Genomic DNA, 60,710 nt, shown 5'->3' with positions numbered 1-60,710 from the left:
TAGCTATGTATGCTTTACAAAACTATCAGTGTGATCACATTTAACTGTTTGTTTAACAACAGTAACAACGTGATCATTTTTAACTGTGTCTGTTAAACAGCACTTACAATGTGATCACATTTAGCTGTGTATGTAAAACAACAGTTACAATATGATCGCATGTTTAACAACATTCTTGTTATTCCTGTTGTGCATGGCCTTGACATATTCTCCTTATACCAGGACAAGTTGATGATGTTGTTTTGTTTTTTTGATACGTTTACGTCATACTCAGGGTTAAAAACAATGCATAGTCAAATTATTTAATTGAATGGATTGAAGTTTGTTACTTGTATATTTTTATTAATACAGTAAATATATACAAATAAATAATTGTATTGAGATTGAAACATATCTGCCAATTTTCCCTCAAGGTATCAAAAACAATTTTGTTATGAATTTATTTTCTAAGCACTGCATCACTTCCAATGTCATAAGCAATAGAGAGAAATGAAATGTATTTTTCTGAGACTAGGGTTTTTGAACAAGCTCAAACTATCAGGTAAGCAAACTTCAGGTCACTTAAGAAAGTGTTTGCACTGACAATAACGTTGAAGTAGTTTAATCAATAGTAATATGTGTATAACATTGTTGTCACTCATTATTAAAATTCACTGCAACTGTCATGCTTTGGAATTATTTTATTTCTTAATTCTTATGAAATGTTGTCCTACGTTGGTCAGATATCTTTGTCATAGAACTGAGGCCAGGTTGTAGGTGCCTTGCATTAGACATATGGTTTCTTCTCAACTTGAAAATAAGAAACTGAATTAAATCAGTGTGGCTCCAGGGTAAGAAAATAGATCCCAGGCAAGAGAGGCGACTAAGGGGATGGGGCGGTCAGGCTCGCTGACTCGATTGATGCATGTCCGTATTTCAGTTGCATGGATCGGTGCTCGTGATGGTTATACTAATGTGGAGTGTGGCGTTAAACTACAAATAAACAAACACTTTGTTTTGTCGTGTTCTTTATAACCGAAGTTGAATTATTCCATTTGACGACGGCAACTAATACATGTGTAGCCTCTGGAAACACACATACTCCCGTGAAGATCTGGGTTAGAATAGGTCTGCGGAAACCCATACTTGTCGTAAGAGGGGACTGACTGGGTCGTGTGTCAGTCTGCCTGACTTAGTTGATGCATGTCATCGTACCAAATTGCGTAGATCAATGTTCATGATGTCAATCACTGGACTGTCTGAGGGCAGTTCAACAACAAACAAACAGAAACAGCCATACACAAAGACATGCTTCATTGTTATACACTTTGAGTGAAACAACAAACAGTCAACATGAATGGGGAAACGGTCACAATCCGCGTCAAGTCCACATCAAGAGTACATCAGTGTCCAGAGGTTTAGGCCATTTCACAAATTTTGATCTTCAAGCTCATGTGTCATGGAGAATCTAAAATGTAATTACAAATTACAACTAGAAAAGGGTATATTGATAAACAGATAAGTGAATGTTTTAACACACATCGTTCTACAATGCACGTGGCCTTTGCCACAAGCACGGATTTGGTTGTGACAAACAGCAACACAATGAATGCGAATCTGGATTCAAACCCATGATTATCGGTTTCTGGCACACAGTGGCACACATCTGACATATCGAGTTCCATCGGCTTAGACGACAGGGCCACCCGTGTCCCTCTTACCCGATTATATATATCAGCTCACTTCGTTATAACTGTAGTTAATTAATTCCATTTGACGACAGCAGTTAATACATCTGTACACTCAGGAATCAAACATACCCCAAGTGTAGATCCGGGATAGTAAATGGGTCTTCAGCAGATCATGCTTGTCGTAAGAGGTGACTAACGGTATCAGGTGGTCAGGCTCGCTGGCTGGCTGATACATGTTACTGTAACCCAATTGCGTGGATGGATGCTCATGGTGTCAATCACTGGATTGTCTGGTCCAGATTCCCGTGCGACGTTAAACAACAAACAATCAAACAAATAAACAAACTTAACATAGAATACACCATTATTGTAGGCTTTGATCAAAACAACAAACAATCAGCAAGAAAGGGGAAACAATCACATTCCTTGAGATACGGAGTCCACTCCACATTTACATCACAGCGCTCAGAGGTTAAGACAAATTTCACAAATTTCGACTTTCAAGTCCATGTGTCTTGGAAAAACTAAAATATATACAAAATATTAAACATATAGCAAGTACTGCGAGAGAAGGGGACTTTGATCAACAGATAACATAATCTATATATTGAACAGTTGAATCCTTGTGGTTCTACAGTGCATGTGAAGTAACTGCTGAACATGACCCATAATGTCTAAACAAGCAATTTATTGCCATGTCACTTGAGACATGTCCCCAACAGACCTAACCCTATCAGACCGGGCACCCATCAGTGCGGACCCCCGTCAGTCCGGACCTTCTGGACGCATTCTGATACGCTGTCCTATTTGTACACACCTGAGTAAATGTTAGGCATATGAAAGGACCCGACATAACTCCCAACCAAAGATTCGTTAACACGAATATTTCATCGTCTGGTATTTAAGGGTTCCACTGTACAATAATTTTCACATTATTATATGTGATTTGATATCTGATTGTAGACAGAATATTGAATATACGAGTCAGATTATTATAATAATGTAAACGGTCGGAATGATACCAACAAACTATGCTTATAAAGGTAGTACTATAAGTGTACTAAATCATATTACCTTTGCAGCAACACCTGTACATTCTAAAGGACAAGATGGTTGTGGAGAGAACAAAATAAAGTTGAATAGTAATAATATTTAAAAGTCAATATTATCAATTTGACTGATTTTACTTGATTTAACTATTCACTTGTTAATATTCTATAGGAACATAAAACACACATTTGTAAGGCAAACATGATATACGATGGAAATATTTCTTAAACGTGCATAGTCAACATTTATGAATGGTAAGACAAGTGAGAGTACAAATGATAAATAAAGCAGAGAGAGTAAGGACGACAAGCGTTGGAGTTAGTGTATACAGCAAACGGAAGTTGACAATTGATAAATAAATTGAATGCAAACATTCGCTCATTACTTCACAAACAATGACTCATGATGCCCTCTCAATGTTATTAACATGTGAACATTCAAAATGAAGACATTCTATGTGTCAAGCACACTCACAATGACTGTGACGCTGACATGCCATGATATAACTGAAATACTGCTCACAGCGGCTTTAAACAAATCTCGCAATTTAAAGAAGCTATGTATATATTTATACCCTCAGCGTATTCTTGTCCGTCAGTCCGGGTGTTGGTAGATACAGGTGTGGGTAGTGTCGTTGCACCTGCGGTTGTTGAGGCCGGGGTTTGTGTCGTCGGTGTTGCTGAACCTAAACAGAAACTAGTACTTAGATACCCTTTTCAGAGTTGCTAGTCCGAGGTTATACATTCTTTTCAAAATTCTTCTTCACATGAAACCAGCTGAAATTGAAGTCTTGTAGTCGCGTATTATTTTCAACACTACTCAATGTTTCCCCAGCTGCCACTGCAACTGCATTACTATCTGGCCAGTTTCCAGTAGGTAGCTCACACCCGGAAAAAGTATACACAGTTTGTTAGTAGCGTTTCAGAATGGATAACTACGGTACAATCTAGCTTCTGACAATTGATAATTTTCACTCCACTAAGCATTGTGTTGATACACATGACTGTGATGTTACAAACCAAATATGTGTTAATGTGACTGCTATCCAAAGTCATTAAATCATTCGCCTAAGGCCATTAGTCACTCTATCATGATTCCTTTTATATACTAGCCACATAAAGAAACTGTGAACGGAGAAAATAGAGATATAAGGGCACACCGTCCATATATGAAATATAGGTTTGAACACAGCAATTATTTGAGACATTCAAACGCTCATGCACGTGCCATGCGATATGACGTCATTGATGGGGGCCTATGGACGTGCAATGTGTTACTGCACGTGCATCCCGTGCAGCTGTACACAGTATGTGCAACTCAAAATTCGCTGTCACTTTGGAAATCATGTTTTGTGGTCATTCAAAAATTCAAAACTTCTCAGGCGCAGACACAAGCATATCACAAGCAAATCATGCCAAGATTGACAGCTGCACAGCGTCATGAAGCCATTGGAATGATCCGCGCGGGAATGAGGCAACAACACGTGGCAACACATTTCCAATGCCATCGTAACACGATATCGGCATTGGTGAGGCGTTATCAGAACACAAATGACGTTGCCGACCACCCACGTTCAGGACGTCCCCGAGTAACGACACCAAGACAGGACAGATGGATTCGAGTTACACATCTCCGACACAGGTTCCAAACGGCAGTAACGACGTCCCAGACAATTCCTGGACTGCGCCGTATCCATCCCAACACTGTCAGGAATCGTTTACGTCAGTACGGGATTCGACCACGACGCCCTGCCATACGTCCCGTCCTGACACACCGTCATCGAGTCAACCGTCTAAGATGGTGTCGAAATTATGTTCGCCAACCTCGAATATGGTGGAGAAATGTTGTGAAATCGAGGTTCAACATTTCCCACATTGACGGGCGCCAACGTGTCTACCGGCGTTTGGGAGAACGTTATGCACGCAACTGTATTGTGGAGAAGAATCGTTTGGAGGTGGCTCTGTGATGATTTGGGGTGGGATGACAGCACGGCACCGAACCCCTTTGGTGGTTGTTCAGGGCAATCTCACCGGTGTTGGCTACAGAGATCAGATTCTGAGGCCTGTGGTCATTCCTTTCCTGCAACGTCATGGCCCGGGATTGACATTTCAAGAGGACAACGCTCGTCCTCACACGGCTAGGGTCGCAATGGATTTCCTTCACCATAACAATTGCATGTTACTGCCATGGCCCGCAAATTCTCCAGATCTCTCCCCCAATAGAGCATGTGTGGGATGAAATGGAGCGCCGTCTGCGTCGTCTTCCACATCCTCCAGATAACGTCCGTGACTTGGCACAGGATTTGAGGAGGATATGGCAGGCAATTCCCCAGGCCTTCCATGCCCATTTGGTGGACTCCATGCGTCGCCGATGCACTGCTGTGATTCACGCACAGGGTGGTCATACCCGTTATTGACTTTGTGACTTTGTTGTATGACCCCCTACTCCATTTTGATCTTCTGACGTCATCGTAACAGATGTTGTTCAGGTCCCGTTGACATTTTCTTATGGTCCGATCATTCAGCTGCTACAGCGTCTGCATCATTTTGTTCTTGCTGTGTTGTATTTCAATCCAGAATATATTTTCTCTGTGCACAGTTTCTTTATGTGGCTAGTATATATTAAAAAGACACTCATCGATCTAGATCTAAATAACAACATCGATGACAATAGATATGACTTGAGCACAAGCATATTAAACGTTATTTTACAAACTTACCAAAACCAAGGCAGCCTGTAAATATACGATCTGACAAACAACTACTAACAGCATCGTGAATAACACCCTACTCGCGCGTTCCTTGTCAATCACAGCGTTTTGTTCATCACTTCCTCAGTAAGTCAGTGACGGTGTCGCTGTATGGTATTCTGAACATTCCCACGCTGAATGTAGTTGTCACTCGTTTGGATTGACTATGTGTTTTACCGCGATACAGTTGGTCGTTATATGACTGTAAGTATAAATATATGGCCAAATATACCGAATAGAAGTGTGTGAAATAGTTAATACGAAAACATAAGTATGTGCATTGTGCTGCTGTGTATATGGATATGTCACATAGTTATGAGCCGTGTCAGTTGCCATGCATTTTGAAAGACAAGTTGAGCACCACCCTTCTTTATGTTCCTATTCCCCGACCTTCCATGTATCTCTGTACATATGACGTTGATGTCAGATTAATGTACCACCGACATCTGTGGAAAATGTAGCTCAAGAATATTGTATGTTTCTCAAGATCGTCCCGAGTTCTGAGTCATATGATATGATGCAAAGCTTTAGAAGGATATTCAAAAATCTATTGCTATGAGTCAGTAAAAGCACACCACCTCAGATACTCGATTCCGGTATAGTATTTCAAAATGAATACGTCACAATGGAAACAAAACCAAGTATGTCATGTGATTTAATTTAATTTAATTTTATATGGAATGTACTGACTCCGAGCCGACCATTCTCTGTTTTATCCCCATAATGCCGAACTCTAGGCAGGGAAACAACACGTACACTCTTTCAAGTACCGTGATAAGGTTTGATGCGACCAGGGGCTGGAACCACCGACCTTTTGCTCTCCGGGCAAACGCTAAAACCCCAACACAATGGAGACGGTCGCAACCCAGAGCACACTAGATAAGACACCAAACCGACATCAACGAAGAAAGTTGACAACGTAACCAAAACCATAAACAGAAAAACGATAATCCATAAACTGTGACAATGACAAAGACTAATCAAAGACAATGTATACAAATTACTAAAACACAAATAATAGATATATTCAGATATTATTAACCATTTTAAATATTATGAGTCTTTTAATATTATATTTTAGGAGTTCAACTTTGAAATACATGTTTGTTATTCCTTATATTGTTTGAAATGCATCACATCGGGCTTTCCTCCAACATCAAGTTGACATGTCATGATATAACTGCCCAAAGCGGCTTTAAACAAACCTCGCATACTCAGAGAAGCTATGTCTGTACTTTTACCTTCAGCGTATTCTTGTCCGCCAGTCCGGGTGTTGTTAGATACAGGTGTGGGTAGTGTCGTTGCACCTGCGGCAGTTGAGGCCGGGGTTTGTGTCGTCGGAGTTGCAGAACCTAAACAGAAACTAGATCTTAGACATCTTAGCATTACATTAAATTTACTAGTTAAAGATATGGGAATAAAACTAATGAAACCAACAGAAACAATGCATAAGCAAATATGGAGATACAGGTGGGAGCGGGAATGACATAAATGTCCGACGTATTAATCTTCTTCTGGGACGAGCCTGTTCCAGTAAAACGTCTCGCGGGGGAGGGGCTGGGGTTGGGTGGGGGTGGGGAAGGGTTGTTGCTGGGTCATGGTGGGTAGGTGGATGCTATTTGGCGATACTGTTAATAGCTATTTTCAGTTCCAAATTCAATGCAGGGATAAATGTACAAATAACTCAGTTTACACTGTAAACACGGTGTGTGTATACAGAAATAAAACTCTTTTTCAAATTCAGGGTGCGACCAACTTACCTGCATCAGCACCTGTAGTTGCTGGATCAGTAGGGAAACGGTAGCCTCCATTAAAAATTTCGCCGTAAAACCCATATGCAGCGAATCTGCTGGCAGATCGGACGATGTATCTGCCATGTGAACAGTTTTTTCCCGCTTTGTATTCACTGCCGGGGATGTCCACCCAGTCCAGTGTAGCAAGGGCCATATCACCAGTAAACACTTCAATATCCGTTACATGTTGTTTAGTCAGTATGTTGATACACCATGTATTAGGAATGAATGCACTGTTCACGAAATACGTAACTGGAACTACAACAGCAAACCCAGTATAATATGCATTTCGGTTGTATGTACACAGGGTTGCCATGACAGGCCTTGTAGCATTAAAATATAGACTCTCATTATAGGCGAGGTATTGGCGATATACACGGTTGTCACCCAGAGAGAATGTGGATCCATTGTTCAACATAATTTCAGTGTTGCTCTGGTCACTAAGAACTTGCAGCTGGTATGTCGAGTTCCTTCTACTGGAGTGGTCACCTGTATACATAACATACTTCGTCTCATGATGTCGTACAGGTAATAGTTGCGTCGAGGCGATGACTGACCTTCCTTGCATTGTCCCACTGAACACAGCTACAGTGTTTGTTGTGTTGATTACAGTTCCAGTCAGGTCATATTTACTCTTCATTGTGAAGGTCTGATACTCATCTAGAGTCACGTGAATCGTGTCTCCGTCGTTGTAGGTCATGTTGTCATAGGTGACGTACCCCTTCAGCATCAGCGTGATGTCCACGTCCGTCTTGTGGTTGTGGTTAGCTATCACTAACACCACCTGGTCCTTGTATCCCAGGCAGGTGGATACTACATACCTGGAACCTAGGGCAGAGATCGGGAGGGGTGAAAAGATGTCATGTACACTGTGTCCGTGAACGCCCATGTCCTTACCAAAGACATGGATTACGAAAGCCTTGTTTTCCACACCCACCGTCACCCCCAATGACGAATTTATGGTAGCAATGGTGTACCCGTATGGCTTTACAGTCCATGAGACGTTATATCCAAGCTGTGGATAATCAACCAGAAAGGATCCCCCTGTTTCCCCAGCTTCCACTTCAACTGGAGTACTAACCGACCAGTCATACTTAATAAATACCAGTAGGTAGCTCACACCTGGAAAAGTATACACAGTTTGTTAGTAGGGTGTTAGAATGGATAACAACGGTACAAGCTAGTTTCTGACAACTGATCATTTCAACGTATCACTCGACTAAGCATTACGTGCCTGGTGTTGACATACATGACTGTGATGTTACAAACCAAATATGTGTTAATGTGACAGCTGTCAAAAGTCTTTAAATCGATCGCCTAGGGACAAGAGTCACTCTATCATGATTTCTTTATATATTAAAAAGATACTCATCTATCTAGTTCCAAATAACAACATAAATGAAAATGGATATAACGTGAGCACAAGCAAATTAAACGTTATTTTACACAGTTACCAAAATCAAGGCAGCCTGTAAATATACGTTCTGACAAACAATTACTCACAGCATCATGAATAATAGCCTACTCGCGCGTTCATTGTCAATCACAGCGTTTTATTCATCACTTCCTCAGTAAGTCAGTGACGGTGCAATTGTAGGACATTCTGAACATTCCCACACTGAATGTAGTTGTAACTTGTTTGGATTGACTATGTGTTTTACCGCGATACAGCTGGTCGTTACATGAAAATATTATATATGTCGGTATAAAAATGTTGTCACATCTACCGAATGGAAGTGTAGGAAAAAGTTAATATGAAATCATAATAACGTGCACGTGTGCTGCTGTGGATATGAATACGTCCCAGTGTTATTAGTGGTGTCCTCATAATCGGAGAGTCGCCATTTGGAAAGACAAGTTGAGCACCACCCTACTTCATGTTCCTATATCCCGACCTTCCATGTATCTCTGTACATATGACGTTGTTGTCTGATATATGTCTAAGATACCACCGATATCTGTTGCAAAGTTGGCTTCAGAATTTTGTATGTTTCTCAAGATCGTCACGAGTTCTGAGTCATATGATATGATGCAAAGCTTTAGAAGGATATTGCTATGAGTCAGTAGAAGCACATCACCTTAGATACTGGATTCCGGTATAGTATTTCAAAACGAGCATGTCATAATGGAAACAAAAACCAATATGTCAAGTGATTTTAATTTCATTTTATTTTATATCGAATGTACTGATTCCGAGCCGTCCATTCTCTGTTTTATCCCCATAATGCCGAGCTCCAGGCAGGGAAATAACAAGTACAATCCTTCAAGTACCGTGATAAGGTTTGATGCGACCAGGGGATGGAACCATCGACCTTTTGCTCTCCGGGCAAACACTCTAACCACTACACCACTGAGGGGGCCGCACCCCAGAGCACACTAGATAAGACACCAAACCGACATCTACCGTGAAAGTTGACAACATAAACAAAACCATAAACAGCAAAACGATAATCTATAAACTGTGATCAAAGACAGTTTACCAAAATATACAAATTACCAAAACACAAATAATAGATGAATTTAGTTATTATTAACCATTTTATATATTGTGAGTCTTTTAATGTTATATTTTAGGATTACAACTTTGAAATACATATTTGTTATTCCTCATATTGTTTTAATTGCATCACCTCGGGCTTTCCTCCCACATCAAGCTGACATGCCATGACATAACTGAAATACTGCTCAAAGTGGCTTTAAAGAAATCTCGCATACTCTAAGAATCTATGTCTATACTTATACCCTCAGGGTATTCTTGTCCGTCAGTCCGGGTGTTGGTAGATACAGGTGTGGGTAGTGTCATTGCACCTGCGGCATTTGAGGCCGGGGTTTGTGTCGTCGGAGTTGCTGAACCTAAACAGAAACAAGATCTTAGATAATCTTTTCACAGTTGCTTGTCCGAGGTTTCCAATCACATAACATTCTTCTTAACATGAAAACAGCTGATATCAATGTCCCATAGTTGCGTATCAATTTCAACACTACTCTACATTCGATAGCTCGGAAAATTTATTTCATGTCTGATTCACGCATGTGGAATATACATACTTATTATATATTTACATGTGACTTTTTTTGTACTATTCTTTCGGTACCAAGATTCGTTTGTGCATTCCTGCTCTTGTACAGATTCTATTTGAAATGCTCCATTTTGGAATGCTTCATACTTTAAGTGGAACATGTAGTTGCAGCTGGCAAAAGTCACGTGGTTTTCGAGCTACTCATCTACCTGAAATGTCCCCATTTCACAGAGAACTACCTGGGACTCACATAGTGGTAGGGGTATGTTATAAGATGTTGTTCTCTGCAGTCATACAGAATGTAGAATGACAGACACGACGTGAGTAGGCTCTGGGGTTACTATGATACAGGGGAACTCAGGCGTACAGTAAGAGGGCATAACAAACGTTCCCATTGTCCTCTCCATGCCCCGCGTATTAACCTTGAAGTTCAAAACTACCCTGGGGAGGAGTTGCATCAACTACTTAGAATAACAGATGTGCTTGAAAGGAATTTGATAGTGGAGGCATGCCTCATGAGTAAATGTCTAGTTGAAAAGAAAGAGAATGCAAGACATGTTGACGAGATAGTTCACTGCATCACGTCCTATTGAGTTTCATTTTCTGTTTGGGAAAAGAGATAGAGCGAGAAACTAAATTCGACAAGTCTCTCGGTACATGAAAAGAAAAACACAGCTTTTGAATTATCTACCTCCAAAGCTTAGAGGATAATTGAACCCTGACACCTACTGCATCATCATCAATCTTTGGCAAACCTTTCAGAAATCTATTCCAAAATATGTACTCCAGATACACCAGCAATGGGGGTGTCTGAATTGAATGCAAATGGCTGTAAAATGAATTTGTAACAAAATATCCGAACAACGCTATTTATTCTTTTGGTTTACCACGTCACTGGTCTTGTTGCTCGCTATGGCCCTTTCCGTTACTTCAGTTGTCAGGCCCTTGAAAAAAACTAATAATGAAATTAAAAAAATACACCATCAAAAATCAAATAAATTTTTAAAAAATGTTGAGTCACTGAATAGGGAAACGAATGGGGAACCATAGGTTCAAAATTGTGACACACCAAAAGGAATCCTGAGTTTTGGCACGAAACGATAAATGCAGTGGGACAGAAAGAGTGATAACTAAAGAAATTACATCTCAACCAACCCGAGATGTCAACTTGGGTGAACTGTTAGTTTCGGGCTAACAAACTCGTTTTGTGTCAATGAAGTCCACTTCAATGCCCAAACTTCTGGAGATGGCAAGAAAACATAACTGATTTTTGTAGGTCTGTCTATGTGGTTAGGACATGCTATTGGATTGTCTGGCCCAGACCCCATTATTTACAGACCACCTTCACACACCTTCACACATAGCTGGAATATTGCTGAGTGCGGCGTTAAACAACAAACAAACAAAACATCCTTGTGTTCAAGTTTAGCATAATGTAATATAATATTAATATCTTCATGTAAATAAGCTGACCACAGTTCAAAACTCTATTAAGTTTGTTAGCTGATTTGTCGGCTTGTAAGGTGCTTGTATGATTATGTAAATCATCTCTCATTGTATTTATTTTTTACAAACAGGTTATATACCTGAAATGATTTCTCATTTTACTTAATATTCTGATTATACATCTATACGTGATGAGGACATCAAAGTATTACATACCAAACTATACCTTCATGGTAATAATACATAATAAAATAATAATAATAATAATAATAATGAAAGTACTGTAGCCCGTCCTGAAAGTATTGACGATAAAAAAGACGGATGTAAAATGATTATCCGTGGTAAGAGGTCAGTTACATAGGACGACAAACGTTGGCGTAGGTGTGATTGATAATTGAACGCACACATTCTCTTTCCTCACTTCACACACACTCACTCATGATGCCCTCTTAATATTATTGACATGTGAACATTCAAAATGAGATGGAGACAAGAACACACACACACAAATAATCGCAGTTCACAAATATTATAATGGAGACGTGCATGTCTCAGATCCTTTTTGTGATTGTAGATTATTTCGTTAATGCATATCAAACTGAACATGTAATCATAACCAAAAATATATCTTTTTGTAGAATAAAGAATAGTACAGACTTATATATCCGGAACATAAGCACATTCGTTTAAACAAAACATCGCAAATATATATTTCAAATATTTTTTGTAAACAAACAGGCTTCTACAAGATAAATTAAGCATTAAGTTTACTAGTTAAAGATATGAGAATAAAACTAATCAAACCAACAGGACAATATACGCATAAGCAAATATGGAGAAACTTTATACAGGTGGGGGCGGCAATAACAAGAATGTCCGACGAATTAATCTTTTGGGACGAGCCTGTTCCAGTAAAACTTCTCCAGGGGAGGGACGGGGAGTGGGGGTTGCTGGGTAATGCTGGGTAGGTGGATGTTATTTTGCGACACTGGGACCGACATTGATACAGTGTCGTTTCTTAACACCACCTGCGGTTCCACTTATGGCGTAGGTATTCTGACATGGAGATGCGTCATACTGTTCATAGGTGTTTTCAGTTCCAAAGTCAATGCAGGGATATATGTACAAATAACACAGTTCTACACTGTAAACACGGTATATGTATACAGAAATTAAATTCTTTCCCAAATTCAGGGTGTCGTCCAACTTACCTGCATCAGCACCTGTATTTAATGGATCAGTAGGGAAACGGTAGCCTCCATTACACATGTCCCCGTAAAACCCATATGCAGCGAATCTGCTGGCAGATCGGACGAAGTATCTGCCATGTGAACAGTTTCTTCCCGCTTTGTATTCACTGCCGGGGATGTCCACCCAGTCCAGTGTAGCAGGGGCCATATCACCAGTAAACACTTCAATATCCGTTACGTGTCGTTTAGTCAGGATGTTTATACAGTATGTATTAGGAATGAATGCATTGTTCACGAAATACGTAACTGGAACTACAACAGCAAACCGCTGAAGATATAACTTTCGGTTGTTTCTACACAGGGTTGCCATGACAGGCCTTGTAGCATTAAAATATAGACTCTCATTATAGGCGAGGTATTGGCGATATACACGGTCGACACCCAGAGAGAATGTGGATCCATTGTTCAACATAATTTCAGTACCGCTCTGGTCACTAATGACTTGTAGCTTGTATCTCGAGTTCCTATAATAGTAGTAGTCACCTGTATACATAACATACTCCGTCCTATGATGTCGTACAGGTAATAGTTGTGTCATGGCCAAGAAACCTTTTTCCATTTCCCCACTTAACACAGCTACAGTGTTTGTTGCGTTGATTACTGTTCCAGTCAGGTCATATTTACTCTTCATCGTGAAGGTCTGATACTCATCTAGAGTCACGTGAATCGTGTCTCCGTCGTTGTAGGTCATGTAGTCATAGGTGACGTTCCCCTCCAGCATCAGCGTGATGTCCACGTCTGTCTTGTGGTTGTGGTTAGCTATCACTAACACCACCTGTGTCTGGCTTTCCAGGCAGGTGGATACTACATACCTGGACCCTAGGGCAGAGATCGGGAGCGATGAAAAGACGCCATATACATAAAATCCGAAAACACTCATGTCCTCACCAAAGACATGGATTACAAAAGCCTTGTTTTCCACACCCATCGTCACCCTCATTGACGAATCCATGGAAGCTTGAGTGTAGCTGTATGGCGTTACAGTCCTTGTGATGTTATATCCCAACTGTGGAAATTCAATCAGAACATATCCCCCTGTTTCCCCAGCTGCCACTTCAACTGCATGAGTAGCCAGTAGGTAGCTCACGCCTGGAAAAAAGTATACACAGTTTGTTAGTTGTGTTTTAAAATGGATAACAACTGTACCAAATATGTGTTAATGTGACTGCTGTCCAAAGTCATTAAATCGATCGCAAAAGGACAATAGTCACTCTATCATGATTTCTTTTATATATTAAAAAGACACTCATGATGAGTGTCTTTTTAATATATAACAGAAATGGCATCGATCTAGTTCCAAATAACAACATCGATGAAAATAGATATAACGTGAGCACAAGCGAATTAAACATTATTTTACAAACTTACCAAAATCAAGGCGGCCTGTAAATATACGATCTGACAAACAACTGCTAATAGCATCGTGAAAAACACCCTACTCGCACGTTCATAGTCAATCGCAGCATTTTGTTCATCACTACCTCAGTAAGTCACAGTGACGGTGTAACCGTAGGGCATTCTGAACATTCCCACGCTGAATGTAATTGTCACTCGTTTGGATTGACTATGTGTTTTACCGCGATACAGTTGGTCGTTATATGCCTGTCAGTATAAATATGTGGCCACATCTACCGAATGGAAGTCTATGAAACAGTTAATATGAAAACATAAGTATGATCATGTGTGCTGCTGTGGATATGAATACGTCCTACTGTTATTATCGTAGTTAGCGATTCAGAGAGCGATTTTACAGCCATACAGTTGGTCGCTATATGTAATGTCAGTATAAAGCTTTAGAAGGATATTCAAACATATATTGCCATGAGTCAGTATCACCTCAGAGACTCGATTCCGGGATAGTATTTCAAAACGAGCATGTCATAACTGAAACAAAATCAAATATGTCAAGTGATTTTAATTTTACTTTATTTTATATGGAATGTACTAACTCCGAGCCGACAATTCTCTGTTTTATCCCCATAATGCCGAGCTCCAGGCAGCGAAACAACAAGTACCATCCTTCAAGTACCGTGATAAGGTTTGACGTGACCAGGAGATAGTCCGAAGTATCACATCACATAAAATTCTTATTAAACATGAAAACAGCTGATATCAATGTCGTAAAGTCGCGTATAAATTTCAACACTACTCTACATTATATACACATGACGTTGTGACCCAAGAGAATAAAGTAAAAAGGAGACCAACCCAAGTCTTTAATGATTTGGAAAATCTTGATTTGCACAGCTCTTGCCTGAAATTAAGAATTGTTCTGTGCTCCTTTTTATTTTTTATTTTTTTTATTTTGTAGACATGGATAGACCAACCAGGAAAGAAATTGATGGAATATTAATTTCACATGTTACCACTGATCCAGTTTCATTCATCACACAATAAAATCTTAGTATTTGATATTACGAAGTGCATGCATGATCCTGTACATGTTTGCTGTAGTAATTTACATACTAGTCAACTTGATAATAATTTTTATTATAGTGTAGCACGGCATCAACGATAACTATATGATATCCTCACTTGTCATCGATGTATTGACATCGAACAATGGACGACATTCCCACATTCTTACAGTACCGGTGTCAGTAAAATCTTCGTAGTTAAAATTATGTATCTGCAAAATATAATATAAGGGAGTCCAGAACAATGCTTTCAGGGATAGTGAGGGAAGTGAGGCAATCTAGGCTTGCCAAATCGGTCTAGACTTGAGCTGGATTCCTTTTAAATTTATTCTCTATGGTCTGGGAGACATACAAGGGCATCTGTATCGCATGGAGAACTGACGTGTAGGGAGAATCCCGCTGGGTCAGTGTAATCGGATATGTTGTGGAGTTTCGGGTTTGGGCTGTTTGCTGAATAGAATAAGGGCTCACGAACAAGGGCACGATGTAGTAATAAAAGCATTACCACCTCACACTAGTCTGTTTATATCAGGCATGTTATTGTGATTTGAAATCTCTTTTCGAACAATTGCGAGTTATTGTATACTCTGTATTCTTTCGTCATGGTAGAATATATATTTTCTATGTTGCTTTTTGAATTATCCACAAATAATGAGAACTAGAATGTAATCTTTTATCTGGAGATATACAATAATACTACTGAAGCGCATATCTGAAAAATGGGACTAATCGACTGATATTTCTTTCTTAAACACTGCCCGTTACAGGCATTCTATTCATTAAATTATACTATGTATAGTTTAAAAGTTGAGAAATATTGCATTTCAAATAATGGCAAATTGTGTATCTTTCTACATTTTTTAATTCATTATAATTTCTGAAATAAAACATCAGATAGTGATATAAACGAATATGATCCATACTGTGAAAAGTAAATTGTTGATTTCTTATTATGAATTAAATACGCTGAAATATGAAAAGATAGTAAAACCAAATCGTTTTCATCTGTTCATGTGAGTAGGTAACCAGAGATCGAGGCAACTCACAGACGTAACCATTTGTGAAAAATCAAAGATTCAAAGTTTAGGGGTTTGAACATGTGCATTGCACGACAGACAAGAAAGCAACGCAATGATTAAATTATTAATCCAATTATTTTATAAATAAAACTTAATATATAGAAAACACAAGTGTAATTTCTCATTGTTGGAAGGTGTTAAATAATAGTTTCTGTTTGATTGTCGTTAAACGCCGCACGCAATAATATACCAGCTATATATATGACGGTGGTTTGTAAATAATCAAGTCTGGACTATACATTCCAGTTATTAACATCAAAAGCATCGATCTGCGCAATTGGGATACGATGACATGCATCAACCAAGTCAGCGAGCCTGACCGCCCGATTATGTTAGTCGCCTTTGTACAAGCATGTGTTGTTGAAGGCCTATCCTAACCCGGATATTCAAAGGTAATTTTTTAAATAATAAGATACAATGAAATTATGTATATGTCCAGAATAAGTGTGAATAAGTAGATGGATAATATATCCATACACGTCAATTAAATGGCTTAGACTGCATATGGTTCAATAATGAGCTCTTTTACAAGTCCATATTTTAATACAGGTTTTTGATAATCATAATAACTCCACAAAAGCTGCACATTGGCGACGAAAACGGTACTTGTCAGCATCACAGATACCAATAATACATTTTTGAACATGAGATACATATAATTACTTTAAAGATAAAACATGTATCTAACTGGTAAATTAGAAGGATAAAAATATACGCTACCGACATGTTTCGTATTTTTTTCGTTTGGAGAGAGAAGTAGTGACTGGTATCTGATGGGTGCAAACAGGTGTCGAGTCGCGCTCTCTGATATGCATGTTGTATACAGTATATATCAGGTGAAAGAAGGATAAAAATATACGCTACCGACATGTTTTATATATTTTTTTTCGTTTGGAGAGAGAAGTAGTGACTGGTATCTGATGGGTGCAAACAGGTGTCGAGTCGCGCTGTCTGAGATGGCTCAAATTTCTTAGCTCTAAAGATCACGACGGCGATACAGGCCGTGAAGTACATGTAGTTTGTTTCACAGTCCATGAACCATATTATTTCCCTTCCGCCCAGGCCCTACTGCATTGCTATAGCCCCAAATGAAACAAGCCTATGTGTTCAACAGTTTCAGGCTGACATTTCAATCCCACTGGGGCTGCTTTTAAATTTAAATATAGTTTCTCGTTTTATTCAAAATAATATATTTTCAGAGACTAATTATAAGCGTTAGCCTAATCGTGAAATACAACTATCCAAAAGATCCCATGCATGTCTCTATTTCAGACTTCTCAACGTTCCTATCGATATATAGTCTTCAAAAAAAGAAACTTGACACTGACTAATAAACTAATATAATGCGAATGTTTTAAAATAGGACACAGAAACCATAATTGAAACACTGTTTCAAGATCAATGTACACAATGTTCAAAACATTAATCGTGTCACCTAGACAGACACACGTACACGATACAGTTAATGTCACAGGGGTACAGAAAATGTCAGTATCGGTTATGCCCACCACGTGCACCAATCACCGCTTGACACCGACGACCCATAGATGCAATCAAGGTGTCAATAACACGCTGTTGGATGTGCTGCCATTCATGCTGAAGTGCATCAAGAAGCGCCGGAAGTGTTTGGGGCGGTAGATTCCTTCTGCGAACGCGTCGATCCGACTCGTCCCACAGATGCTCAATCGGAGACAAATCTGGTGACCGGGCTGGCCAAGGTAATGTCTGGATGTTGTTGTTCTGTAAGAATTCCTGACAAATACGTGCAATATGCGGTCGAGCGTTTTTCTGCTGGAACTGTCCGCCATGAACGTTGACGTGGGGAAGAACGTAAGGCTGTAGGGTCAAGTCTCTGTAACGTACACGTGTCAATGCACCTGCCGCATGCACGAGAGGCGTCCTACCACCGTGATGAATTCCGGCCCATACCATGACACTCCCGCCGCCAAATGGGACAACCTGCTGCACACAGTTGGGGCGTAACGTTCCCCCCGACGTCTGTAGACACGTGCGCGCCCATCAGCACGTGTGAGTAGGAAACGAGACTCGTCAGTAAACAGTACATTTCTCCACCTTGCACATGCCATATGACGTTGGGTCAATACATGACGTCGAACAGGTGTTCGTGTAAAAAGTCCAGCCTCCCTCAGTCTGTTGCGTACCGTTCGATCTGATATTTTGCGTACCCCAGGGATCTGTGTGGTTGTGGACGTGGCTGTGGTAGTGCGGTCTCGGAGGTGTCGCAGCCGGATGTATCGAACTTGTGCTTGGGTTGCTTCCTGACCTTGGTCTGTCGTCAACTCTGTTGGCTTTGTTGTATCGGGTCCACAGTGCGGAGATTGTCTGTCTGGATACGCCAAAGTGCCTGGCCACTTCTTGCTGAGTTGCTCCAGCTTGTTATCTCCCAATGGCGTTGTTCCGTTGAGCTGCATTCAGTCTTGGCATTCTGTCACCGCCTCTACTGCCGTTATAAGGATTGTATGAAAAGCCGTTGATGTGGATTTTTATACCCAGTCAGCGGGGGGGCCTGCATGCCTAAATGCAGGATCCTGTGCTGCACGTTTTTTACAGGCGGTTGCGTTTGGATGAAGCTGTAAAATTGATCCCCAAACGCTACGTTTATGTGCTTTGCATGTGTTTTCGCGAATTATAGACACGTCATCTTTCTGTTTGACTTATTTGGTTCTTATTTAATGTAATTATTTTAGATATTTGGTAAAATGTGGTTTTACATATATGTCTAGTTTCATTTTTTGAAGAGTATATATCAATTGACAATATCATTTAAATGTCAACACTGATGCAGTGAATGCACAGACTTGATGCCAGAATAATCTCTAATCTCTGAAATGAATATATACATAACAGGAAAAAAACAGTTGTTAAATAATAGTTGTAAAACATAATAAAAAGGAGTCAAGAGACTTTCTTCATTTTGCCAAATATTGGGCTCTATTGGACATATTTTGGTCAGGGTCTGTATGACAGACAAACCTGATGCTTTTAAGTATAATGACTGTGTAAAGCTAGTTGAAACAAATTCTTCATGTAACGTTTTCTCGTGATTGTCATCTTTTACACAATGTCCTGAGCCTAATTATGATTCATTGTACTTCAAAATGTGCTGAAATGTAAAAAGGTCCTTTCATACATGCATGGGATGGGTCAGCTCTGAATTTAGCAGGTTCGTTTATTTAGAAATGATCAAATCATCAAATTAAAGATAAGTAAGTATAGCTGTATATATTCAAAAATGTTTGTGATTAACCCAACCTTGAAAAATATTGAAAGATGAGTGGTAACTATGTCGTTATTTCAAATTAGAATGATAGCACAGCAGGAAAGCATTGCACCTTAATACACGTATCTTGTTAACCAAATATGGTTTTTTTAAGTAAGAGCAACATGTATATCGAGAGGATAGGTTTGTTGTGTGATTTATCACTCATTACTTTCAGAAAGTGTGCATATTCTGTTGATCGACACAAAATGACATAAGGCGATTCATACAGGTAAATACAATTTATTTCAGAACTAGTATAGATTACACAAGGTTTGGGGAAAATATATGTAATTATCAGAACTTTGGATTTCGGCAAGCGTCTTGCTCAGGGATTGTTTGGTCAGGTTTAAAGGATTCGGGTCCTGGCTTGGGCTTTGTGTTTGGCGTGTAGACGACATTTCCAGGTTTGACGTATCAATGACCAAGAATGATGTCTGATGCAATTCTCTTTTTTGACTTGTACCGTGTGTTCCCGTGCCCTTTCGGATGAACAATTGACTTGCCTTTGCATGTGTTTGTGGCGGGTGCCAGCAGTGGATTGGGATGAGCTCGCCTTTTTGTGAGCACCCAGTGTCATCATATTTTATCGTGAATAATGAAACATGCTCCTGGTGTTGTCGGAATCGTGCAGTGTGCTCTACTTTTGGCAAGGGTTTCTTATGATAATGGCTTTTGTTAACTGATAAAGATGAGAGATAATGTCAGTGTATAGGTCATGTAATTAAGAAACAAACGGCGAGTGGGAGTTCTTTATTGTACGATAAACAACGACCACGACTCGTTTTTTTTCTTATAGGAGATATCAACATTACGTACAGCCTCTTTAAGGGTGTTAAATTAGTAAAACGTACACGCCTCAAAAATATTTACCCGTACTTAAATAATAATGACTCCCTGCATAGAATCCGACCACGACAATACCAGATGAATCCATTTTATGAAAAGTAGGGTTTGAATTTGGTCTTTCCCGCATATTCTTACAATCTTCTCGTCGATTATCTGTTCTTTTTCTCCCTATACCGATTGTCATATCGCTCTCACTTCCGGATGCGATTGTTAGGGCTTTGATTTAATCTACCTTCCCCAGCTTATTCTATTGGGAATAACTGACTAGACACTTCCCTCTCAAACATAACGTCAAATTTAAGACGGCTTCAGGTTGCGAGTGCATGTTCGAATCTCCAGAAATGACGTCATGATAGAACAATGTTTTATCGTGAAATAAATAACACTTCCTTCTTCTTTTTTCTTTGCGATCTTTCGCGTAGCTATCTTATATAATCAAATGTCAATTTCTCATTGCTTTATCATGACGTATCCGTGTCATAACCAATCATGTAGCAATAGCATACACAAATATCGTTGACGTAGAATAGAATCATGATATATGATTATCCTTTGGTGTGCAATATTTCTGGTTGATAAATCTGACATATGCTTACTTTTAATAATAGCGACTATACTGTTTTCTATCACTTTATCAGGTCTCTGTGAGTGAGTGAGTGAGTGAATTTTACATCGCATCGGCAATATTGCAGCCATATTGCGATGAAAACAAGTTAATTATGATTAAATACACGTCGACAAAGGACATTAAAACAGTAAGTCATGTATCACAGCTAAGGTATAAAACAAACCAGTTCACAATAGAAACAAAGAATTCTTCAGTAGATTTGGTACATACTTACTTACTTACTTACTTACTTACTTTGGAGATTTAACGTGCGCTTTCCGACTGATGCGTATTTCGCACACGGGCCCGGCCAGGCCATTTAATGTGTTTCCGAAAGGGGCGAGGGTGGTCTGTGCAACCCAAGAGGGGGCTTTAGGGGTTGCTTATATATAATTTGGGAATTTTGAGATTTGGAATAGATGCTGATGGGGTTGGGGAGGAGAACTAAGGGAGCTGGGTATGGTGGATGATTGTTTGTTTATGTGATTTTGATTTGGTAGGTTATTATGGTTTTAGATGCGTTTTATTAGTTCCGTTTTTATTAAGAATACGCCTAAGGCCTTGAAGTTTTCTAGTTTATTTTGTGGGTTTAGTATTGCTTCTAGAGTGAGAGCCTTGTTTAGATTGAGGGTGGTTTGTAATGCGGTTCGATGTGTTAGGTAGTGTGTGCAGTGGATGAGTGCGTGTTCTGGGGTTTCTGGTTGTTTGCAGTGTGGGCAGTTACCTGTAGTGTGTTTTTTAAATTTTTTTAGGTGGTTATTTAGGTTGGTGTGTCCTGTTTGGAGTTTAGTGATTACTCTGTCGATTTTTTTTGATGGATGGAGAATTTTTGGTTTGGTTAGTGGTTTGCTGAGCACTCTTTTGATTTTGCTATTTGAGTTTAGATATAGGTTATGCCATTTTTTTGTGATTTTTTGTTTGTTTACACTTTTAATTTCTGATTTTGAGATGGGTAAGTTTAAGCTTATTTCTGGGATTTTAAGGGATAGTTTAGCTGCTTTATCGGCGTTTTCATTACCGTATATTCCTACGTGGGCGGGTATCCACAAGAAGGTTATTTGTTTGCCTGCTTTTGTTAGGTCGTTGGAGCTTTTAAGTATTTGATTTATTAATTTAGGTCGGTTTTTGGTATTTTTGTTTTGGAGGGCTTGTAGTCCACTTAGGGAGTCAGTAAGTATTAGGATTTTTTGGTTGTTTTTGGATTCTTGATTGTGGAGGGCTGAGGCCATGCCCATTAGTTCGGCCGTGAATATTGATTGGTTATTTGGGAGTCGGAAGGATTGTGTGGTTTTAGTTGGTTGTGTGGTATGGACTCCGAAACCCGTGTGTTTGGAGGTCGGATCTGAGGATCCGTCCGTGTAAATGTGACACCAATTTGGCCAATTTTTGTGTATGTATGCTAGTGTGGTAGTTTTAGCTATGTTTGGGTCGGTTTGTTTATTTATTTGGCTAGCTAGTGTTGTGTCTATTTTGGGTATTTTAAGTTTAGGGGTGAAGATATTTGATTGTTTGCAGTTTTGTTTAAGATTTTTAATTTGGTGTTCATTTAGGTAGTTTGTTATTCTTTGGGATATTGGGGTAAGTAAGGGGTGTTTACGAGCTAGAGCTTGGTTTTTAGGGCTGATGTTTTGGTTTATTAAGTTTTGGATGAGAGGGTTTGATTGGGACGCGGCCCAGAAATTTAAGCTTAGCTGTTCCCTGCGTAGACTTAGTGGCATTTCTCCTGTTAGAGATTTGGTACAAGATAAAACTGGGCTATATACCTCTGGCAACCAAAGCTAGATCACCTAACTGGGGATCATGGGGATCAGGTCTCTGTGCCATTTGCAAAATAATGCAACTGATCCTAAATATGTGTATATTGTAATATCCTTAAGCCACTGAGTGCGGCATTAAACAACAAACAAACACAACATAATATCTTTTAGAATTATGTTAACAATGCCGATGCAAAAAAATAATCACTACAATCTCCATACCTCTTTCTCTGTGTTTTTTTTGTAATAATCTGAAGGAATAATAATGTCAACGAGCATGTTGACGGGGAATTAGCTCTTGGGGGAATAAAGAACAAAATCGACATCACTGTCCCGGAACGCTTTATGCACAACATGTAAACAATAAACATCAATTGCACAATACCTGCTCTGACAACACAAACACAGCCATGAGCGGACCTTCCAGCTCAGGCATACATGAGGTAAGCAGAGCTCCAGCTCACCTCAGGACGTTTCCTACGAGCAGCACATCCTGCTCGAGGTCGTCCCTACACCAGCACTCGGAATACCAAGCTTGACTAACACCATGTAATAGTAACACATATATAGTAATGAACAACAATGGACAGACAAAGAGACAATGACGTTGCTTTGGACATTGGACATATGGTCGTGATTAACAGACACAGTTCAGGGGATGATCAATTAAGGTAATAAATGCCATACTATAAAAAGCAGTTGTTAAAGGGAAGGGATATGGTAGACCAGGCTGACTGACAGTCAAAATATAATGAAATGTTGGTGAGGATTAACAACGGAGATTAGTGTCTTATAAATAATGACAATTGAGTTATAGAGACATATACATGTCATGGCTACAGGATAATTAGCCTTTGGAGTCAAATGTATTTCAGACAATGGTAGTCGTAAATCAGTAGCTATGACAATAATGACAATAATATCATAATAATATCTGCTAATCAGCAACCTTATTCCTCCTTGTGACGGAAAAGTGCAGGGGGTGAGGGCAGTTAAGTTGATGGTACAGACAGATAAGAGAGATCATTTTACAAATGTGAAACCTCATTCCACAAAGGAAGAGGCGAAAGCTGAAACTTTGTGAGATTTACAGGCAGTTATCTCAGGTTTCTTACTGACCTCAGAGGATACATTTCATGAAACAGTTAGTGTACGTGTGCGTGTGCGTGTGCGTGTGCGTGTGCGTGCGCGTGCGCGCGTGTGTTGTACAGCATAAAAATTGCTACGTAGTGTGGGTAGATATGTAGAATTCCCGGCCAGTATGACCTAAATTTTCAGTCATTAAAATGCGTAAAACATTTCTTGAGTAAAAGAAAACACTGTAAGTGAGGTGAAATAAAAGACATCAGTACAGGCACACAAAAAGTCCTCCAACCCTAAGTCTGCATGTATCACTCATACCTGCCACATCTTCAACCACTTAACTTACTTACACAATCATCTCACAACATCTGAGCCAACCATCGTATCCCCACCCACGCACGCACGCACGCACGCACACACATATCGCATTTATCTTTCACCACCACAACCATCTCTCTATGTCTTTGTCAGCCATCATGGATCCATGCGCATTGCTTACATACATACTCCTCTATTTCCCAACATCCATCGAACTATAACTTTATCCGCCACAATGTATCGGTATTCGTGCTAACATACATAAACCCTCCTACCATTCCCCTACATCCATCGCACTATAACTATAACTATAACAGCCTTCATGCATCCGCACTCATGCTCACATTGCATTGCATACATCCAATTACACATTTAAAATATCATAAATATTTTACAACATGTACATATTAAATATCACCAAACAGAGATTATTATAACGCAATAGATTTCATCCGTCAAAACATCACAGAAAGAAGGGCAGCCTGGAATTTTACAATGGCATCATAATGCATTAAGAAGTTCAATTGGTCAGGAGGTGAGAGTTGTGGAAAATTACGATAAACTTCAGTTACAGATCTCCATTACGAATATCTAGAGTGTGAATAAAGATCACAGCCTGCTATTAAGTGCACTTCATCCCTGCAAATTTAGAAATGCCCTTAGCTATAACATTTAAGTCTAAATACTCATTTAGACAAAGACCCAACTCTTTATAGGAATGCCTATATTCTAAGCAAATATCTCCAGATTTAAAAACAAAGCTAGATTAAGTCTTTGAAGGGCATTAAGAAGTGATACACGTAAGGAAGAGAATTTATGAATGTCAACGTCTTTATTATGAGGAACACAACGTTTCGGAGTATATACGTATTCCTTCATCAGGTGAATTAATGCTATAAGGCAGAGAGCATATATATGTACATGTAAGAACAAAAGTAAAAAGATAACAAAGGGGGAAACGTAACAAGGAAAGCCAACAGATAATTGGCGCTATTTTTTACACCGGTCTTCCGTCTGCCCGTTGTCCGTTGCCCATTACCAATCATTCATAAGTTAAGTTCTGGCTTTAATTTGTCCATCAACCATCAACGCCTATTATTTCAACCCTAAAAAGAACGAGAATCTGTACTTTACTGAGAAAGTGTAATCCAAATATAACATTTGTCACAGTTGACCCCTTTTTTAATGGCATTGTGTGTTCAAAGCTTTCGGCCATGGGAGCCGTGCCATTTTTCACTTGTCAGAGGGGAACACAAAGTACGTGATCTGGACTAACAGTTTTCTTGTTTGTGGAAGCCTCGGTGGCTTGGTAAGATCGCTGACTTTGTGTGCTGGCGATTGGGGGCCTCGCTCAAAGTGTGGGTTCAAATCCCGGACGAGATTCAACTCAAAAAATCTATAGTAAAGAATCTATACTTTACTAGGAAAGTGTTAAACCAAATATAAGATTTGTTGTCAAGAAAGCACAATAAATGTATATTCGGCTTTGTCTGGGTAATAATATCACAGACATTTACGGATATTGATGACAACTTGGAGGAGCTTCGTAACGCATCTCTTCTCAATTCAGGAATTGGTAACTAAAAATGTATCCAATGTGTTTGTGTGTTTTTTGTGCGTTTATTGTGTGTGTTTTGTGTGTGTGTGTGTGTGTGTGTGTGTTTTGTGTGTGTGTTTTGTGTGTGTGTTTTGTGTGTGTGTGTGTGTGTGTGTGTGTGTGTGTGTGTGTGTGTGTGTGTGTGTGTGTGTGTGTGTGTGTGTGTGTGTGTGTGTGTGTGTGTGTGTGTGTGTGTGTGTGTGACTGTTAGATATTGCATAAAACATTCATCTTGAGCAGGATGGTAGTTCGAGTTGGTTAAGCATGTGAACTATGATCTGCTTAAGGTAGAGAATGCCATGCATGAATGTACTTATGCGATTCCCAGGTACATGTTGCCATTTTGTCACCAGGAATATCCACAGAGGAGACTTAAATTTGGGATCGGTGAACACAATGGGCTACCTGTTGGATTGTGTGTCATCAAACCGTACAACGTTGGTTCTTGATTGTGGCGTAATACATACTCATTCATTTACTTGTATTGGATATCTTAATTGTTATTGATGAACACGTAATATATTTTTAAAGACATAAAACAGTGACATAATAACAACAGTGAGTGAGTGAGTGAGTGAGTGAGTGAGGGAGTGAGTGAGTGAGTGAGTATGGTTTTACGCCGCGGGGGACACCAGAAATGGGCTTCACACATTGTACCGACATAATAATAACAGCTTTATGTAAGCGCGGGTGGCTCTATTTGAAGGATATGAAAAGGTGTTATAAAGTTGTAAGTTTCTTCACAACAGTGTAACTATTAAATGACATTATTGGGTAATCAAAATTCAGATTATTTAGGTACGTAGTGTGTGGGGGTGGGGGGATGGGGTAGTGAGGGGGGGGGGGGGAGGTTAGGCGTTGGATTTAACTTGAACGGGTCGGTATTGGTAGATGGAATATCATATGAACTATGATTCTCCTTAGGTAGGAAATGCCACGCATCAATATATTGAAAACGTTCCCAGGTACACGGGGGCCTTTTCGTCACCAGGAATATCTACAGATCGGATTAAATGAATATCCACGATTTTCGACCTGGTAGAAGTGTGTAATCAAACCGCACAGCATTGGCCTTTGACTGGCTGTGGCGCCAAACAAACACATTCATGTACTTGAACTGAATGTTCATCTTAAATTGTTATGTACAGTCACAGAGCCGTGATCCAGAGAACAGGATGTCATTTGATAAGAATAAAGTGATAATAGGATTACCAGAAAAACGGATTATAACACCCAAGCCGATAAGCTTCACTCAGTAACACCAGAGTAAGTCAGTACAAGATTGAAAACTGTCCCATAAATAGGTATGACAGGCAAATCAGGTAGTGCTACATGTATATGTGAAAACAAAGTTATGAAAATGAAGAGCAAAACTGTTGAAAGTTACCAACAAACGTGCATAAGTGATATCTCGCTCACTGCAAAAATAATGAGTGTTTCTCTTTAGTATTAACATTCAAATACGTGATGTCTCTATCAGCGATATTGTCTACGTTCCACCGGCGAGTAAGCGTTAGCCTTACAATCTCGTAATTTAATATTTGCAAGAAATTGTATTTCTGTTTTTACGATGCATCACGTTTGCACTAGCGCTTGATAACAGTCTTGTGTTGGAGTGTTTCAGGAATTTAAATTGCCGCTCTTAATATTGTTGACTAAACTTTGATACTTTGAACAATATAAAGTTATATGAGAGGATGACTTTAGAACGGTAACATGCGTTAATGTATATCTGATATATACACTCTTCACAAAAAGAGTATGTAGTTCATTGAACCTGACCATACAAAAAATCCGGTATATAAATTGGATATATATTGTTGGAACATGTTGATATTCGATATATTCGATGCACGTGCAAGATATGGCATTCGTAACTCGTGGTAGTGGCTATGAAAAGGCAAGCATGAGCCAATAATTTGTCATTTAATTGTCAACATTTTTTAAGTTAAAAAATGCCGAGACTCAGCGATGCCGATCGGATCATCGCCATAGGACGTATCCAAAGAGGGAAATCGCAGTCTTCTGTTACACGCTACTTCAACGTCCACCACAGCACCGTTTGCCGACCAAGAGTTACCACCCCTGCACAGGATCGCTACATTCGACTTTTCCACCTTCGTCATCGCAATGCCACAGCTACGGAGACTGCAGGATGCACCCCTTTGTTTGAGGAGGATATCGGACTAGACTGTCAGGAACCATCTTCGCGAGCCTTGAATCCGACCCAGAAGACCAGTTATCTTACCTGTTGTGCAACAGATCAGTCGACAGCGACGCTTGGGTTGGTGCAATAGCTTACAGCCTTCATAATGCCAACATTAACGACTTGCCCTGGTCGTCGAGATCTCCAGATCTCAATTCAATCGAACACCTCTGGGATGAACTCGATCGGCGTGTACGTCAACGTCAGACACACCCACAACTGGCCAACGCGTTACAAGCAGAATGGCGCAGAATTCCGCAGGACAGAATTCGTCCTCTTATCCAGTCAGTGCCGAGGAGATGCAGAGCTGTGAGTTCAGCGCCCCCTTATGGCCTCATGTGACATGACAATAAACAGTTTTCAATGTCTTTGTACAACGACAACATGTGACTATCGAGCTCCAAAATTTCATATCATATTTGTATCAATTATATTAAATTAAATATATTGACTTTATTAGGTACAATAAATTTCCTAAAAATGTACCTGTGCGTTTCTTTTTTTGGAGAGTGTATATAAGAAGACATAAATAGAACAATGAGTATTATGTCCAGAGTAGTGTTTAGGCAACATCTAATAATTAAATTCAACAAATACCCCTTTAAGTCAGTAGAGGACATAACAACATGTGCAGACAAATGTTCCCATTGTCCTCTCCATGCCCCGCGTATTAACCTTGAAGTTCAAAACTACCCTGGGGAGGAGTTGAATCAACTTCATAGAATAAAAGATGTGCTTGAAAGGAATTTGATAGTTGAGGCATGCCTTATGGGTAAATGTCTAGTTGAAAAGAAAGAGAATGCAAGACATGTTAACAAGGCAGTTCACTGCATCATGTCCTGTGGGGTTTTATTTTCTGTTTGGGAAAAGAGATAAAGCAGAAAACTAAATTTGAAAAGTCTCTGGGTACACGAAAACAAAAACAAAAAGCCTTTGAATAATCTACCTCCAAAGCTTAGAGGCTAATTAAATCCTGACACATAGAGCATCATCATCAATCTTTGACAAACCTTTCAGAAATCTATTCCAAAATATGTACTCCAAGTACAAGTATCTGAAGTGACTCAAAGTTTGGTTCAGTGATTATTTTATGTAAATCATCTCTCGTTATTTTTTACAAACAGGTTATATATATATATGAAATACTTTCTTATTTTACTTAATATTCTGATTTTTCATCAATACGTGATGAGGACATTAAGTTTTACATACCACACTTTACCTTCATGGTAATAATACATAATACAAACAAATAATAACATAATAAAAAACAATGTTGTTTTACTTCTCTTAACAATCTACAGTGTATATATATCTGAACATGGGTCCGTTCGTTGAATGTCCAGCACAAGTATCGTCCTATAATTCAACACTAATTAACCCCTGCTAAATTACTGCTAGTTGTACTGCGCCAACCAGAATGTGTTTAGTACAACAAATATAAACGTACCGTCAACGATTCCAAGGGACACAAGGAGTAGCGCCACCTCCATGAAACGCCCCATTGTCACAGAGCTCAGCCTGTACCGCACAGAGCTGTGACTACGCTCTGTCTGGCAGGGTGGCTGCAGATAACCTGTTATGTATGCACCACGTGAACGCAAGCCACTGTAACAGCCAATTAAATTGTGTGAATCACGGATGACTCTTTCAACAATATATGTAGCGTGGCCTTGTACATTGTCAGCAGGTACAGGCAAAACATGTATTTACTGCCATTATAGCAAAACATAGTAGGAGTGTTTCCTGTGCGAATACTCATGTGTACTCAAATTGATCTAAATAGCTTATTGATAACTGAAAATCAAACATGAGATAATACTGTTATTGTCTATCAACATGTGCTAATCCCAACATACGAGTTCTAACTTGTGTATAACCTGTATATAACGTGTGTGTAAGTTGTGTATAACTTAGGTATAATTTGGGCATAACTTATGTTTGACATGTATAGCTTCGTATTAGAAGTGGGGCGGTGGGGTAGCCTAGTGATTAAAGCGGTCGCTCGCAACGCCGAAGACCCGGGTTCGATTCCTCACATGGGTACAATGTGTTAAGCCCATTTCCGACTTCCCGCCGTGATGTTGCTGGAATACAGCTAAAAGTGGCGTAAAACCATACTCAGCCACTCGTATAAGAAGTGACGTCATCATCTCCATATATATAATTAAGTATCTTCGCACATAACTTTCTTCGCTCATGGGTTTCGTGACTGAACGGCTATGATAGATTCGTGTTATTTGAACTAGATTCAAAAAGAAGTTTTGTAGGGAAGAGGCCACTTCATTCGAATGATTTTAACAACTCCTTTTTCATTAATCTCCCACTAGGACGTCGTCCGAAGTTGTCTAGAAATCAGTCATGCTAGTGTCTTGCTTATTTCGGAATAAGAGGGGTTTGTATCAAAAGAAGAGAGTAGATCATTCAGATTTCACCAAATTAGTTGTGTTATTACCGACCAACATGAGCTAATACACTGATGTACATTCAGTATATTTTAAATTTCAATAGCTATATACAAATACACACTCAAACTGACAGGTTGTATTTATTTACCTAGTCCATCATGGGTGAGTAATTTTAAATGTCGATAATGTCTTTCTGTATGATCACAGTGTTCTTACTGTTGAGTGGTTTATAGGCATACGATAAAATCAAGGGGTTATTCACACAGGACTAACAATCTCAAGTGTAATTTAAAATATATCACTTTCAAGTATAAATCGTATTTCAATCATTTAAACGCTACGTTTTGAAGCGAGCTGATTTCTTTTGCAGTCAATTCGTGTCCCACGCCCGGCGATGACACCAGCATTGTTTGTGTCGATAAAGGAGAGCATGTCGTAGTTCTTTTGAATTTATACCCCTTAAATGAAGCTTGATTACACAGGATCTTAAAACATTCTGATACAATTCAAAAGGTATTTTCTTTCAATCTGTTGAATGTTTGTTTGGGACACATAAGTCGCATATCTCACATGACAACAGACCTTGATGTATGTATGTATGCTGATACTTGCGTAAGATTGAAATGTCCGCACGTTTTTTTCCTTTACGTCTGTATTTCAATGGGATCAGAAACCTTCTGAATATACCGAATGCTGGTTGGCTGTATGATACTGGTGATACTGCTTGTATTCATGGGCTGGCTGTATGATACTGGCGATACTGCTTGTTTTCATGGTCTAGCTGTATGATACTGGTGATACTCTTTGTATTCATGGCCTGGCGGTATGGTTCTGGTAATACTGCTTGTGTTGATGGACTAGCTGTATCATATTGGTGTGCTTGTGTTCATGGACTCGCTGAATGGTACTCTGATATTGTTTGTGTTCATGTCATGGCTCTATGTTTAGGACAATCCCCGCAACAAGCTCATGGTCGTTATCGAGACTGGTGTCGACCCTGATGACGAGACTTGTCCGTTGAGCCAGCCAAGATCATTGCGTGTAAGCGTTGGTCCCAGCAGTCAATGCTCGTCCATGGAGGCAATGAAACTGATTCCAGGTTAGAATTGGTCCCCTGCAACCAATGCTTAAGTCACTGTAGCCAAATACCTCATGGACCCCATACTTCCTCTTAATGATATTTACCCCTTACTTTGACCATCCGCTATTTGTAGGATGGTCGGGTAGCCTTGTGGTTAAAGCGTTCGCTCGTCGAGTCGAAGACGCGGGCTCGATTCCCGACACGGGTACAATGTGTGAAGCCCATTTCTGGTATCCCCGCCGTCATGTTGCTGGAATATTGCAAGAAGCGGCGTAAAACCAAACTCGCCCTCACCCTATGCAGGCACGGAGCTGACCGACCCAGCAGAACAATTGGCCGATACCCTGGCAGGGGAGACAACTGAGGTACAGCATGACGTGAGCAAGATATCAGATGTGTTAACAATAAGATGATGAACGTTGTAATTGCTACTATGGGTTAGACTGGTTGCTGATGCTTGCTGAATTCTGCCTTTGTTTCTGTGAACAGCTAATGATGCGCTGGCAGATCCTTCCCTTTTCAGGATACCTTGCATTATACCATGTGTCTTTGTCTGTTCATAACTTGTGTATAGTGTTCACTCTCCCTTTTTTCCAAATCCTGGAAAACTTGTGATTGATGTACAAACCTAATATGTTACTGTCTACTGTCTGCTCATTATCTTCACATTTACATCTTTGCTAACAGTCCTCTTTCCTGTAATTTTATCTGAGGTCAAAGATTATGTTCATTTCCATGTTTGCTGACTGTGACTGACTCCTCCAGGAGAGTTTCCGTGACATCAGTTCCTGGAAGAGTTGCCGCGCTTCCCCAGCAAGCTGCTGCAGTGAAGTCCAAGACTCTTGCCGCCATAGCTGAGAAGTACCCTTACCTTGAAAGGTCACACAACGCAAAGGTCAGATGGTAGTGCAGTCATTGCAGCAACAGAAAGGATGCAATAAATGATACCCTTTTTTCTAATTTGCCATATGAATTGTTTCAGTTAATTAAATGATGTAACAATGCCAATGAGAGTTGCAAAATATTCCACAGACCTATTGTTTATATGTCAGAACATGAGTAAGTACCAAAAGAAATTAACTTGTTTCCACATCTTTGGTTTCATGGCTGAATGTTTGCAAAATGTGGACTGTCATCAATAATTCTTCAAACAATATCATCATTTCACATAGCCGTGTCAGCTGTATCAGCAATTTCATCACATAAAACAAGACATCAAATTCTGCACATTATATAGCAATAAATAATCACTCTTTGAACAAAATATCTTCAAATGACACTTTAGGAGTTGTAGTATCAGACGACATATTTGACTGATGGATTTGAACTTGTTTATTTTTTAACTGCATCATCCGGTACAGTACGAACCCATGTAGGAAATATTTCATGGGATTCTAATCTTCCTGATGAATTAATGTTGCTGAATAAAATTATGTTTATTTTGTTAAAATATGGATTCTGGGATAGGGATTAATATTTTCCTACGTTCAGAAGTATTTTAACATTGTATTTCAACATGCATTCAAGCAATAATGTCAAACTTAGCCTCTTCCTCTATATTGGGTTATACCTGAAATAAAAGTCACCTCCACACAGCCAAAACATTAGTACGTTAACATTATTCCAGTGCAGATTTGGAATTATTATTGATATTTGCTGCCAACTTTGGGCTGAATATCAGCTTCAGAGCAATATCCTTATCAAAAGATAAGTGATTAATCTGTTCCATAGAATAATTCTGCCATTTTGGTTTCAGATCTGTTTGAGATTGGCTCAAATCTGCAATAAGAATGACTACAGCCAGCCTTCATAGACATCTAGGCCTTCCTGCATACACAAGGTAAAGAAAGCATGAACCATGCGCTTCACATTTTTAAAAAGAGGGTTCTGTTCCCAACCGACTCCCCACTTCCCAAATATATTCCCAAGGGAAGGGAAGTAACTCTTGACATGTCTTGTTGATCAGTTGGCTTCATCGGGCTATTGTTGGCATACAGTATTACTTGACTTCAATAAAAAAAAAAATATGGAAGTATTAACATAAAATTCAGTGCGCACACTGTAGCGGATGTACGCAAAATGTGCAGACCAGTTTTATGTTTATGCTCCATTATACAGAAAACAAATTGAAATCAACTGTTTCATATACATGTAACAACAATAATAACTTCAAAGACAGCTAATTTAATCATGAACAGACACTACACACTGTAGGCACTGTCATAACATTGTTCAGCACAATAATGCAACACAAGCCCCTTCCATAATTTTTTTCAGCCAATGAGGAAAGAGAAGTCTGTGAGTGAGCGTACATGGCCTCTTTCTTTCGCTTTATGGAAACATGAATGCAAATAAAAAATCCTTGTTTGCAAAGAGGCCCATAAAGCAATTTACCATCACATTGACTCGGGCTTATGAATAACTGAAGATGACGTCATCCATTGTTCAGGATGTCACAAAAAACGATTATGTGAGGAGCTTTTGTGAGCTTTCTGATTGTAACAGAAGTGTATATTCATTGACACTTCAAGCTCCTTAAGCTAGAAGCTCATCAGTTAATTCGTAGATACAGAGTTATGACCCTTGGTATGTAGTGATAGATACATATGAATAGAGAAACATTGTTGGTCCCATTTGTAGAAACGTTATTTGCCTAAACTCTTTTCTTGTTCCTGCTCTGTGTGACATTTAACATATTCTCCTTTTCCTGGACAAGTTGATGGGTTTTTTTGTTATTTTGATACGCGTATGACATACTCAGGGTTGAAAACAATGCATCGTCAAATTGTTGCCTTGAATGGATTCAAGTTTGTTACTTGTATATTTTTGTGCCTTGAATAATACAGTAAATATATACAAATAAATAATTGTTTTGAGATTGAAACATATCTGCCAATTTTCCCTCAAGGTATCAAAAACAATTTTGTTATGAATTTAATTTCAAAACACTGCATCACTTCCAATGTCATAAGCAATAGAGAGAATTAAAATGTATTTTTCTGAGACTATGATTTTTGAACAACCTCAAACTACCAGGTAAGCAAACTTCATGTCACTTTAGAAAGAGTTTGCACTGAGAATAACTTAGAGGTAGTCTAATCAATAGTAATATGTGCATAACATTGTTGTCACTCATAATTATAATTCACTGCAACTTTCATGCTTTCGAATTATGTTTTCTTATTAAATCTTTTCCTTCATTGGTCAGATCTCTTTGTCATAGAACTGAGGCCAGGTTGTAGGTGCCTTGCATTGGACATATGGTTGCTACTCAACTTGAAATTAAGAAAACTGAGTGTTGCTCCAGTGTAGGAAAATAGATCCCAGGCAAGAGAGGCGACGAAGGGGAACGGGCGGTCTTGATTGTTGCATGCCATCGTATTCCAGTCGCATGGATCGGTGCTCGTGATGTCAACCACTGGTTGTCTGGTCCAGACGGCTTTATTTAAGGACTGCTGTTATATGGATGTACTATTGTGGAGTTTGGCGTTAAACTACAAATAAACAAACACTCTCGGCTTTACTCCCACATTAATCTGAAAAATGATCAATGTGGTGATAAACACAACTCACTCACCTCGGAGAGTTGTTTTTAGCTTTCAACCGGACATTTCTTACTGAATGGGATCAAGTGAGTTAATTGTGTTTTACACCGCTTTCTAAGTGTTTTTTTTTTTCATTAAACCATAGTGTGTCCGCTAATGTGAGAAACAATTTCAACCTGGTGCAGGTCTTAAGAGGTTTGACCACCATTGTGAAAACTAGGCGCATGGGTTTAAGAGTTCGCCGCCAAGATGGTACTGACTCCACACTTCATAGTGTAGGCGTCATGGTACTTGCCACACTGAGTAGGGTATCCATGTAAATCTGCGGCAGGTATCCCAGACAGACAGACAGACAGACAGACACGCACACGCACACGCACACGCACACGCACAAACACGCGACGCGACGTAAAACCCCATTTCACCCCACCTCAACTTGTTTGGTCAGGCCTTCTGACTTGGCTGATTGGAGCTCTCAGTAGCGCGTTGACGTGTATAGTTGCTTATATTTTCAATCACTAGTTTGCATAATCTAGACTTAGACACCATGACGAATGGCTCGGGTTTGGTGCTGACGAACAAAGAAAGATAATCATAGAACATTGGGATTCGAATCCACGTTTCTGGCGCACCAGGGACACATATATGCAGAGAGTGTTCCAGCGCCTCATATGACTGGGCCACCAGTGCCCTCTAACCCAATTATATGTTTTGTCATGTTCTTTATAAGCGATGTTGATTTATCTCATTTAACGACAGCAATTAATACATCTGTAGCCTCTAAAAACATTTAAACTCCCGTGAAGATCCGGGTTTGAAAGGGTCTTCAGCAACCCATGTGTATCGTAAGAGGCGACTAACGGGATCGGGCTGTCAGTCTTGCTGACTCAGTTGATGCATGTCATCTAACCAAATTGCGTAGATCAATGTTCATGATGTCAATGACTGGATTATCTGATCCACACTCCAGTGCGGAGTTCAACAAGAAGCAAACAGAAACAGCCATACACATAGACATGCTTCATTGTTATACACTTTGAGTGAAACTACAAACAATCAACATTGATGTGGAAACAGTCACATTCCGTGTCAAGTCCACAGCAAATGTACATCAGTGTCCAGAGGTTTAGGCCATTTCACTACTTTCGATCTTCAAACTCTTGTGTCTTGGAGAATCTAAAATATAAACAAAATGTCAAACATTTATTACCACTAGAAAATGGGATATTGATCAACAGGTAATTGAATGTATAAACTAAATTTGAATCCACATCGTTCTACAATACACGTGACCTTAGCCACCAGCATGGTTTTGGTGCTGACAAACATAGGAACATAATCAGAGTGAACATGGGCTCGAAACCCATGGTTATAGGGTTCTGGCACACAGTGGGAGACATTTGCTTAGAGAATTACAACGGCTTATTCGACTGGTCCAACCATGTCCCTCTAACCTGATTACGTAATGGCTCACTTCGTTAGAACCGTAGTTGATTCATTCCATTTGACGACAGCAGTTAATACATCTGTAGGCTCTAGAAACAAACATACCCCAAGTGTAGATCCGGGTTAGAATGGGTCTTCAGCAAGCCATGCCTGTCGTAAAACGCGACTAACGGGATCGAGTGGTCAGGCTCGCTGACTGGGTTGATGAATGCTATCGTATCCCAATTGCGAAGACGGATGCTCATTGTGACATCACTGAATTGTCTGGTCCAGACTCCCGTGCCGCGTTTAACAACAAAAAAGGAAACAAATAAACAAACATAACATAGAAATGCATCATTAGTGTACGCTTTGATTAAAACAACAAACAATCAGCATGAAAGGGGAAACGAACGCATTCCTTGAGCTACGGTTTCACATTGTCAGATCAATAGCAAATGTACATCAGTGTCCAGAGATAAAGCCATTTCACAGATTTCGATCTTCAAGCGCATGTGTCTTGGAGAAACACCTGAGGAAATAAGCATGCGAAAGGAATCATGGCAAGAGTTATTTGACTACCCATTCACTCTTCTGCTTCTCTGAACCATACTATATGACATAACCATCTTGAAGTCATCTGGAGAAGCATACATTGTCTTTATTCAACGTACAACCAGGTATCAGCATTAAAATGAGATCAATGCCACGTGCAGATATATCCTAGGGTGGTGTTTAACGTTTTCCCTGGTGTATAACAGTAGATGCCAACTTGTCCACAATTCATTTCAAACTAGTTGTGTGTTTATAAATATCACCAGTCCTCACAATCTTTCTCTAGTCTCGGACCAGCAGACAAGTGGCCGTGTCGACCCAACATAACTCCCAACCAAAGATTCGTTAACACGAATATTCCATCGTCTGGTATTATAGGGTCCCACTGTACCATACTGTAAGTGTATACTTTATATGTAACTGTTCACATTATTATGTATGATTTGATATCTGATTGCAGACACAGTTTTGAATATACGACTCAGATTATTATAATAATGTAAACGGTCGGAATGAGATCTACAAACTATTGTTATAAAGGGTGTACTATAAGTGAACTGAACCATATTACCTTTACAGCAACACCTGTACATTCTAAGGGCAAGATGGTTGTGGAGAGAAGAAAACAAGTTGAATAGAATTTATGTTTAAAAGTCAATATTATCAATATGAGTGATTATTGGAAACAGTTCAACAACAAAAGTCTTTTACGTAATTAAACTATTCACATGCTAATATAAGGGAAATAAAACACGGTTTTGTACGGCAAACTTGATACACGTTTGAAATATTTCTTTAATGTGCATAGTTAACATTTATGAATGATGAGAAAAGTGAGAGTACAAATAACAAATAAAGCAGAGAGATTAAGGGCGACAAATGTTGGAGTTAGTGTATACAACAAACGGAAGTTGACAGAATTGATATTTGAACGCACACATCCTCTTTCATCACTTCACACACATTCAGTCATGATGCCCTCTCAATGTTATTGACATGTGAACATTTAAAATGAGATGAAGACATTCTTTATATCAAATACCCTCACAATGACTGCAGTCTGGTGGTGTAGTAATTGTAAATGAAATATCCTACCTACACCGAACTTTTTAAAGTAGTTAAATAAATATTCTAATGGAGACGTTCATGTCTCAGATCTTTTTTCTGATTGTAGATTGTTTCGCAACTGCATTTCAAGCTGCACATGTAATCATATTAATATATTTTTGTAGAATAAGGAATAATACAGATGCGTCGTTTCTGAACACCAGCTGCGTTTTTTTAAAATTAAGATGCAACATACTGTTTCCGGTTCCAAATTCAATACAGGGATAAATGTTCAAATAACACAGCTCTACACTGTAAACACGGCATGTGCATACTGAAATTAAATTCTGTTCAAAATGCAAGGTATCTTCAAACTTACCTGCATCAGCACCTGTAGTTGATGGATCAGAAGTGAAACGGTAGCCTCCACTTACAATGTTGTTGGAAAACCCATATAGAGTGAATCTGCTGGCAGAGCGGACGATGTATCTGCTGTATGAACATTGTGTTCCCGCTTTGTAATCACTGCCGGGGATGTCCACCCAGTCAAATGTAACAGGGGCTATATCATTAGACAATACTTCAATATCCGTTACGTGTTGTTTAGTCAGTATGTTTATACAGTATGTATGAGGAATGAATGCACTGTTCACGAAATACATAACTGGAACTACAACAAAAAAACCATATGAATGTATATCTGTGCTGTTTCTACACAGGGTTGCCATTACAGGCCGTGTGGAAGTAAGATATAGACTCTCATTCTTGGCGAGGTATTGGCGATATACACGGTTGTCACCCAGAGAGAATGTAGATCCATTGTTCAACATAATTTCAGTGTTCCTCTGGTCACTAATAACTTGCAGCTGGTATGTCCAGTTCCTATAATTGGATACGTCACCTGTATACATAACATACTCTGTCCCATGATGTCGTACAGGTAATAGTTGCGTCGCGGCCGCGAAGTAACCGTATTGCACTGCCCCACTGAACACAGCTACAGTGTTTGTTGTGTTGATTACAGTTCCAGTCAGGTCATAGTCACTCTTCATCTCGAAGATCTCATACTCATCTAGTGTCACGTGAATCGTGTCTCCGTCGTTGTAGGTCATGTTGTCATAGGTGACGTTCCCCTCCAGCATCAGCGTGATGTCCACGTCCGTCTTGTGGTTGTGGCTAGCTATCACTAACACCACGTGGCCAATGTCTCTCAGACAGGTGGATAGTACATACCTGGAACCTAGGGCAGAGATCGGGAGGGGTGAAAAGACGTCATATCCCATTTGTCTGTGAACGCCCATGTTCTTACCAAAGACATGGATTACGTAAGCCTTGTTTTCCACACCCACCGTCACCCACAATGACATATCTACGTAAGCATCAGTGATCCCGTATGGTGTTACAGTCCTCGTGATGTTATATCCCAGCTGTGGATAAACAACCTGGAAGGATCCGCCCGTTTCCCCAGCTGCCACTGCAACAGTACCCGGCCAGTTGCTATGTTGAAAAGATGCAAGTAAGTAGCTCACACCTGGAAGAAGCATACACAGTTTGTTAGTAGGGTTTTAGATGGATAGCAACTGTACATCATAGCTTCTGACATTGTCAATCACATTGTTTTGTTCATCACTCGCTCGATAAATCACAGTGACGGTGTAACTGTAGGACATTCTGAACTTTCCCACGCTGAATGTAGTTCTGAGTTATGAGTTATGATAATCAATTTCGGTTTCAGTATATCAAAACGAGCATTTCACGTTGCGAACAAAAACAAATGTGTTATATGACTTTAATTTTATTTTATTTTATATGGAACTATTTGAACATAACAATGAATTGTTTCATGATTATTAAAGGGACCGATTATCATTATGTAATGTTTACTGTTTTAGGAATATTTGACAGAATTTTTTTCAATATTGCATTGATGTATAACTATTTCCACATGTTTATCTCGACACTCAGAGATGTGAGGTGAGGTGAAATGTGGTTTAACGTCGCATTCAATGATATTGAATTTATATAGCCACGTGCTTGCACGTGTGTGACTCCGAGCTGACCAGTCCTTATAATGCCGAGCTCCAGGAAGGGACACAACAAGTACCATCTTTTTAAGTATCGTGTGTGGGTTTGACGCGACCAGGGAATCGAGCCACCGCACTTCCGCTCATCGGGCATGGAGGCGGTCGCACCCCAGTGCACACTAGATAATACACACACAGACACATCAACCAAGAAAGTTGACAACATGACCATAAACAGCAATACGATAATCCATAAACATAGACAATGTATACAATTTTCCAAAACTCAAATAATAGATATACAGATATTATTAACCAGATTATATATTATGAGTCTTAGAATGTTATATTTTAGGATGGCGACTTTGAAATACATATTTGTTATTTCCTTACATTGTATATACTTGCATCACATCGGGTTCTCCTCCCACATCAAGCTAACACGCCATGATATACCTGAAATACTGCTCAAAGCGGCTTTAAACTCAAAGAAGTTATGTATATACTTATACGCTCAGCATAGTCTTGTCCACCTGTCCCTGAGTTGCTGGATACAGGTGTTGAGGCCGGGGATTGTGTCATGGGAGTTGTTGATCCTAAACAGAAATTATCTTGCAGCTCTAGATACTTTATTCAGAGTTGCTAATCCGACGTTTCAAATCACATCACATTCTTTTTCAGATGAAAATCTGTGTCATTTATGATTCACGCATGTGGAAAATACATAATCCCAAAAATCACATGCTTATTATGTATATACGAGTACATATGGCTTTCTTGTACTATTCTTTAGGTATCAAGACCAAGGTATACCAGCTCTTGTACAGACTCTATCAGAAATGTTCCATCTTGGAATGCTTTATACTTTTATTGGAACAGGATGTTGCAGCTGGCTAAGTCACGTGGTTTTAGAGCCACTCTTTCACCTGAAATGTCCCAAATACACACAGAACTACCTGGGACTCACACAGGGGTAGGGGTATGTAATAAGATGTCGTCCTCTTCAGTCATACAGAATGTAGAATGACAGACACCACGTGACTAGGCCTTTGGGTTACTGTGACACAGGGGAACTCAGGCGTACAGTAGAGGACATAACAACATGTACAGACAAATGTACATAACAACATGTACAGACAAATGTTCCCATTGCGCTCTCCATGCCCCGCACATTAACCTTGAAGTTCAAAACTATATTCTGGAGGAGTTGCATCAACTACTTAGAATAACAGATGGGCTTAAAAGGAATTTGATAGTGGCTGCATGCCGCATGGATAAATGTCTTGTTGAAAAGAAAGAGAATGCAAGACATGTAAGACCAGATTGTTCACTGCATCACGTCCTGTGGAGTTTTCTGTTTGGGAAAAGGATCGAGCGAAAAACTAAATTGGACATGTCTCACGGTACAGGAAAAGAAAAAAAAAGCTTTTGAATGGTCTACCTCCAAAGCTTAGAGGCTAATTAAATCCTGACACATAGAGCATCATCATCAATCTTTGACAAACTTTTCAGAAATCTATTCCAAAATATGTACTCCAGGTACGTCAGCAATGGAGGTATCTGAATTGACTCAAAGTTGGGTTCAGTTATTCATTTCAATTGGCTGTAAAATGAATTTGAAACAAAAGATACGAACAACGCTATATATTCTGTTTGGTTTACTACGTCATTAGTCTTGTTGTTCGCTATGTCCCTGTTCGTGAATCATTTGCCAGGCCCTTGAAAAAACTAATAATGAAATAATAATAATAAGAATACACCATCAATAATCAAATAAATTTGGTGCAAATAATGAGTCACTGAAAGTATGGAAACAAATGGTGAACCATAGCGATCGAAATTGAGATCAAACTTCTGGAGATGGCAAGTTAATATAACTGATTTTTGTAGGTCTGTGTATGTGTTTAGGAGATGCTGTTGGATTGTGTGGCCCGGACCCGATTATTTACAGACCACCGTCACACAGCGGGAATATTGCTGAGTGCGGCGTTAATCAACAAACAAACAAACAAACAAACAAAACATCCGTGTGTTCAAGTTTAGCATAATGTAATATAATATTAATATCTTCATGTAAATAAGTTAACCTCAGTACAAAACTCTATTTAGTTTGTTAGCTGATTTGTCGGCTTGTAAGGTGCTTGTATGATTTTTTTATGTAAATCATCTCTCGTTGTATTTGTTTTTTTACAAACTGGTTATATACCTGAAATGATTTCTCATTTCATTTAACATTCTGATTATACATCAATACGTGATGAGGACATCAAAGTATTACATACCAAACTATACCTTCATTGTAATAATACATAAAACAAAAAAATAAGAACATAATAAAAAGCAATGTTGTTTTAGTTCTCTAAACAATCTACAGCGTATATATCTAGACTTGGGTTCGTACGTTGAATGTCCAGTACAAGGATCGTCCTGTAATTAAGCACTAATTAACCCCTGCTAAATTACTGCTATTAGTACTGCAGGAGTTCATGCTTAAGCCAACCAGAATGTGTTGAGTACAACAAATTAAAACGTACCATCAACGATTCCAAGGGACACCAGGAGTAGCGCCACCTCCATGAAACGCCCCATTGTGACTACGCTCTGTCTGGCAGAGTGGTTGCAGATAACCTGTTATGTATGCACCACGTCAACGTCAACGCAAGCAACAACAAATGAAATTGTGTCATTGATTCTTTCAAAAATATACATTGTATATTGTCAGCATGAACAGGCAAAGGATGTATTTACTGCCATTATAAAAAAAACCCATAAAGTAAAGTGTGTGAATCCATTTTGGGAACTAAACAATCCCTTTATTATCTTCTGGGTGGCGAGCAAATAGAGTAATATAGTAGAGTAAGAGTTTTTCCTGTGCAAATATTCATGTGTACTCAAATTGATCTAAATGGCTTATTGACAACTTGAATCTCACGTGGAAACTTGATATGAGTTGAGAGCTCTTAACATAATGTTAATTTGCATAGATATGAAGCAGTCTCTTCCCTACAAAACTTCTTTTTTCTATATATATTCAGATTCAAAAAGTTTTGTGGGGAAGAGGCCGCCTAATTCGCAGGATTTTGATACTGCTCGTGTTCATTGCCTGGCTGTGTGACACTTGTGATACTGCTTGTGTTGATGGCCTGGCTGTGTGACACTTGTGATACTGCTTGTGTTGATGGCCTGGCTGTGTGACACTTGTGATACTGCTTGTGTTGATGGCCTGGCCGTGTGACACTTGTGATACTGCTTGTGTTGATGGCCTGGCTGTGTGACACTTGTGATACTGCTTGTGTTGATGGCCTGGCTGTGTGACACTTGTGATACTGCTTGTGTTGATGGCCTGGCTGTATGATACTGGTGATTCTGCTCGTGTTGATGGCCTGGGTGTATGATACTGGTGACACTGCTCCTGTTGATGGCCTGGGTGTATGATACTGGTGACACTGCTCCTGTTGATGGCCTGGGTGTATGATACTGGTGATACTGCTTGTGTTCACGGCCTGGCTGTATGATACTGGTGGTACTGCTTGTGTTCACGGCCTGGCTGTATGATACTGGTGGTACTGCTTGTGTTCACGGCCTGGCTGTATGATACTGGTGGTACTGCTTGTGTTCACGGCCTGGCTGTATGATACTGGTGGTACTGCTCGCGTTGATGGCCTGGCTGTATGATACTGGTGACACTGCTCCTGTTGATGGCCTGGGTGTATGATACTGGTGACACTGCTCCTGTTGATGGCCTGGGTGTATGATACTGGTGATACTGCTTGTGTTCACGGCCTGGGTGTATGATACTGGTGGTACTGCTCGCGTTGATGGCCTGGGTGTATGATACTGGTGACACTGCTCCTGTTGATAGCATGGGTGTATGATACTGGTGATACTGCTCCTGTTGATGGCCTTGCTGTATGATACTGGTGACAATGCTCCTGTTGATGGCCTGGCTGTATGATACTGGTGGTACTGCTCCTGTTGATGGCCTGGCTGTATGATACTGGTGATACTGCTCGTGTTGATGGCCTGGGTGTATGATACTGGTGACACTGCTCCTGTTGATGGCCTGGCTGTATGATACTGGTGACACTGCTCCTGTTGATGGCCTGGCTGTATGATACTGGTGGTACTGCTCGTGTTGATGGCCTGGGTGTATGATACTGGTGATACTGCTCCTGTTGATGGCCTGGGTGTATGATACTGGTGACACTGCTCCTGTTGATGGACTGGCTGTATGATACTGGCAATACTGCTTGTGTTCATTGCCTGGGTGTATGATACTGGTGATACTGCTCGTGTTGATGGCCTGGGTGTATGATACTGGTGACACTGTTCCTGTTGATGGCCTGGGTGAATGATACTGGTGGTCCTGCTCGCGTTGATGGCCTGGGTGAATGATACTGGTGGTACTGCTCGTGTTGATGGCCTGGCTGTATGATACTGGTGGTACTGCTCGTGTTGATGGCCTGGGTGTATGATACTGGTGATACTGCTCCTGTTGATGGCCTGGGTGTATGATACTGGTGACACTGCTCCTGTTGATGGACTGGCTGTATGATACTGGCAATACTGCTTGTGTTCATTGCCTGGGTGTATGATACTGGTGATACTGCTCGTGTTGATGGCCTGGGTGTATGATACTGGTGACACTGCTCCTGTTGATGGCCTGGGTGAATGATACTGGTGGTCCTGCTCGCGTTGATGGCCTGGGTGAATGATACTGGTGGTACTGCTCGTGTTGATGGCCTGGCTGTATGATACTGGTGATTCTGCTCGTGTTGATGGCCTGGGTGTATGATACTGGTGATACTGCTCGTGTTGATGGCCTGGCTGTATGATACTGGTGATACTGCTCGTGTTGATGGCCTGGGTGAATGATACTGGTGGTCCTGCTCGCGTTGATGGCCTGGGTGTATGATACTGGTGACACTTCTCCTGTTGATGGCCTGGGTGTATGATACTGGTGATACTGCTTGTGTTCACGGCCTGGCTGTATGATACTGGTGATACTGCTCGCGTTGATGGCCTGGGTGTATGATACTGGTGACACTGCTCCTGTTGATAGCATGGGTGTATGATACTGGTGGTACTGCTCGTGTTGATGGCCTGGGTGTATGATACTGGTGATACTGCTCCTGTTGATGGCCTGGGTGTATGATACTGGTGACACTGCTCCTGTTGATGGCCTGGTTGTATGATACTTGTAATATTGCTAGTGTTCATGACCTTGCTGTATGATACTTGTGAATTGAAAGTGAACTCTTAAATATATGCACATACAGCACAGACCTAAAACAACTGTTGGCAACAGCTGTGATTCACCTATGGATCTATCATTCAATCTATAAGAAAGCACTATGACGTCCGAATAACTATCAATTTGCATGGGCCATGCGCACAATGTTGTAGTATTGCCTTGAGTGCAGGAAGGTACAAGCAAAGAGTGAATAATTGTATGCTGTCGTTATAAAGAGCATGATAGTTGTGTATGCTGGATGAATACTCTGTACTTGTATGTTTCTAAATGTCAAATATCATTATATTATTGATGCCTATCTACATGTGTATTGTGCGAGCTGGACAGTGTGTTGTAATCCCAACATACGAGTAAAATCTTGGTATAACTTGTGTATAACTTGTGTATAACGTGTGTTTAAGTTGTGTATAACCTGTGTATAACGTTTGTGTAATTTGTGTAAAATGTATGTATAACCTGTGTAAACCTTCTGTATAACTTATGTATAACTTATGCATAATGTATGTGCATGTTGTGTACAACCTATATATAACTTGTGTAGAAATTGCGTATTATTTGTGTAAACGTACCATCAGGGTATGCCCCAGCATACGAACCATATACATCCTCGTTAATTCAAGATATTAAGTATCCATTCTACCATGATTAAAACCTAAGCCCATTCCCTACCATAGCTTCGTTTTTGGAAGTGATGTCACAATCATCCCCAAATCTATCACTTCCCTTCGCACATAACTTCTCCTACTCTGACGTTACTTGACTAAACAAATATTTTAGCGTTGTTTTAGAAGAGGACAAAAAAAAGTTTTGAACGGGAAGGGCACGGTAAATTTATCGTAATAGAGTGGACATATAACACACTGGATAACCGAGGATGGACCACTTCCTATTATATGACCTTCGTTTATCTACTCATAACGATACTATCGACGACATCAATGCTGTATTTGACATGGTTATAATGCATGTATAAATGTGCACGTCTGTATTGTTCCCTCATGTTGTGTATGAATGTAACACATCCGTTATAGGATGAATCTTATCACTATTTTGTCTGTCCCAGTCGACAATTACATTGAGACATAAAGGTATATATAAAACATGTTATTTGTATGTTTCCTCTACTTTGCACGAAAACATATTTTGGCATTATCAATTCTTTCCTCATATCATGAATCACGGTGATAATGTGGCATGGCTTTAAGGGAATGTCATGACATGACACGAGCTGTCCAATACATCATGTGATATATGTTTTTGTTAACTAAAATGTTATCAAATGTGGCTAAATAATAATATTCACAGGAATAATGGCAACAGCGAGGCATGATTTTGTCCACCAAATTTATCCTGCTTCGACACGAGGAAAACATGGTATCATTATCGGTATCGGAAGGGGTCTCATGATTCACACATAACATTGAATCGTTTTACCATATGCGAGGTATGAACTGATCACATACAGAATTATGGCTAAACGTGTCAAAGATGAGAACTGAAATTACTGTATATTCTTGGTATATTATATCTCAACCTCTCATTGTTTGGATTCACCTTTTACAAGGTATCTTGTATAATGGGCCCATGGACACATGGGAAAGGAATAATTCTACATTTAAAAGAATCATGAAAGATGTTGCTGAAAACATCTACCACAATTCCACCTTTGAAACCCAAAGTATTCAGCTGTTATTAATTCCAGCTCTGGCATTTTCACGAAATTCGAGAAGTAAGAAATTCGTGCTCGAGTCTAAGTACGCAACTTTCAGGGACATCATATCTGAACCTATATCGAGCGTTTATTATTGAATACGTTGAGCCAAGATCGCATTGTGGATACAGAACACTCAAATAAGGTTTTGACCGTGTTATATTCCAGCAGGTATTTCTCTTGGTCTGTATACAGTAGGTTAAGGTTCACCAAGATATTATCCACATGAAACAAGTGAGCGGTATACGGTCATTGTAACGTTTCTTGGAGGTATCGCGTCAGGTCATTTGAAGAGATTCATCAATTCCAAGTATGTGTCAGATGTAAATGTTTTTTGAAAATACGAATACCAGACATTCCTCGTGTGATAGAAGGCGCAAGGGGAATCTAGTGGTTTAAGTCCTGAGTTCGATTTCACACACGTCTACGCTATGTGAAGCCCTTTGCTGGTGTCCACTGCCGTGAACTTGTTGGAATCTTGCTTAAGGCAGTATAAACAAAACGCACTCAAGCGATAGCTTCCAAAAACCTAAAAGGCAATTATTAAAAAGCTACATAAGAAATCTCCAACACGCACCAGGCATGTATGAGACAGGGCGAGGACAGAGTGATGGCATACTGGTAAAGGCGTAGCGCAGCGTTTAGTGTAATAGAGGTTATTAGCTAAGTGTAATTCCGTATCATAAATACCACATATTAGAAAAGGAATTGTGTGAGCCCTTGACTGATTTCCAGAGATCCATTCACACATTCACATCGCCATTTTTTCCTTTAACGCCCAATGGAAATTTTGGCGGATATTAAAGAGTGGTTATACTCTGGCTATACTTTCATACATATTTGATATTAGTGATACGGAAACACACTCAGCTTATACTTTTTTTGTCATATGATGTCATTCTTTAAAAACATATGTTTCGCTGGATGAAGAAACCCTATAAAACGCGTAAGAATACAATGTTTGAGTGAACTGCCCCATTTATCATATAGTGCCAAAATATCTGCAGCTGTTTTTGTGGACAGAATCAATCAGCCCTTTCTAAACCTATTGGGAACGTTAGTGAATAGTTTATTGAGCAAGCACACAATGCAGCGATATATGGAGCTGAAAGGTAGTTCCTGCTAGGTGACGTCATTTGCATATTTATCGGATGGTGATACCAGGTTTTTCCGGATTGATAACACTGTCCATGAGGATAAACATATGTATTTGCTACAAATGCAATCTCTGGTGGCTTCAGAGTATGTATTGTTGTAATGAACGAACATATATTGATCACGGGGGTATGCCCATGTTGTGAATTTTAACATTCGAGGTTCATAATAATGACTGCAAACAACTTATCTTTGTGGACCTGTGAGCACAATGTCTGGAATGATAATGACGCGTTTATGTAACACTGTACCATGCCCACAAGACTAAGCATCTACATTTTACAGGTTTTGTATACTAGTATTTCCCCCGGTATATGAGGGTCCTGATGGGTTTTAATGCTTAACGTAAAACACCCTTCAAACATTATCGTAAACGTAAAATTCATCTCTTTTTTTATCGTAAATGCTTAACGTAAATAAATAATTTACTGCTTATCGTAAAATGATTAAAATGGTCAAAAACAGTCTGTCTTCAAGACCCAAATGCTTCGCAAAAAGAAAGCAGGCTGTGCAACTGACGCAGGGGACCAGTCTAGAATGTTTCGCGATTTGAGATTTTACCAGGTAATAAAAATATGAATTGTCAGGATGAAACGAAAGCAGAATTAATAGTCCCATGTCCCCCCATGGCCGATTTAGGAATTTTTCGAGACGATTTTATTGAAAAAGAAGAAAATTTACTACTTTATGAAAAAGTACCCTAAATTTTACTGCTTACTGCTTATGGGACCCATCCATCTGGACCCAGCTATATAACTCCACCCTTCCTTTGTGTATGAATTATGATAGATCGTGATGTTGAAGAGAAACCGATATTCAATCGATTTTCTGAGGTTAGTCGTATGGGCATGACACGATGTTACAAAAACGTATAACTTGCAGAGGATATTTCAACGGCTGTCAACCCATCCTCTCGTCTCCATTTGTGTGAAAAATCAGTTTTATGTTGACGGCATTGTTCATGTCATACTGGGGTAATCGAGACGAGACTTCGTGTTTGACACCAGGGACCCAGCAGCCAACTTACCATACGGGAGATGCAGGTAGTCATTAGCGATCTCGTTTACTACGCCAGTATTGAGTCGCAGGTAAAACATTGGGATCATGGTATTTCGTGGAAGTGAATATTGTTTTACGCCACATGGATATCCAAACAATGTCACGCCCTCCTGCCAATAATCGAGTCAAGGTCAAGCAAACCAATGACTGATAGCATTAACAACGAGTCATGTAATGAAATGTTAACCACTCGCATCTAAATATCGACGTGGCTGTTGACTTCCTTACCTTTCCCCATTCAAACTTGCACTCAAGTCTCACACGTCAAGTCGCCATCGAGAAACTACATATTTTGTGACGTCGAACCCTTACAAAACCTTGTCGACTGGTCACAGGTCACAGGTAGTGCCAAAATCCGCACTTGGCAATATTCCAGCTTTATGACGGCGGTCCGTAAATAATCGAGTCTGGATCAGACAATCCAGTGATTATTATCATGAGCATCGATCCACGCAATTGGGATTGATGGCCGTGCATCAACCAAGTCAGCGAGCCTGACCATCCGATCCTGTTAGTCGCCTTTTACGACAAGAATAGTCACCTTTTACGGCAAGCATGGGTTGCTGAAGACCTATTCTAACCCGGAATCTTCACGGGTCTCCACAGTTCGGAGTTCGAATCCTTGGACTATGGTAAACGTAAACGACCTGTGGAACTGTAGGCATTCCTCCCACATAAAGCTCAAAAATATTGCTCAAACCAGCGTCAAACCAAACCCCCCTTTTCACTATTTGTGTGAAGTTAAATTTGCCAACGGCATGTAGAATGTAAGTCTAAGAAATACAAGATGTATTCACAGTACCACTTGAAACCTTGATCTGTCCCACCCAAGAAACATATTCAATAATTCATCACCATTCTAGACTGTTGCATTCCTCTACCATTTCTAGCAGTGCATCATGGCTTCTGGCTGTGAGTTTGTCCTCTTCAGCTTCCAGCTCCTGCTTTCTGATCAGATGTATTCGAGTATCCATCTAGAGAAGATGACCGTATCCGAGATATCCTGTGCAACCATGTGTGCTGACCGAGCGGCCTGCGCATCCTTCTTCTACAGAAGAGATGAAGGGTACTGCTTCTTGTCAGACATGAAGACCACAGACCACAAGAAGCTGTCTCCGAGGCCGGGGATGAAGCTGTATAAAAAGACTCCCAGTGAGTAGCCATTGGTTGTAAAATACTTAGGGACCACCAATTTAAAAATTCGGAGGGTGGGGGAGGGAGGCTGGAATTTTGTCTGGAGATTAGATACTTTTTTCAGTTTTGTTTTAATTAAAACTATGAGGCTGCATATTCTCTTTGGAAATATACATTGCAACAATGTAATTTTTGTGGCAGATAATTTCTGAAGCCAAATTATTTTTACAAGAAATTTCAGAGACAATTTATTTAGAATCAAATCGGTTCCCAAGTTAAAAACGTCAACGGGAGATAATAACCAGTCGCATAACAGATTCCATTGGAACGAAATGGACAAATAGTGATGAAAACTATATGAATAGGTCACTGACTTTCATTGATGACGCCTGGTGTAAAAAGGGTAAGCATGTCCTACTTTACCTGAAGCACCACCTCCCACGATGTTTCATTTACAAAGTGTCAGTGTCAGTAAGGTGATGTGAAAAGTCCGTATAAAGGTATAGTGAGTGAGTGAGGTTCAACGCCGCCTTTAGCAATATTCCAGCAATATCACGGCGGGGGACACCAGAAATGGGTTTCACACATTTTACCCATGTCGGGAATCGAACCCGAGTCTTCGGTGTGACGAGCGAACGCTTTAACCACTAGGCCACCCGACCGCCCCTTTAAAGGTATAGTATGGGTAGCACCGTGCATCATGATGAAAAAGCGACGTGTCATATGTGGTAATCTCTTCTTAATTTCTTCCATTAAGATTCTGGAAATCTTAACCAGGCACCTGTTGGTGAACATGTGGATGAACCTGAAAAGCTTAGTCATATGTTTGATGTGAAATTATATACACTGTACATCCTCTAAAGTACTTTAGCAGTTGAGGTTAATACTATAAGCTACACTGGCATTAGATGCCACTATTGCAGTTGTATAGTTATAGTACGATATAGGCTAGATTTATATTGCACTTACAAATCCTTACTACAACCTGAAAAATATCTATCATCGATTAAGGCTGTAAATTTAAGAAGATCTTTAACAACATTTAGATGTTGTTCAAATGATTTTAAAATACATAAATATAGAATGTCTAGTGACCATGACTTTGCTGACAGTCTATGTACTTTCTGTAAAGAAGACTTAGATGATGAATACCATGCACTATTTATATGTCCAGCTTATACTAACTTAAGGATAAGATATTTGCCCTCGTATATCTATCAAAATCCTACCCTGCACAAGTTTGTATTATTACTCACAACAAATGACGACAACATTTTATTTCAGCTAGTTGTTTATTTAGATAAAATGTTTAAACAAGATTAACTGAAGCGCTCTGTCACAATATGTCAAATATTATCCCACCATCTGTACTATTGGCCTCATGGCCAGACTATACGAAATATATTCTGTTCTTTTCTGTTCTGTTCAGTACAATAGAATAATAAGTATCGTCACCGTCCAACAATACACATAATAGTGAGTGAGTGAGTATGGTTTTACGCCGCTTTTATCAATATTCCAGCAATATCAGAACGGGGACACCGGGCTGTACACTTTGTACCCATGTGGGGAATGGAACTCTGGTCTTCGGCGTCACTAGTGAGTGCATTAACCACTAGGCTACCCCACCGCCCCATACGCATAACAGGAGAACCCGGGTCTCCAGCAACATATGCTGGCCGTTGGAGGAGACGATTCTGAACGATTGTCTGTGTGAAGCCACGATTGTCTTTCCTACTTAAATAGTAGGATCATTATTCACGCAAATGTCACAGAGAAAACCATTCCAATACGTTTCTTTGAAACTTCATATATCGAAAATGCATATTTGTTTCAATAAGTTTGACCTTGCCCAACGTTATGTGATACCTCAATCTACAAAACCTGACTGACATGGTCAAACAGGGAGGCCCAGATCATCGACAGCAGCAGCTGGTACGGCTGGTCGTGGCATCGGCCAAGGCCAAGGATTATTATCATCCTGTACCCTTTCGACTTATTTCTACCCATCAACAATAAACATGGCTGCTGTCATCTTCAACTCCACTCCTTGGATTTGGCTTCGTGCGCTCTTGGACACGATCATTGCAACCGTTTAATAGGTACACCATCCTAATTATGGCGCCGCAATGTGGTTTTAAACCCAGATTCGCCGTCACCATATCATCACCTGTGGGTTTCGGCAAGTGGTGAAAATCGAGGGCCACAAATTGAGAAGGGAAAGTTTTCACATCTTGCGACACTAACATGGAACTTGGTCATATAACTGACATACCCTTAGAGCGGCGCTAGACCCAACTTCCTTGCTAGTTCAAAGTATTCAGGCGCCTGCAGCGCGAAGTTGTAAATGACTGTCCACTCCGTCACCTGCGTAGTTGTGTGAACTGGCGGTAGCTGGTGGACCGAAGGTATTGAAATGGACAAGGGCGGTCGGGTAGCCAAGAGGTTAGCTCGTCACGTCGAAGACCTGGGTTCAATTCCCGACATGGGTACAATGTGTGAAGCCCATTTCTGGTGTCCCCCGCCGTGATATTGCTGGAATATTGCTAAAAGCGGCTTAAAACCATATTCACTAGCAGGCCACTCACTCATTGAAATGGACACAACGTACTGTGCAACATCGCGACCTTATTCTCCAAGGATTGTCTAGTTTGTTTGTTTGTTTGTTTGTTTGTCAGCTACATTCCAGCTATATGACGGCGGTCTGTAAATAATCGAGCCTGGACCAAACAATCCATTGATCGATACCATGAGCATCGATCAACGAGACTGGGTTACGATGACACGCATACACCAAGTCAGCGAGCCTGACCACTCGATCAGACTAGTCGCATCATCAACATCAGACTTATCCCAATGATATGCATAACATGATTTCATTTTAATTTGTGTCGTTTTAAAGGGAAAGCTTGTTCCGTGAGAGACTATGTATACCATGCCGAGGGAGACTTTTGCTACAAAGATTGGAAAATAAGGAGAAGTTTTTGGAACAGTGCCAAGTTGACATGTGCCAGGTCTGGGGGCATGTTGATGAAAGCAGACACGGCGGACAAACACCGCTTCCTCGTATCCGCCGCCGAGTCCTCGCGTGAGTTGTCTTGGTTTGTTTGTTTGTTTGTTGTTTAACACCGCACACACCAATATTCCCGCTATATGACGGCGGTCGGTAAATAATCGAGTCTGGACCAGACAATCCAGTAATTATTACCATGTGTATCCATCCGTGCAATTGGGATCGATGACGTGCATCAATCAAGTCAGCGAGTCTGACCACCTGATTCCGTTAGTCGCCTCTTACGACAAGTATAGTCACCTTTTACGACAAGCATGGTCGTCTTTACGACAAGCATAGTCAACTTTTACGACAAGCATGGTCGTCTTTACGGATCTTCACGGGTCAGTTGTCTTGATACGTGGATTATACTTTCACGACCTGGGTGTGATCGTTAGGTCTTTGGGATCGACTATTTGATATTCTGCCTTTTTTGTATGAGACAGAATATATTTTTTCATTTTTTCATTTTTTAATCATTTTTTCAAGACATGCATTTTTGGCATGCCCACATCACATGACATCGTTAATGACCAAAATGTCCAGCGAAATATCATATTTTTGAAAATAAATTTCAATAATTTTCCAAGTACTACATACATGTATATCATTCCCCTGAATTTGACAAAGTCAAACGTGTCCAGTACGATTACAACACTTCCATGAATCGAATATAATCTGCACCCAGTGATAATCAAAATACGACAACAGAGAATACCAGTTCACTGCTACAAAGTTTCCAACTCACAACGTACCTTTATATTTGTTATCACAAACGTGTTTATCATATGTTATCAACACATTTGCAATTGACACAGTGCACAATAGTCCACATATGAGACCGTTACAAAAGAACAAACACTATTTGCGTTTTACACAGACATTGTGTCTGTAGTCAACAAAGTTGATCTAATGGTCTGATGATGGTATTATTTCAGAGACATTTAGCTGCAGATATGTCTTTCCAAACATCGTAGAAGTAAGTTATGTTTTGCAAACCTAATATCTTTGATGAGATTACAGCACGATTGTTTCCTGATAACATGAAAAACCGATAGTTTCCAGCTAGGCGACATTAAAACAATTGTTTCCAGGTGATATCACACACGACTGTTTCCGAGTAACATCAAACCCAGGTTTTATCCTGGGAACATCAAATCCGATTGTTTCCAGGTAACAATAACGCAACTGTTTCCAGATAACATCCCACGCGACTGTATCCAGGTAGCATCAAACCCGATTGTTCCCAGGTAACATCACACATGATTTCTCCATCGAGCACGATTGTTTCCGAGTAACATCAAACCTGATTGTTTCCAGGTAATATACATCACACATGATTGTTACTAGGTAACACCCTACACGATTGTTCCCGGGTAACACCCTACACGATTGTTTCCAGGTAAAACCCTACACGATTGTTCACGGGTAACACCCTACACGATTGTTTCCAGGTAACACCCTACACGATTGTTCCCGGGTTACACCCTACACGATTGTTCCCGGGTAACACCTTACACAATTGTTTCCAGGTAACACCATACACGATTGTTCCCGGGTAACACCCTACACGATTGTTCCCGGGTAACACCCTACACAATTGTTTCCAGGTAACACCATACACGATTTATTCAAGGTAACACCCTACACGATTGTTTCCAGGTAACCCCCTTCACGATTGTTCACGGGTAACACCCTACACAATTGTTTCCAGGTAACACCCAACACGATTGTTCCCGGGTTACACCCTACACGATTGTTCCCGGGTAACACCCTACACGATTGTTTCCAGGTAACACCCTACACGATTGTTCCCGGGTTTCACCCTACACGATTGTTCCCGGGTTACACCCTACACGATTGTTTCCAGGTAACACCCTACACGATTTATTCAAGGTAACACCATACACGATTGTTCCCGGGTTACACCCTACACGATTGTTCACGGGTTACACCCTACACGATTGTTCCCGGGTTACACCCTACACGATTGTTCCCGGGTTACACCCTACACGATTGTTCCCGGGTAACACCCTACCCGATTATTTCCAGGTAACACCCTACACGATTGTTCCCGGGTTACACCCTACACGATTGTTCCCGGGTAACACCCTACACGATTGTTTCCAGGTAGCATCAATGCCCTGTGGCTCGGGGGCTCGTGCACGTTCTTCTCTAAGAAGACCTGGAAGTGGATTGATGGGACCCCCATCGTCAATGACTACTGGCAGAAGAGCAGAACAGATAGGTGGCCTTCAAATAACTGCCTGAGCTATGGCTTGTCACAAAACGAATACAAATGGGATGACGCCAGTTGCATTGATTTGAAGGGCTTCTTTTGTGAAGCACCAGTTAAATGCCACGTTAAACCAAAGTGACATTGTCCTTGTTGGGTAACATATTGCCTGATACTTCCGTGTATTGTGTTCCATAGAATAGTTAGAACGTGTACTGTTGTGGATAGCAGCAAATGAAATTTACTTTTTGATGATATATTCTTTAATATTTTCGCATTGGGAGAATTATTACTTGCATATTTTGAGGTCTATGATATGTCCTCTGTTGTTCGTCCGTTGCTCATTAGTTACTGTCTTCTCAGCCCGGCTGCTGGTCTCAAACTTAAGGTTTAGACCTGCCGTCGGCTTTTGAATAATGGAGTATTGGCCAGACAATTCAGTAATTGCTAGTGTGAACAAAGACTATGCTGTCGGGGTACGAGAACACGCAATTATTCAAGTCACCGAGCAACAGTATTAGTTGCTGGGGACCATTTCGATTGTTTGTCATGTTTGTTTGTTCAACGCCGCACACAGCCATATTCCAGCTGACGGGAGATTTTGAATAATCGAGTCTTTGACTTACAATCCCGTGACTGACATCATGAGCATCGATCAACGCAGCTGGAATCACCCGATCCCGTTAGTCGCCTCTCACGACATGTATGGGTTGCTGAAAATAAATTCTAACCCGGATCTTCACGGGTTGGGACCAAGACTAACCCGGCATCCCCAAGAGGGTATTCTAGCACCATAAACGGACTGAATTTAGTTTATTGCATTAACAAGTTTCAAATTTAAATTATGAAAAGTAATAAAGAATCTTCTGCAGAGAAACCGCAAAATTTCAGAAGCTGAATCAAGTCATCATTCGTGTCAGAAAGATGAATGTTCACCTTTGTTGGAAATGTTGGTCAAAATTATTTTTGAAAATGTATAAGAATAACCTCATCAGAAACCATACAAACCTGAAAGCTTAACGTTTGTGACCTTAGTGTGACCTGGTTGAAACTTAAAACACTAGTTAGTCCACTTCCAACAGGAATTCCTCCCAGTGCTGGCCGAGATCACTTAAGGGATGAATGTGAGCCGAGTGATCTAACGATGTCTGCTTTCATGTGTACTAGGGGCGGTCGAGTAGCCTAGTTGTTAAATCGTTCGTTCGTCACGCCGATGACCCGGGTTCGATTTCCCACATGGGTACATTGTGTGAAGCCCATTTCTGGTGTACCCCCCCCCCCCCCCCCCGTGATATTGCTGGAATATTCCTAAAAGCGGCTCACTTACTCGTGTGTACTGTCGTATATCGAAAGCTCTTAACGATGTAGTGTAGATTTAAATAAAATGAGTGATGCATTGTTTCAAAATTTACGACTTTGACGTATCGTTTAGTTGGATAGTTTTAAAAATACTTTTATTCGTTCATTTATAAGTGATTCAATAACATTACTGAAATTGTACTGGTGTTATGATACATGCATTTCATGAAGCACATTTCGGTAAATATCATATTCTCAAATCCCTTTATATAACAAATGCAACAACAAATCTGAAGCACCCCGATATATTCGTTACATGTTGTGTTATTGGCATTGAATATTGTATGTATTTTGTTTATTTAACTGTGCAAATGATGAATGTGGCAAATGTATTGAAGCGCCTGTAAAATAGTTTGAATTGCGTGTGTCGTGGCCACACATTTACCTCTTGTCTATACTTCAAACATCTCACTTTCATTAAAATCAGATCTTAGTTCTCGCTACCGCTAAACAAAGATCTAAGGTCATCCCATGAGGGGTCACGTCAGAACGACCTTTCATCCGACCAATCAGAGTGACGCTAACCAGATCATGAAAGTGACAGTTGGAAAGCGATTTCTTATCATGCGGCCTCGAAAACTTTAACACGGGGTATTCCGAACGATAGTTACGGGCTGAACGACTGAATCCATACAATCTATTAGCCATTCCAGAATGTTCTTTGTTCAGGTTTCAAATTTTAATCGAGAATTTGTCAAAATATTATTCTAAGCGTAGTCGCCAATTTGAAGTTAGTGCCGTAAAGCACGAGAAAGCTGCCTTCTGACTGGCTGATGTCGACTTATTGTCAGTACTTCCACTGGTCGGTCAAAGGTCGCGCCAGGTCGGTCTGACGTGATCCGTAATTGGATGTCATCAGATCTTTGTTCAGCGTTGGCGAGAACTAAGATCTGCGTATAATGAGATTGCAAACATTTTGATAACTTCGCCACCCTCCTGTCACTGCGAGGAGCTCCATTGTGTCGTCTACTCTGAGGAGTTACACAAGACTAGCTCAAACATGACTAGTTACCAGTCGCTTCCAGATACAGTTCATTCTGGAACGCCAACTGTGCCTATATGAGAGTGAGACCAGGAAGATACGAGGCCTTCCTACTACGTATACGTTCTGACTTCTATCTACTCACCTGTAGGAAAACACCGACCCTTCTGCTTGTTTCCATCACCTCTGATTCCTGGATCGAAGATCAACTGCGACAATTAGAAGACATTCATGAGTACACTGACTTTCGGATTAGGGCTTATTATTGTAAATAACTACTGCCACTTATATATTTAACATTTGTAAAATCTCTATGATTATAAAACGTAATACTATGTATTTCAATACAATTTGTTAATTGTTCATTAATATTGAGTGGTCATATACTGATTTCACAATCTAGTTCTGTTCGTACAGATTTCTTGGTTAACTTCCGAGTTTTAATTTGGGAGTCATCTTGTAACAGAAATTTGTGTTAAATTTGCTTGTTCTCATTTTAGTTTCATAGTAGTGCACAGGATTATTTTGCAATCAGTAACTATGACATGAAGTTAAAGCAAACTGTGAAGGAAATCAGAGTTTTGAAGAAAACAGTATTGTTAGTTGTAACCAAATATCATCACTTTGATGTCAAGCAACAAAAAAACTGGAATAAAGAAATTCTACTTTAGGTAATCACTTATTCTTAACTCGACCAGATCCACCAGATACAAGCTTAAATAACAAGAAAGGTGTTTCTTATTAATTTAAGGACTGACTGTGTATTTTTTCGGTTCATTGAGGTATGAATCCAAAAACCGATGTGCAAACTGTATGAATCCGCGTAGCGGATTCTTACAAAAGTTTGCACAGTGGTTTATTTTTGTTTATTTAACTGTGCAAATGATGAATGTGGCAAATGTATTGAAGCGCCTGTAAAATAGTTTGAATTGCGTGTGTCGTGGCCACACATTTACCTCTTGTCTATACTTCAAACATCTCACTTTCATTAAAATCAGATCTTAGTTCTCGCTACCGCTAAACAAAGATCTAAGGTCATCCCATGAGGGGTCACGTCAGAACGACCTTTCATCCGACCAATCAGAGTGACGCTAACCAGATCATGAAAGTGACAGTTGGAAAGCGATTTCTTATCATGCGGCCTCGAAAACTTTAACACGGGGTATTCCGAACGATAGTTACGGGCTGAACGACTGAATCCATACAATCTATTAGCCATTCCAGAATGTTCTTTGTTCAGGTTTCAAATTTTAATCGAGAATTTGTCAAAATATTATTCTAAGCGTAGTCGCCAATTTGAAGTTAGTGCCGTAAAGCACGAGAAAGCTGCCTTCTGACTGGCTGATGTCGACTTATTGTCAGTACTTCCACTGGTCGGTCAAAGGTCGCGCCAGGTCGGTCTGACGTGATCCGTAATTGGATGTCATCAGATCTTTGTTCAGCGTTGGCGAGAACTAAGATCTGCGTATAATGAGATTGCAAACATTTTGATATCTTCGCCACCCTCCTGTCACTGCGAGGAGCTCCATTGTGTCGTCTACTCTGAGGAGTTACACAAGACTAGCTCAAACATGACTAGTTACCAGTCGCTTCCAGATACAGTTCATTCTGGAACGCCAACTGTGCCTATATGAGAGTGAGACCAGGAAGATACGAGGCCTTCCTACTACGTATACGTTCTGACTTCTATCTACTCACCTGTAGGAAAACACCGACCCTTCTGCTTGTTTCCATCACCTCTGATTCCTGGATCGAAGATCAACTGCGACAATTAGAAGACATTCATGAGTACACTGACTTTCGGATTAGGGCTTATTATTGTAAATAACTACTGCCACTTATATATTTAACATTTGTAAAATCTCTATGATTATAAAACGTAATACTATGTATTTCAATACAATTTGTTAATTGTTCATTAATATTGAGTGGTCATATACTGATTTCACAATCTAGTTCTGTTCGTACAGATTTCTTGGTTAACTTCCGAGTTTTAATTTGGGAGTCATCTTGTAACAGAAATTTGTGTTAAATTTGCTTGTTCTCATTTTAGTTTCATAGTAGTGCACAGGATTATTTTGCAATCAGTAACTATGACATGAAGTTAAAGCAAACTGTGAAGGAAATCAGAGTTTTGAAGAAAACAGTATTGTTAGTTGTAACCAAATATCATCACTTTGATGTCAAGCAACAAAAAAACTGGAATAAAGAAATTCTACTTTAGGTAATCACTTATTCTTAACTCGACCAGATCCACCAGATACAAGCTTAAATAACAAGAAAGGTGTTTCTTATTAATTTAAGGATTGACTGTGTATTTTTTCGGTTCATTGAGGTATGAATCGAAAAACCGATGTGCAAACTGTATGAATCCGCGTAGCGGATACTTACAAAAGTTTGCACAGTGGTTTCTCGATTCATACCTCAATGAACCGAAAAAAATACACAGTCAATGCTTATAATTAAATTCGACGACGTAAAACATGTTTTATCTACAATAGTTTGACCCAAA

At 39.9% G+C, this 60,710-nt stretch overlaps 3 protein-coding genes across 5 annotated transcripts; all 3 read right to left on the bottom strand.

Annotated features, from left to right (window-relative positions):
• Window positions 1-1,009: 1,009 nt before the first annotated feature.
• LOC139459789 (uncharacterized) lies at window positions 1,010-29,706 on the bottom strand. 3 transcript variants are annotated; one of them, XM_071241457.1, is made up of 7 exons: window positions 29,622-29,706; window positions 12,940-14,067; window positions 10,005-10,115; window positions 7,230-8,384; window positions 6,711-6,821; window positions 1,800-3,405; window positions 1,010-1,447 (listed from the first exon to the last, which is right to left on the bottom strand). In XM_071241457.1, exons 1-6 carry the CDS (start codon window positions 29,674-29,676, stop codon window positions 3,239-3,241), a joined length of 2,727 nt encoding a protein of 908 aa, XP_071097558.1. In that variant the 5' UTR covers window positions 29,677-29,706; the 3' UTR covers window positions 1,010-1,447; window positions 1,800-3,238. The 3 variants fall into 3 exon arrangements, with proteins under 3 accessions (XP_071097558.1, XP_071097559.1, XP_071097560.1); XM_071241458.1 differs by having other exon boundaries at window positions 7,230-8,090; XM_071241459.1 differs by having other exon boundaries at window positions 13,867-14,067.
• A 7,429-nt stretch (window positions 29,707-37,135) lies between these two features.
• On the bottom strand, window positions 37,136-42,845 carry LOC139458541 (uncharacterized). The gene is made up of 3 exons (XM_071239971.1): window positions 42,791-42,845; window positions 38,964-39,763; window positions 37,136-37,162 (listed from the first exon to the last, which is right to left on the bottom strand). Exons 1-3 carry the CDS (start codon window positions 42,843-42,845, stop codon window positions 37,136-37,138), a joined length of 882 nt encoding a protein of 293 aa, XP_071096072.1.
• Window positions 42,846-43,832: 987 nt separating this feature from the next.
• On the bottom strand, window positions 43,833-45,476 carry LOC139458539 (LIM domain-containing protein A-like). The gene has a single exon (XM_071239970.1). The coding sequence runs from the start codon at window positions 45,474-45,476 to the stop codon at window positions 43,833-43,835; it is 1,644 nt and encodes a 547-aa protein (XP_071096071.1).
• Window positions 45,477-60,710: the final 15,234 nt, after the last annotated feature.

Source organism: Haliotis cracherodii, unplaced genomic scaffold, assembly GCF_022045235.1.
Source record: "Haliotis cracherodii isolate W230 unplaced genomic scaffold, xgHalCrac1.p SCAF_13, whole genome shotgun sequence".
NCBI classification, from domain to species: Eukaryota; Metazoa; Mollusca; class Gastropoda; order Lepetellida; family Haliotidae; genus Haliotis; species Haliotis cracherodii.
The sequence above is the reverse complement of the archived record's forward strand: the minus strand, read 5'-3'. Positions and strand labels throughout refer to the sequence as shown.

What these genes read in the sequence shown, in the direction of transcription:
- LOC139459789 (XM_071241457.1), bottom strand. Translation starts at nt 29,676, where the DNA reads ATGGGGCGTTTCATGGAGGTGGCGCTACTCCTTGTGTCCCTTGGAATC. An exon ending in AAATACAGGTGCTGATGCAG is followed by an intron (nt 10,116 to 12,939) that starts GTAAGTTGGACG and finishes GTTTCTGTTTAG; the next exon opens with GTTCAGCAACTCCGACGACA. An exon ending in CGGACAAGAATACGCTGAAG is followed by an intron (nt 3,406 to 6,710) that starts GTAAAAGTACAG and finishes GTTTCTGTTTAG; the next exon opens with GTTCAGCAACACCGACGACA.
- LOC139458541 (XM_071239971.1), bottom strand. Translation starts at nt 42,845, where the DNA reads ATGGGGCGTTTCATGGAGGTGGCGCTACTCCTGGTGTCCCTTGGAATC. An exon ending in GTCCCTTGGAATCGTTGATG is followed by an intron (nt 39,764 to 42,790) that starts GTACGTTTTAAT and finishes TGCTTCTTCCAG; the next exon opens with GTGTGAGCTACTTACTTGCA. An exon ending in ATCTTACTTCCACACGGCCT is followed by an intron (nt 37,163 to 38,963) that starts GTAATGGCAACC and finishes TTATTTCCTCAG; the next exon opens with GTGTTTCTCCAAGACACATG.
- LOC139458539 (XM_071239970.1), bottom strand. Translation starts at nt 45,476, where the DNA reads ATGAACACTAGCAATATTACAAGTATCATACAACCAGGCCATCAACAG.